Genomic DNA, 72089 nt, shown 5'->3' with positions numbered 1-72089 from the left:
TTATAACCACCCCGTTGCCGTTGGTAACCGTTACCTTGTTGCTGGGCGACGCGCTGATGCTGCTGGTAGTTCGCCATGGCATCGGGTTGCTGCTGCTGTGGGGGTCGCGGAATGTACAGTGACGTCATTGGCCGCTGGTATGAGGTCACAGGGGTACTTGCTGGTTGTATGACGTCACAGTAATGTTGAACTGAGGGGTGGGGGAAGGATGTTGGTGGAGGGATTCAAGTTGGGGAATGTTTGTTGCGAGGGCAACAGAGGGTTCTGCTACTGTTGTTAGGGCGATGGCAACAGTGGATGTGACCTCATCAACTCGTGCGACGTCACATTGAGGTCGTGGTTGGAGTGTGGCGTCATACTGAGCTCGGTTGAGATGGTGTTCAATGGGAACGACGACTGGTCGTTGTGGAAAGTCTGGTGGTGAATGTACTTTTTGTAGCTTACATACTAATGGAGATATAAATAAAAAAAATAAAATTCCTCACCTGTTCATTATTGGCAACACTGTTCGTTCTACTACCGATAGTTTCAATCAACTTGGAATCATAATTCACTCTGAATCGGTTTCACATTAGGCGTTAGTATATTAGGTTGTAGTATATATATAGAGGGCGTTATTGATGATATTACAAGTGAAACTTGAGGCTTCTTGTTTGATAAGGGGGTGGGGGTAGACCTTGAAGTTGTAGCGGGATGGTATTTTAAAGTATCTCTATTTAAACGGTAGGTACAAAACGTTTGTGTTAAAAAGTTAATGTTTAAGTTTTTCAAGAATTATATAACATGTTTCAACTTTACAACGTTAATAGTTCTGTTAAAATTAGTAAAACATTATTTTTTGTGACTGATTTTACTGTCTTTATATTCCAAGATGCATCACTTAAGTAACTTATCTATGAACTTATATACATTAAAATATGCAACATCTTAATTAAAACGGTAATGTTTAAGATTATAACTTAACAAACATTGTTTTCCTGCTTAACTTGTAAGTTCCTCCCCGGCTGACCCTTGCCAACCTTCGCCTTCTGCGGCGTCTGCACCTTCTGCATCTTGCTGTGAGGTTCTCCCTCCCTCTTGGGCGTCTTCGGTCTCTCACGCTTGCCATCCTGCGCTTTCTCGCCGGAATATTGGTCTGATATCTATTAGAAAAAGTATATCAGTGGTGCTTGTACAGGACATTCAAGTGGGAATATAATAGGGTGGCCACTGGTTTTTGAGAAACATCTTTCAAGTTTCTAAAAGTAAACGTTCGAGGTTAAAACCTGTGTTAAGTAGGGAGCCGATCACTTCTAACCCGATTAATTAATAAAGATACTCAAAGGCTACTTTAAATGTGTTTTTAGGAGAAATGATAGATTTTTTTCAACCTAATATCTAAAGACACTAATACAGTTTAAAAAAGATTTTCTTTTCAAATTCTAGGTTTTTCCTTAGTTTTTTAAGCTAAATTGTCAAAATCCCGGTTTAGTGGCCACCCTGGTGCTTACTTTACTTGTAGTTATGAAAGTTAAGTAATTGTTTGTATTGGGCACACATTTCAATCTTTTTTTACTTAAATTTTTTCTTTCAAGGACTTGTTTGTAAAGTATAAGCATATTATTTAAACCACGGATCGTAAAAATTAATATTCATTAACATCATGAAAAAAGTAAATGGATAATCAATTCAAATATTGAATTTATGGAATCTTTAAACAAGATAAAACCATAAAAAGCTGATGTTTGTATAACAGTTGATAAAAAGTTTTATATACACGTGTTCTATTAGGGGAAACAATAAACCATAGTAGCAGACGATGTATATTCAAATGAAAATTTCTCAATATTCACTGAATCAAAAATAACAAAAACAGTTTTCAAGAACATACTTAAAACTCGTTCTCAGAGCATATTCGTCTTCAATGGTCAAGTGTTCAAACAAGTGGATGGGCTATCCATGGGATCTCTATTAGCCCCCCTTTTAGCTAATTGGTTTGTTAGTAAGTTAGAAACAGGTCTTTTAAAACAAATCGAGCCTAAAATGTACATTAGATATGCTAATAACACCTTTACTATATTCTCCAATAAAAAAACAGCAAATGAATTCAATCAAAAATTAAATAATCTTCATCAAGATCTTATTTTTACAAAATCAAATTATCTCCAGATTTTCAAAATTTCTTCAATGTTTTTAAAATTACAAGTTTTGGGTCTATTTTAAGTCAAAAATTAGGTGTGAGGTAAAAAAACTGTATTAAATGGTATAACAACATTGAAGAGATATCTTAAAGCTTCTTTAAATTAGTTTTCAATAAAAAATAATTTGGTAATGATAATAAAATAATTATCTATACTATAGATTTTTTATGTCAAACTTTACTACTTAGTAACATATATAAGTTGTTTAAAATTCCAGGTTTTTTAGTGATTTTGTTCAAAAACTAGGTTTTTAGTGATCTTTGTCCAAAATTCCAGGTTTTTTTCAAAGTTTCTCAAATTCTAAATGTATATATTTATTTTTACACATAACCCACCTTTCAGTGCTTTAACGTATCTGAGCTTGTAAGGATGTTCCAGCTGAAAGTCGAACTGAATGGAGTGCAGAAGAACTTTCTCTAAAGTCATTAGTTCATCCCTCGGGTATTCCCCAAAATGGATCCACTGGCTTTCGGCCAAATTCGCCTTCGCTGCCTTCATCAGGTCCCTTGAAAGTTGGATGTTTTAATACAAGGAAAAAAAAAAGATCTTTATTGAACATGATAAAATTTTACACGGAAAATTACACACATACTGGAGCTTTGAGAATACAAAACTGAACAAGGATGTTTACAAGCAAAGATACTAAGCCTGAAAGTATAAAGATGTTTTTTAACAAAAATTGAGTTCACAAACTATTAGCATTATATATAAAAACTTTGTCAAAAAGCGATAACAGTCATCTCTCGCTAATCTACACACATTGTGTCTACAAAAAAGTGCGTTACTAAACGAGAGTGCGTAGATTCGTAAGAGGTGACTATATTGTAAATGATTTTAATTTTTTTTAAATTTTAATTCAAACACTTGGTTAACTTTTTTATGGCCAAAGAGGATATTAAATCCTTAAGCCTACAACTAAAAAAAATAAAAATACTAAAGAAAATAGGCGAAAAAAAATTATAGTCTATATGTTTGTGTAAAAAGTTTTTTTTTAATTAACTTACAGTTCAAAAGTAAATGGATTTTTTTTACAACAACTAACTTATGGTTTATAATTTAAGCAGTCATAAAAGAACAAAAACCAGTTTCAGTGAAAAAGAATTTACGCCTACCTATGGCATTAACTAACTTTAGTACACATAATGTTATTAATTTAAACTGTTATGAGGCTTTCAGTGGGCTGTATAAAAAATATTTTATAACAAATAAATCTAAATTATTCAGAATTTAAATATTGTGAGCTAAAAATTGAAGTATTTAGCTCAACATAGTTAAAATATTCAATATTTAACAATTGAAATAACTTTTAACTAAATTATACTGCAAACCAAACTAATTTTTAAACCAACTTGCATTTTTTAGGTGTTTCTTCAACTTTACCAGCAACAAATAGGCAGCACGTGGCAACAACGTACCTGTGAAGTTTAATAGATAATATTTTAGAGTAGTACAATGTGTAGCTTATGACAAGTACATAACTTAATACTAAATTAACAGCATAGTTATCAGTGCTTGTTAAATTAAGCTACATTACATCAACTTACCTATGATTTGTTTTGAATAAGTGCAGGTTTGCCTAATTATTTTGGAAAACTTTCTCAGGTTTGAAAATTTTCTTCCAGGTTTTTTAACTAAACGCTTTAGGGTTTATTTTTAGTTTAAATTAAGTTTAAGGCTTTAAACTGTGTTAAATAGTATAAGAATATTGAAAAGATATTTTAAAGCTTCTTTAAATATGTAATGTTTTTTGATAAAAAATCTTTGATGAAGACAAAAATTTTTATCTTTATGATAATTTTTTGGTGTCAAATTGTAATTTTACATTAACATGTAAAACTTCTTTAAAATTTCAATTTTTTATAGTGATTTTACTTTAAAATTTCAGGTTTTTTTCAAAATTTCTCAAATTCCATATTTTTTAGCCTAAATTGTCAAAATTCCAGGTTTTTCCAGAATTCCAGGTTTTTTGGCAACCTTGTAAGTATATTGTTAAAAATTAACAATTAAAAACAAAATTAACCTATAAAACTCATAGATTATAAGTACATAAAATGTTAAAAAACCAACAAACATATATGTTAAACCTCTTGCTTTATGTAGAATTAAAAAAACTATATAACTAGATATCAATATCTAAATTTAAAGTTAATCATTCGCTAATTAAAATCCTAGCAAAACAAGATTACTGGAATATATAATACCAACAAACTTACAGAAAATTCTTTCTTTATCCAACTAAAACATGTTTTTGTGTGCTAACACACTGCAACGGAGCTATGAAAGTTATAGAAATACTGTTCTACTATTTTTTTAACTTTCATAGCTCTGTTGAAGTGTGTTAACTTGTTAACATATAGAAACATGTGTTAGTCTAATAAAGAAAAATTACTGTTCAAATGTGTTATTGATAAAACTAGATATTACTATTTGTTTTGTCAAGTTATGTGAGTAGCAAAGTTATGCTAAAAGTTATCAAAGTATTAAAAATCAGTTTATAGCATTGTACCTGTTATTTTTCTTGAATGAGTGCTTCATGTAGAAGCTGTGGAAGTAGACTGAAGCTGTTGCTATAGTCTAGTAGTTCAAGTCCAACTAAAAACATGATAACATTTAAGATTATTAGTATGTAAAAACACTCAATAGGCTTCTTAAAATAAAGATTACACTCAAGTAGTTTTTAAAAACTGAACAACTATTTATTGAAGTTTTTTTTTAAACTATTTTAACCTACTATGTTTGTATGTTCCATATGAAAACAAGTAAAAATTAAAACTAGTATTCTATATAAGTTATTTAAAGAGCTGTCCAAAATTAAAACCAAGGATTCAAACCGCAGTTGTTTCAATTCTTAGTTAAAAATTATTGATAAGAAAAAGTACAACTGTTTAATTTTCTATGAACTCAAAGTTTTACTATTATTATATTCATTTTATAATTAAGTTACAAAAATAAGAACAAAATCCTACTAACAGATTTTCCAACTTTTTGTACGAACTTGGGTCCCTCACTCCTAAATCTCAACTCACATTCAGAAGGAATTTTATCTTCAAAACTTTTCTTCAGATCAGCCTTCTCATAAAACCATATAGGCTTGCTTAGTTCGTAGAAGAACTCAAAAGGATTGTTTGGTGATGACATTTTGTTGGTTTTAATATATTTTCTGTTAGAAGTTTAACAATATTGTTAATCTTTAATTTTATTTGTGTTGGATATCTTGATAACAATTTTCTGTTTACATAACTTTAAACTAATTTGCTTGTTTGTACTTTAAAAAAATTGTATAGATAGTTGTATGGTTTGAATATCTCAAGGATTTCAAAGCTTAATTTAACTACTTATAGGCACAAAAATTTCATAAAAATAAAAAATTGTAGACCTTTAGAGCTCACAAGTAGTTTTAAGTCACTTAAGAAGTGATAAACATGCTGATTTAAAAAATATAAATTATAACCTAGGGATGTAGGTTACTTAAACATTAAACATATATGGTTGTAGTGTGTCTTAAACACACACTACTTACCATAGTGAAGGGCATAGAGGGGTTAACACATTTTTAACAATTTGATCTTTTTTATAATTTTTTTACTAAGCTACAAGATGCTTTTTACAGATTTAAAAAATTCAAAATAACTTTTAAGATATAGCTGGTCATAATCAGAGGCAACAATATGTTCCTTATAAGAGGCGCAAACTAAAACGGCGAAACTGCCTTCAAAATTGACCAGATATATCTTGAAAATTATTATGATTTTTTTAATTTGTAAAAAGCATATTGTAGCTTAGTAAAAACTATATAAAATAAGATTAAATTGTGAAAAAAGTATTTTACCCCCTAGGCCCTTAATAAATAACATTTACCTTACTAATACTGATATTAAGTGCATAGGGGAGGTAAACACCCTTTTTTGGTTTTTGATTTTATTTTATATAGTTTTTACGGGAGCCGATCATTTCTAACCCGCTATCATTTCTAACTCGTTCACTTCTAACACGATCATTTCTAACCCGATCATTTCTAACCCGATCACTTCTAACCCGATCACTTCTAACCCGATCATTTCTAACCCGATCATTTCTAACCCGATTATTTCTAACCCAATCACTTCTAACCTGATCATTTCTAACCCGATCACTTCTAACCCGATCATATCCAACTCAATCATTTCTAAACCTATTATTTCAAACCCAATTTAACTCAATCATTTCTAACCCAATCATTTCTAATTTGATCATTTCTAACCCGATCATTTCTAACCCGATCACTTCTAACCCGACCACTTCTAAGCTGATCATTTCTAACCCATTCTACTTGTTTATTTTATTTCTTAATTTTAATCTAGATTTCTTCAAAAACTAACTAGTCTTAATAAAATTATTCAAGTATTTTTTTCTTAGTTTCTTTAAAACATTATGATTTTAATGTGTTACGTAAAAATCATTGTTAGTATAAAATTTAACTTAAGTATTAACTAAACATAAGTTTAATTTATTTTTATCACCTTATTTTTTGATGTTTCATCCTACACAAAATTTCAATTTTTTTTCATTTTATTATATATTTTTGTTCTTTTAATCTATTTTAGGAGAAGTTTTTCGTTAATCATATAAAATTAACTAATTTGTTTACTTTACGATATTTTGAACTATTCTGTGTAGGATTTTAAAGTAAGCAGTTATTACTATATTTAAGTTGGATCTTATAATAATTCACATGACTATAATAATTTTAATGTAAGCAAATTTTAAAAAGTAAACCTTTACAACTGTATTATTCAGATACAAAAACCGTTATATTACGGTCTAAAAACTACACTGTAAGTCTGTTGTAAATGTTGTAATATTGCTGACTAGTGTATTAGCGCTTTATAGTAGGTTGTTATACAACTTGCATAGGCCTATTAACATAATGCAATTTAAACAAACACTAGTAGAAATTAAATACTTTTGTTATATTAAAAGAAAAAGCCTTATTTTTAGGTATAACCTAGATATTAAAACAGTTATATCGTATAACAAACTGCAAAAGTATATTACGTCAAATGACCTCTTGATTTCACTTCATTAATAAATTCTACTTAGTTCTAGAGTAAAAAAAAGTCACTAACAATTAAACAGACATGTTTATTTGTATAACTAGTCCGAGGTTAATCGAATCTTGCCCAGGTTATCTTCTTTAAAACCTTCACTTATATCTATATAACATACAAACATTTTAATTACGACTTAAATTAGTACTTTAGTACACAAAAATTTCTTTAAATTTATTTTATTATGAACAGTTGATATAACGTAAGTATAAACTAAATAACTACTGAAAAACATTTTGAAATAGAGTAATAAATTAGTTATAGTAAATAAAGTATAACTATGAGCAGAAGTTTATAAAACTACATCAAGTTTTTTTTTTCCTTTAATCAACTATTTTTTCAGACGATTATTGATTATTACACGCAACATACTACAACGACTTTTTATTCATTACAGTAAAGCCAGCTTGAAGTCTATTGACTTTATTCACAAAGTTTTTTTGCACCTCTAAGTTTCTAAAAACCTATGTTAGAATTTCACAATACAAACAAATTTTATTATTTTGTGATAAATTTTAAAAATATATAAATTAATCAAGTAACTTATACTCATATTTAATTATCTCTAAACAATCTTAAGTTCTTGTGTTTTTGGAAACCTGTGAAACAATAACTTTTAAAAGATATAAAGAATTTTTTTAAATAAGTTTCTATTGGTAATCGTGGGAAACTATTTTTGCAATTTTAAATTTTGAAAATTTTTAAATTTTCATGATAAATATAAATTTGTTTTTCTCTATATACATCTTATTTTGGAAAAGTTCTAAATTGAAATATTGTGCAACTGTGTTTAGTTTTATTTGAACTCACTGATCGATGAAATAATTTATGTTAAACTTGCTTATTATGGAGTCAAAACCAAATTTAAAACCTTCTCCTTCAAACCATAAATAAGTCAATTAGTATTATACTAAATTGTTAATTTCTTTTGCTGTTAATCTATAAATATTAGACAAAACTATAGTTTTTGATTTAAAGGTATATATATTTGCGTCTCTTTGTTAAAAGTCATTCAGTTTAACTGGCTCAGATTTTGATGCCTGGGTCTAGCGTATGATAACAAACTTCCAATAGCAATGAATATCAAAAACTAAATTTTAACAAAAGCTATCTGAACATTAAGTTTTATTTTAAACAAAACTAACTAAATTTCATAAAAAAAACAACTTTGTTGAGATTAATTTGTTTTTAAAGCAAATCCTTATTTTAAAATAATAATAAACAAATATATTAATACAGCTTGGGTTAATAATTGTTGGGTTAGATCGGATTAGATATGATCAGGTTAGAAATGATTGGGTTAGATATGATCGGGTTAGAAACGATCAGGTTAGAAATGATCAAATTAGAAATGATTGGGTTGAATCGGGTTAGAAATAATCGGGTTAGAAATGATCAAATTAGAAATGATTGGGTTAGAAGTGATCGGGTTAGAAGTGATCGGGTTAGAAGTGATTGGGTTAGAAATAATCGGGTTAGAAATGATTGGATTAGAAATAATCGGGTTGGAAATGATCGGGTTAGAAGTGATTGGGTTAGAAGTGATTGGGTTAGAAGTGATTGGGTTAGATATGATCGGGTTAGAAGTGATCGGGTTAGAAATGATCGGGTTAGAAATGATAGCAAGTTAGAAATGATAGTAAACCAGTTTTTACTAAGCTGCAAAATGCTTTTTACAGATTTCTTAAATTCAAAATAATTTTTGAGATAAAGCCGGTCAAAGTTGGAGGCAACAATAGGTTCCTTATGGGAGGTGCAAACTAAAACGGCAAAAATAGACTATTTCACTAAAAATCTATCTTCTCCTACGTTTTTCGAGATAACTACCTCAAATTTTTAGGAAATGTTCCTTGATATATTTAGAAAATTGTGTCAGAACAGAACTTAAAAAAATTAAAAAATAAAAATTTTATATAAAAAATAAACAAAAAAAAGTTTTTTTTAGTTTTTTGTTATAATTTTTTGATTTTTTCTAATTCCTTTCAAAAAATATTAATTAACTTTGGATGTGTAGCAACTTTTTGCTAAAGGCACTTTGAAATCTTTAAAAATAAAACTTAAACTATTAAAACTGTACTTAAAAATAAAACTTAAACTATTAAAACTGTACTTAAAAATAAAATTTAAAACTTGGTTTGTAAATAATCAAAAAAACTATATATAAAAAATGTATAAAAACATTAGAACTTAAAAAATATTATGAGGAAGAAGAAAAAATAACATCTAGGCCACTTTATTTTGCCACTTGTTGAGGCAAAAAATCCATCCAAAAACTAACTTGAGTCATATCAAGCTAGCAAGAACAAATAAGAAAAAAAAAAAAACAATAATAAAGTGAACTAAATACACAGTAAAAAACATTACTATTAATCAACCTTGAATACGTTAAGATGTAAAATATTAACAATAAAACTCAATAAAAACAGTTTCCAAAAAATAAGAAGGAATTTAAGTCATAAAAATAGCTTGATATAAAGAATAAAATATACAAATTAACCTAACTTTTGAAACAAATAAAAATTAAAAAGCCTGAGTTTTTTAAAAAGAGTCAAAATAGCCTAAGCTGGCCTGTTTTTATTTTAATCTGAGTTATCTTTAGTGTGTGACAACCTTATATGACAGAAAATAAAAAGTTGTAACTTTGTTTTAAAATCAAACCATTAAGTTTTTTTATAAAACTAGTAAAATTAACAACAATTTATGATATTCTTGGGTTATGATAGTAATTTAAATTGTAGAAAATTTTGTTGGGTAAAAATAATACTAATTACCTAGTTTAAATAATTTTATAGGTTCAGGTTACTACTAACAAATTTTATAAAACACTTTATGCTTTTAAAATTGAAGTACAAATAACTGTATACACAAAGCTTTTATAAAACTTTTTTTGTAAAGTAAACCCTATATAGTTTTAAAACATTTTAACTCTAAAATGATAAGCTAAAAAATACTAATAACTTTCTTTAAATACTTAGGTTTAATTATATACTGATAAAAAAGCAGGGCCATTTCAGAAAATTAGGAGGCCATGAGGCTGTAATTTGAAATCTACACTAGGTATTCTTTATGTGATGGTGAAAAGCAAAGAAAAAGGTCTTGGGCATATTTATAATTTTATTTTTTGGGAAATCTTATTTGAGGAGGCCGTAGCTTTTTAATTTCACTAAAAGAGGCCTTATGAAAAAAGAGAAATCTTGTTTTTGAATTTCTTGAAATCTTTTTATACAGGCTTATATAATTTTACATAATTTTTTGAAGTTTTTACTGTTAAAAGAATTACATTTGTTGTCCATGTAAGTTAAAAATTTACAAAATTAGCTTTAGTCTTGTTGAAATCCTTTGATTATTTAAGTACAGATAATTTTAAGTTGAGTTGAAAGTATAATTACAAAGAAGTCAATGTTAAAACAACTTTTTCTTGAATTTTCTGAAGTTGCTTGATCAGTGTTTAGTTAGATCATTTAAATATAAAACTTGATATAAAAACAAAAACAAAGATCATCAAACTAATGAACTGAAAATTTTTTTTAAGCAGGGTTACCAAATTATTTTGAGAAATTTCTTCCAGGTTTTTAAAATTAAAGTACACATTTTCTGATCTATATCTAGTTTAAAGCTAAGTTTGAGTCAAGAATTTTGTCATGAGGCCCCTTTTAATGAAATTAATTTCTTTTTTAAGAAAACAAAATTTTGATGATGACAAAAAAATGTTATCATTGTGATAGACTTTTCATGTCAAACCAAAATTTTACTACTTGACATGTAAGAATATCTTAAAATTCCAGGCTTTTAAGTGAATTTGGTACAAAATCCAGGCTTTATTTTCAAAAAATTTTAAATTCAAGGTTTTTCCAGGTTTTATTAGCCAAAATTAGATCTTTTTTTAGTTAAAATTAAGTTTAAGGTTAAAAACTGTGTTAAGTAGTATAACAACATTAAAAAGAAACTGTATAGCTACTTTAAATTTTTTTAATAAAACAAATTTTTGATGATAACAAAAATGTTTACCACTATGAAAGATTTACCATATCAAACCAAAATTTTACAACTTGTCATGCAAAAATATTTCAAAATTCTAGGTTTTTTAAGTTGTTTAAGTGATTTTTGTTCAAAATAGCAAGTTTTTTAATTAATTTTGTACAAAATTCTAATCTTTTTAAAAAAAATTCAAATTCAAGGTTTTTTAGCCTAAATTGGGTCTTTTTTATTTAAAGTAAAGTTTAAGGTTTAAAACAGTGTTACGTAGCATCTTTGAAAAATACTTAGCTACTTTAAATGTGTATTTTAATAAAACAAATTTTTGAAGATGAAAAAAAACTTATATCTATACAATAGATTTTTCATGTAAAGTTAAGTTTACTACTTGACATGTAAAAATATTTCAACATTCCAGGATTTTTAGTGATTTTAGTATAAAGTTTTAGTTTTTTCAAGTTTTTTAGCCTAAAATAAGTCATTTTTAGCTTAATATAAGTTCAAGGTCTCAAACTGTGTCAAGTAGCAACATTGAAAAATATTATATAGCTAATTAATTAAAAAAAAAATAGATGATGACATAAAATTATATCAATATAATATATTTTTTATGTCAAACCAAAAGTTTACTACTTGACATGTAAAAATATTTTAACATTCCAGGATTTTTAGTAATTTTTGTTCAAAATCCAGTTTTTTTGATGATTTGTGTACAAAATTTCGGGTTTTTTTATTTAAATTTCTCAATTTTAAGGTTTTTCAAAGTTTTTTGGTGATTTTTGTACAAAATTCCAGTTTTTTTTTTTGCCAAATTAGGTTTTCTCTTTAGTTTAAATTAAGTTTAATGTTTTAAACTGTGTTGAGTAGAAAAACAACATTAAAAAATTCTATATAGCTACTATAAGTATTTTTTTTTTATAAAAAAAATTTTGATGATGACTATTTTTTTTTCAATATGATAGATTTTCCATGTCAAATTAAAATTTTACTACTTGACATGTAAAAATACTTCTAATTTCAAGTTTTTTAGTGAATTTTGGTTTAATTTCCAGGTTCTTTGGTTAATTTGGTACAAAATTCCAGGTTTTCCTAAAATTTTCAAATTCAAGAATTTTTCAGGCTTCTTTTTAACTTAATGGGTCTACTTTTAATATAAATTATTAAGTTTAAGGTTTTAAACTGTGTTAAGTAGCATAAAGACATTAAAAAAATACTGTATAGCTACTTTAAATGTGCTTTTTAATAAAACAAATAATTTTGAATGTTAAAAATAATTATATCAATATAATAATAATATCAATTACACAGTATCTTTCTTTTATTGCACTATCACATGTTTCTGTGTGTTAACAGATTAACACACTTCAACAGAGCTCTGTAAAAAAAAATACAGAAAAGAAAAAATAGAAGCTAAAGTAGGTATATACATGTGTTCATTGTAAATAAAAACAACTGCTATATATTTTTATAGGTCAACAGTCAATGAAAGATAAAATACATTATGTTAAATCCAACTGTTATAAAACTAACTATTAATATTTGTAATTATTAAATCTGATCCAAACAAATCAAAGCAAAAACACAAAACAAAGTAACGAATAAAAATATAAACTACTTACATGAAATGAAGGAAGTACTAATTTTAAAATTTTACTGGTATGTATAGTTGTATAGTTTATTGAACAAAACAAAAAAAAAATTGCTTAAAAATTATTTGGTTCAATGACCTGGATAGCTCAATGACCCTCTCGGTCATCAAGTTGCATACCTAAACTTATTCAAAATTATAATGAACTAAAAATAAAAAAGAAGAAAAATTTATACTCTTAAATTAAAAACTCTATGAAAAATGAGAATATTAAACTTAACAACATTAAATATTTAAAAAAAAAAAAAAATAAACAAATAAATATCCAAAAAAAATTAAAGAATTTTTATACACACATATATCTAACATTATATACACATAAAATATATATCTAACTTTACGTTAAAAGGTTAAGTTAAAAAATTTATATTTTTTTGTAACTTTTAAATTTCTTAAACTCTGTTTTTTTTATGGTGAATGCATCTGGTCACTAATCATTCAAAAAAATTAAAGTAATTATGTCAAAAAATATATAAAAATAAGGACAAGCTAGTTAATTCACACTACAAAGTTAGACAATCCACTCTTTGGGATTAGAAAAAATCAATATAATAGATTTTTCATGTCAAATCAAAATTTAACAAAAAGTACTTCAAAATTCCAGGCTTTTTAGTGAATTTTGTGTTTTGTATCTAAGTTTCTCAATTTCAAGGTTTTTTTTTGTCTAAATTGGGTCTTTTAAATTATATATAATTTTTCACCAACCGCATTTAGGGGTGTAAAGTTTACTTTGAGAGTTTCTTAAAATTCATAATCTGTATTCCTTATTCACAAAATTAGCCTCATAGCTGTTACATTTTGGTTTATTTTGATCTAAATCTAGTAAAAATCTAGCCTTTTCAAAATAGAATTTACACAGATAAAAAGCAGCTATTAGATGTTAAAATATTTTGAATTTTAGTAAAAGTATTATAATGTTGTTAAATTATATACTGAAATTTGTATACTAAGAATTTTACTAGGGTTAACTTGGCTTGAGTGAATTTTTTTGTAATTTTTATTTTACCAAAATTAAAATTTAAAAAAATTAAAACCAACTATTTTCAATTCTGTTAATACTAAGATGGAACATTTTTTTGTTCTAAATAACGTTGTTTTGCCTAGCTTTTCACAATAATTTTTATTGAATTTGGGTTTTAGTTTTGTAGTGGAGCCCCTTTGAAAATTTAATGTTTTTTTGCATATTTTCACTTTGCAACGTTTTTCTCCAATAAATTTTTTTTAATCATATTTTTTATTATCAACATACTTATTTAATTGAGTTTTAGGACGTTATTATTATTTTTTCAAATTTTTTTTGTATAACATATGCTTAAAAAACAATTTCAGAAAATTTTCTGAATTTGCACGAAATTGGTTTTTTTTACATGGTTTTATAGCAAAATCAATTTTTTTTTTTTGATAAGTTTTATTTCTAACAGACTTATATAATTAAGTTTTATATTGTTATTATATTTCTTCTTAACTTAACAAAATTTTAAAAATATATGACCCATTTAAGTTTTACCTAAATTCTTAGTATTTTATTAAGAAACACCTCAAATTAATTAAACAAAAATTTAGGTAAAACTTGTATGGATCATACATTTGTAAAATAATAATAAGTTGGGGAAATATAATAACGTTACAATACTTAATTATATAAGTCTGTTAAAAAAACACTTATTAAAAAATAATTTACTTTTGCTATAAAACCATGTAAACATAAACCAAAACCGTGCAAATTTGAAACTTTTCTGAAAATTTTATTCAAGCATATGTTATAAAAGAATTTTTTTTTTGAAAAAACAATTAATAACGTCATGAAATTAAATAAGTATGTTAATTATAAAAAATAAAAATAAAAATTTTTAGATAAAAACGTTGCAAAGTAAAAAAAACAATAAATTTTTAATAGAGCCCCACCACAAAACTAAAACCACAATTCGATAAAAATTATTGTAAAAAGCTAGGCAAAAGAACGTTCTTTAAAATAAAAAAAGTTCCAAGTTAGCATTAAAGAAATTGGAAATAATCGATATTAAATTTTGGGTTAAAAAAAATTACAAAAAAATCTATTCAAGCCAAGTTCACGCTCGTCTTGCCTAGACATGACATGAAATTGTTTTGGTGTATGACTCAATATCTGAAAGCTCCAGCAACGGAGTACTTATTTGAAAAGTAATACTATACACTTTATATATCATAGTTATTATTTATAAAAAAACAAAGTCTATAAAATACAAACAACAATTTTATTTTATTTTGGAAGAACAAAATTAAAGAAAAACAAAGATGAAAGTGAGGTATAACTTTAACGCTTATTAAAGAAATATAACTCTTGAAACTATGATCAGTCTTACTAAAACTAATAATCGATGGTATCTATAACTTAAAACAGTATTTTTAACCAAAAACCAACTAGATTGAAGGAAGCGTAAAACGTAGTACTGTTTGACGAATAATTAAAAATATTTTTATTCAAAGCTAAACTATCAATTTTAGTTTTAATATATACTAATTCTACGGCATCTTTGCACAATGACCGTGAGAACAATAAATTTCAATTTCTTCACTTGCGTCCACCCAAGCCCTTTCATCCATGTCATAACAGTGCAGCTCTACTTCACTGAAAACAAATATTTTGCTTCCGACCGCCAACGCTTGATTGAAGTTGTAAATAACTGGGCACTTCAAATAAACGAACTTGTTGCTTTCGTCGTCGAAAACCTCACACGTGCCCGTGTTGCTGCCTGCGATCGCAAAAAGCTTGCTCTTGACCGCCACCAAACCGTGCAAGCCTCTGCCTTCAATCATGCTAGGCATTCGCTGCCACGCGTCCGCCGCAACGTCGTAGCACTCCACCGTGTTCAAGCTTTCGCGACGGAATGCAAATCCGCCGGAGGCAACTACTCGTTCTTGAAAAACCGCACAAGCCGGAAAGTGCCTCGCTTGACTCATGCCCTTCACCCGCCTCCATTGGTTTCCAGTGACGTCATACTCATCGCAAGACGTTTCACGAGCCCATCCTATGGCGAATATCTTATCCACGAACCCGCACATACTGAATCCCTCTCTGTAATTTGTCATGTCAGCGTGATCCTTCCAAGTTTTAGTTAAAAGTGAGTAGCTTTTCAAAACTTTTCTCCTAGTTCGTGGTTCTATGGCAAGCGCATAGACGGTTCCTTTTAAATATAAAAATCTAAAACGAACATATTTGATTTTGTCTTGCATGAACGGAATATCCTCAACATAATTTAAGTTGCTACCATCGCACCTTAGCACCTTTAAAAAACGGTTGCGTTTCCTGTCACGTCCGCAAACAAGAACGTCAAAGTCGTTGTTATTGCAATATCTGTTTGTTTCAACAACATCCAACAATTTTTTCGAACATGTTTCTTTGCATTTTAAAACTTCGATCAGTGAAGCAGCGCTCTTCCCGCAGTTGGAAAATGCGGAGGAGGCGCGCAAGAGGTGTTTTAAAGTTTGCTGCGAGAGCAAAGAGAGGCGAACTGTCACCAGAAGATCCTTTGCATGCTTGTTACGTTGTTGTACGTCATGTTACAACCATCTTTCAGCGGCGTTGAACACTTCGAGTTCCGATGCTACGTTCAGGTTCGAACTTGCTAGTATGTCCCTTAAATGAGTAAAATCTAACTCTGAAAAGTTGGAAGTAACGCATATTATTGCGAACCAGCGTTCTACATAGGAAAAAGATAGTTTAGACAGGCTTGACAGTTTGAATATTCTCGCCAGAGAATAGAACATTATAGCGCTTTTGTCATTAACTTTATTTTCAATTAGCGATGAAAGCATATTTTCTACGCTTTTATCGACATGAAGTTTGTTAGAGTTAACAGCCCAGACAAGATTTTCGGCGAACGACCTTTTGATACCTGTTAATGTGAATACATGTTTTAAAACTTTTTGTAATTTGTAAATGAAATTTAGAAAATAAACTGAGTCTTCAAAACAACTAAAGTTAAAACTTTTGTAAGAATTTTAAAATAAAGTGCATATAGGAAAATAATACAGCGTGGCTCAACAAACTACTGTATATTTTAAAAATTACTTTATTATTTAGGGAAGGTTTTTTTTAAATACATCTCGATTTTTGTTTTGTTTCAAAACTAAAGTAATAACTTACAACTTTAGAAACTTGAAGACGCAGCAATCTCAAAAAAAAAGTAATTCAAAAAAAAATTAATGTAATGAGTAAGAAACCGAAAAAGAAAACACGTTTGATAAATTACTTTATTAATTTTGGTCCATTTTTGTAGAAAATTTGATAAAAATCAATAAACATAAAAACACGTGATAAAGCAGTACTTTAATCAAAATTTCTTACATTATTGACTTATATCAAACTTTGTACGAAAACCCACTAGACTTGTGACAAGCTTCTTATTTTTCCGATGCTAATCAAGTTTAGTTGTTTCTTAAAGAAACGAGAAGTTTAAATCAAAATTCCTTTGGCTGCCTACATTTGCAATTAATTTTAAAAAATCTAAAAAATAATGTTTACAAAAATTTAATTAACGTTTTTTAATATTTGTTCGTCTTTTACTAAAACTTAAAAATATAACTATCCAATATGAATGAATATTATCGATATTTTTCCTTATCAAAAATAACGGACAATCTTTTTACTTTTAAGTTTGTTTAACACCACATTTTAAAGTTGTTTTTATTTTCAAATTTTATTGCTGTATAATTAAGATAATTAATTTATTCATTTCTAAGTTGCATACTTTATAACTTTTACTTAACAAAAAAGCGAAACTGTTGGACATTAACAGTTGTTTTACTATTGTTTTGTTGACATGCTTTAGCATTAAATAACAATGAAAACAATTTAAAAAATATTTAGTGAAATTACCTTTGCCAGTTGATCTACAAGTTTTATTCCCAAAATCTCTAAACTTATTTTTCTTGCAAATGTCCGGAAAGTAATTAAATTGCGTGTTTCTACAAGCAGTTTCAATGCTTACCAGTTTCTTACAAACATTTTTTAATCTTTTAATGTCATTCTTTGTTTGAACTTTAGCATTTTTCAATGCTTTATCTTGTCTTGAAAGTATTTGTCCCATTTTCTTGATCTGTTCAAATCTAGATGAAAAATAGTAATTACTTCAACAAAGATCGCTTACTAGTTCAAAACTACTTCAATTGAATAAAAAAAATCTAAATTTTGCGTTGACTTTTCTTATTACAAAAAGCATTAAGGTATATAAACTTGAAAATTATGAAAACAAAATAAGAAAACTATCAAAAAAAAAAAAAGTCAAAAGTTAGATAAAGTTAGATAAATAATGTTAAATTTTTTTTGCCAATAGTTGAATAAAAATAGCTTTATATGAGAACTTTACTGCATCAACTTGATGTTTTATATTAACATTTTTAATACCTTAAGTAACATAGGTATGAAACATACAGTTCTTATTAAAGCAATAAATATATTTTAAACTTGTTTTATGGTAGTTTAATTATCTCTTTTGGTGTTAACACGTATAACTAATTTACATTAATTTATAACTTGATAATTTTTAAAAGCTTAAGTATGTGTTCTTTGTAAAGCAATTACTGTTTTTTAAAATAACTACGTGATTAGTATTAAATTTAAAAATAAAATAAAAATAATCAAGTAGGCTTTTTAAAAGTAATAAATTAACTCTTAAGACCTTGAAATAAATAGATTTTACAAACAAAAAAGTATTACAACTACTTAAAGTTTTAAAGTTTTGATAAAAAATATTTGATCTTTTAAACAAAAACTGATCATACTTTTGGTAACAACTATATCGAAATATGCACTATACTTGGTTTGATTTTTTATTCACCAAAAATCAAATGATAACTTAGCTTGTAATCTATGGATTTAGGTAAAAAAATAATAAACTTAACTTATACTACATGCTGATATTAAATAACACTTAGGGCTACTTTATTAGGCATGACATGAATGAAAATGTTTCATAAAGAGAACAACTGCAATCACTTACAAGTACATAAAGATTTCATACATAAAAAAATACTTTAAATGTAGTCAAAACTTTTACATTAGAATAAATTAAAAAAAACTATACTTTGAGAATGTTTAAATAAAGTGAGAATTAACTGCTTGAAATAAAATTATAATTATATTTTGAAGAAAAACTGTTAATTAAAAACTTAACACAAAACAATCAAACAATATAAATTTCTGTTCTTGAATAACATGTTTACTGCAGCAGGCTGTGGCTAGAATCTCCCTCCACTTTCTATGGCTGGTTTAAATAACAACGTTCTTAACTTTATGCAACATTACATCAGTAATTTCTTGTCTGCACTTTATTTTCTCCTTATCTTAATTGTAATAATCTTGCATCAGTAAAACACATCACCTTGGGAGCTTTCTCTTAAACGCTTGAATAAACAATGGTTTGAGTTAAAAATTTTCATCAAATCTAAACAGTAATAAAGTGCAACTAGATATTCTGTTACACTTCCTCTTCTTCCAATTTTGAAATGAATCGTCGCTCTACTTCTCCTCTGCCTTTTTGTTGAATAAAAAACAATACCCTTCCTTCATAAACAAAAAAGCGTTACACGTATCAAAATTTAAATTGCTCTTAAAACCATTACTGTTGTTTCTTAAGAAAAATTATTAAGTAAAAATAGAAAATAAAATAACTAAACAATTATAACAAATGGTTTTTTTATTCTAAAACTCATGTATCTTTAATAATCAAAATGTTTTATTGTTTTAACTAGAGCTTTAACAATTCACTTTAATTTAAAAAATAAATTTAAACATGTGCCCCAACCTAATATATAGATTGCAGCAATTGAAAAATAGATACATAACAAAAATACAAAAATAACCACTCAAATTTCTTGCCTATGCAAACCCCAATGATACAAGCTCCTTCAGCATCTTACTGGTCTTTGCTGTCTTAGTTAACAATAAATATTGTATTTTTTTATAAAGCTATTAAGGTTTAAAAGCTTCAAAAAAATTTATTAGGACTCACATTGACTTAAAATCGGTCACACTTTTTATGACAAATTTATACATATACTTTTAAAGTTCTACTTTGACTTTTTGGACTAAATTTTTTCAATATTACTTTGACTTTGTGGACTAAATTTGTCAGTTCTACTTTTAATTTTTTGACTAGTTTTTACCAGATCTACTTTAACTTTGTGGACTAAACTTTGTCAGTTCTACTTTGACTTTTTGGACTAAACTTTGTCAGTTCTACTTTGACTTTTTAGACTAAATTTTGTCAGATCTTTTGTGACTTTGTTGACTAAAACTGGGACAAAACTCTTTGTAACTAATTTGACTTAAACTTTGTCTATTACTTTCTGTGACATAAGGACTTATATTGTGTCTTTGTACCTTTTTGGTTTACTTTGACTATAATTTTATCACCTATGTTTTGTGACTTAAAAACTCAAATTGTGCCAATAATCTTTATGCCATACTTTGACTTAAGCAATGTAACTAACTTTCTGTGACTTCTTAAGTTTTAAACTCTGTTTATACCCTTCTTACTTATCACTAAATCCCCCTATGATTTTTTGTTCAAAATGACCTCTATTGCTTATTGGTTTTCTTAACCCCCTATTCTTTCTGGTTATGGTTAAAATATTTAAAGGCTTTTAAATTGGCATATAATAAATGTAAGTACTGCTTCTAAAAAATAAAGTGCAAGCTTTATTGTAAAACTTCTCTAAATCTATTTAATATGTATATTAATAAAAAAAAATATTATGTAACTTTTTGTAAAACTACTTTGTTTTTATTTATGATACATCAATATCTGTTTTTTTTTAATTTTTAAAACTTCAATGTTTTTTTTTCGTAAATTTTTTTTATTGATAGGGTTGAACAATTTCTTTAGTCGGTTTTTTATCTTTCAATAAACAATAACGAACAATGTTGAGAACAACTTAGCTAAAACAAAATTACAGGTTAAGCCTGGCCTGGCTGGCTTACGTAGGGTCAAATCCTACTGAGCGAAAACCTCCGGCAGTAAGTTATAGCTTCTAAACAAAAAAAAAAGTTAGTTTTAATATGTTAAATTAGTCAAATATACATTTTTTTCGTATTTCTAAATGCCCTGCTGAGTTATCACTGTTCGTAATTTTCAAAAATAAAACGAATCGACAAAAATTTATACATAGATTTCAACCATGGCCACTCAGTTTCTCAAGCATTAAATATTTATTCATATCAAGTATCCGTTTATAAACTATTCAGTATTCAATTAGTATAGCAATGTTAATATTCTTGCAACAGTAGTACAGCTGAATTAACCTACAATAGACAATATTTTATTTGTAAACAAAAAATTAATTATTATTTACAAGCAAGCATAAATACGTTAAAGTATTTTTCTTTTTTTTTAACAAACTTTGTTTTGAGGATTCAGTTTTGGTTCTATATTACTATTTTATTGTAAAAGTATTTTAGTTTATAATAAATCTTAACAAATATTAAACATACTTTTGCTAATGAGTATATTATAAAAGTTATTTTATTAGTAAGTTTTTATTTTGTTTTGAGTGTTTAAAGTTTCAAAATTTTTAGATAAAAATATTTAGTTAGTTAATAAATTAAGATGACGTTAAGATTTTGTGCTACTTTATCATAAGCTAGATATTTTTAATAATAAATAAAGAAGGTGTAAGTTACAAACATATAAAAATTTACAAAGTTTAAAATAATAAACGGATTATATATGTTGTTTAGTTAAAGACAAAAAACGCTCAAAAAATTTAATTCAAGGACCAATTTAACAACTTGTGTAGTTAAGCATTTTGTTTTCTTCTTACAAAACACATCGATTACTTTTATACCTTAATAAAGTGGTTATTATTTCTAATTTATATTTAATGGCTTTCCAATGTTATAAGCATACCCATTACTTATTTTAAAAATACATTGTTTTATTACAGCATTTTTTCTAGTGTATAAATATTGATAAGCGTAGCATAAAATAATTGCATGTTTAGTTTTGTTAAATATTATATTTTTTTAGCAATTGTTTTAATTTAACATGGTGATGAAAAACTCTTCTTTTAAAAAAACAATATGTAGCAATTGTATCACCAAGTTAAAATCAAATAAAGAGCACATTTATTAAAGACATAACTAACGCGAGCATTAGTTTTTGTAACTTACATTACACTATGCAATGCATTCTGAGATTAAAAATGAACAGGAAGTAGGTACATTTAAAAAAATGCTTTAAGTTAACACTAGATATTTTAGGTATGCTATGAAGAGTAAAACCTAAAACTGCAGCTCTCGAAAATTTTACTTCTGAAATTTGGTCCGCGAGTCGCGGTCCGCGACCACCAAATGTCTGTTAACCCCTAGTTTAACACAATGTTATTTATGTAGTTTCAATGTTTGTTTGAACATGACAAATAATATGACTAGTTCAAGAAAAAAAATTTAAAAGAGAATAATATTACATTCGAACCTGAATTATATAATTGGTGGGTTCACTAGATTTTGACAAGTTAACAACAAATGTTTATCGAGTTTTCAAACATCTCCGCAGCCCCTAACAAAAATGCCAAGCGACGCCACTGGTGTGTAGCAACAATCTGCCTTGTATACAGTTACTTCTCATACATCAATATTCAATATATTTTTGAAGTTTTAACATATCTGCATACTATGAAACTAAAACACAATAACACTAGAGCTAGTTTAAATTTCCCTTTACCTCCTATTATTAAATCACGCGTCGTCCGTGCTGTTTTTTATAATACTTTGTATATTTTTAACAAATACGAGCTGAGATACAAGTTTTTGACAAAAAGTATTACATTTGAATTAACAGCTACAGTTAATTTTTTTTCAGACAAGTATGAGTAAAATCATATATTTTTCTAACGAATATAGTTCAAGAAAATTAATATTTTTTTTAATACAAATACAATAATTTTAGAAGTAAAATACAAATGTTTTCGTGGCTTTTAAAATACAAAACACATTTTTCAGTGTTTAACTACTAACAAGATAAAATACAGCTCTATAGCACTATTTATTTATTAACTTAACTAAAATATTATCATATGAAAATAATAATTTAGCATTTTTGTAAGAAAAAAATCATACGATAACACTTAGATGTTTTTTATCAACAACTCTTATATTTCAACAAGTCGAAAATGTCTCTTGAAACAATTTTTTATGTAATTTTTAGTTATCATGTATTTTCTTCTCGATTTATCGTTTATTTATTTTATTTACTTCCCTTAATAATTAACTATTACATGATATTAACTTGTTTATCCTGGAATTGTGATAGATTTTAGAATTTTAAATGCTGAGTTTTACAAAAGACTTTGTTTACATTTTTTTCAGTGTATGCAATGTTTACAAAAAAATAAAATAAAGCACTTCATAAAGTTCTGTCTGCTCTGTTTACAAAATAACTTTTGGTTATTAGGTCACACACCCAGATAAAACGTTATGATTAGTACAGCAATTGTTACAAAGGCAGTCTAAATCAACAAATTTTCATGAGTTAACTTATAAGCAAGTCATGTATCAGAGTTCAAGAAACTATAATCAAACACTTTAAAAGATAAATTGTAATTAACAATGTTAAGAAGTAATCATTTATTAACATTATTGTGATGATTACTATAATTACTATAACATTACTAATATATGTATTCAAAGCAGATTTGAAAATATGATTTATAATAATTAAGGGCTTAAGGGGGTTAAATCACTTTTTTCACAATTTAATCTTGTTTTATAGAGTTTTAATTAAGCTACAATATACTTTTCACAGATTTAAGAATTTCAAAATATTTTTTAAGATATAGAAGGTCAAAGTCAGAGGCAACAATAGGTTCCTTATGGGAGGAGAAACTAAAATGGCAAATAACTAAAAATCACTACAAATCTACCTTCTCCTAGGGTTTTTGAGATAACTACTTTAAGCTGTTAGGAAATGTTTCTTGCAATGTTTAAAAAAATCTGTTTTTCAAAGTTAAAAACATTTAAAAATATAAGTTTTATAAAAAAAATAAACAACAAAAACAGTTTTGTTTTTTTTTGGTCATAAAATTTCAGTTTTTTAATTTTCTAAAGTATTTTCCAATAGAATTTTTTAAACATTGCAAGAAACATTTTCTGAAAGTTTAAGGTAGTTATCTCAAAAAATGTAAGAGAATATAGATTTTTAGTGAAATATTATTTTTTTGCAGTTTTAATTTGTGCCCCCCATAAGAAACCTACTGTAGTCTCCGACTTTGAACAGCTATATCTCAAAAAATATTTTGAGTTTTAAAAATCTGTAAAAAGTATTTTGCAGGGTTGTCACAAGGTCAGGAAAGATGGATCTCTTATCAAAGGATAGTTGACCTTAAATCTCGTTTGACAAAGTTACTGCACTTACGGAAATAAAAATTCGTATACTTGCTCATGATGACCCTAGTAGGTGTACAATTTAATTTCAAGGCTATCCGTTGAGTAATTATGACGTCACACCAAAATTACGTTTTTAGCAGGATTAGTCTCGTTTGACGAAGTTAGTGAATGTACAAATATGAAAATTTGTATACTTGTTAATGAAGAACTTAGTGGGTGTACAATTTAATTTTAAGGACATCCGTTGAGTAATTATGACGTCACACCAAAATTACATTTTTAGCAGGATTAGTCTCGTTTGACGAAGTTAGTGAACGTACAAATATGAAAATTGGTATACCCGCTAATGAAGAACTTAGTGGGTGCACAATTAAGTTTCAAGGCAATCCGTTGAGTAATTATGACGTCACATCGAAATTGCGTTTTTAGCAGAATTAATTACGTTTTTAGCAGAATTAATCTCGTTTGACGAAGTTACTGCACTTAAGGAAATGAAAATTCGTATACTTGCTCATGATGACCCTAGTAGGTGTACAATTTAATTTCAAGACTATCCGTTGAGTAATTATGACGTCACACCAAAATTACGTTTTTAGCAGGATTAGTCTCGTTTGACTAAGTTAGTGCACGTACAAATATGAAAATTGGTATACTCGCTAATGAAGAACTTAGTGGGTGTACAATTTAATTTTAAGGCGATCCGTTAAGTAATTATGACGTCACAGCAAAATCACATTTTTAGCAGGATTAGTCTCGTTTGACAAAGTTAGTGAACGTACAAATATGAAAGTTTAAAGTTTAAAGGTCAAATTTACATTAAATAATACACTATTTAATTAGAAAGTTAAGAGAAAATATGTGTTAAAATTACTTATAAAAAGTAACTTTTAGTAATCTCTCTCGTTTTGGCAAACTTTTTTTTATTCTCTCGTTTTTTGTGTGAATTTCCACTAATATTTTGTTGCAAAAAATTGTACAAAAAAGTTGTGTCAAATAATACTTGTTGCTACGCAACACGTATTATTCAGAACTATCCTTTATTTATCCTCTAACTATCCCTTGATAAGATGTGCATTCAGGAAAGTCAGAAAAAGTCAGGAAAAACTTAAAATAATGACAAAAGTCAGGAATAAATGGGTGTTTAAAAAAAAAAGTCAAGAAACTTGACAAAATTTCAAAAAACCTCAGATTTTGTCAACTCAAATTTACAAAATTTCTTATTTTCCAAATCCTTCAAGTAGTAAAAAATTAATTGAAAATCCATTAAAGTCAGACTAAAATTGCAAATTTCCCAGAAATTTACAAAATTTCTTAATTTTCAATGCCTTAATCTGTAAAAATTAATAAAATATCCTATGTAAAACTGCAAACTCTTTTTATAAATATATTTAACAACTAACCTAATTGAACAAGCAGTTTTTTATGCTTTTTAGTATTGATGATCTATGGCAAGGACTTTTCCATAGTGAAACTGTGATATATACACAAAAGTTTTTTTTACATTTTTTAGTTATGTGATATCATGCAGCCTTTTTTAACATTGTACCAAAGTACCCAGCCTGTTGTTGCCTTAATGCATTAGGACATTTTGTGCTTGGTAATTTAACTGCTGTGCATCATTATGAAAGACGTTATAGTTACAGACCTTAGCCTTAAACAGTTGTTCAAGCTTAAATTGAATGATAAAACTTCCCTAAAACCTGCCCTTGATCTTGGTTGTGCTGCAACCAATTTGCTTGCAAATTTGAGGAAAGAAGACCTAGTTAAGGTACAAAAGGTCTTAAATTTCAACAAAGAATGTAGAGTATTAGTTATAAAAGCGGTTGAAAATCTCCAGAGCTGAATTGCTGTTGGAAGTACATTTGTAAAAAATGTTGCATGCCTAAATCCACATAGCCTTGAATGATTAGGAGTCACAATTGTTGTTAAGGTTTTTGCCAACATTGTGCACTCCTTAACAAAGTAAAAAATGTGAAGGTGATGCTAGCATTGAACAATTTAGAGCTTTGATAAATTGTTCAATGAATGCATTAAAATTCAAGAGGTTCAAGCAAAGTGAAGATTATTTGGACCATTTCTATTTTGAAAGATTGAAAGTTCCTGTTAAATCTTCTCTCGGAAAGTTGTTGCAACCATTATTTGTGTTGCCCAATGACCAGGCTGAGGTCAAACAAGGGTTTAGTATTAACAAATCTCTGCTTGAAAACAGTATGAAAGTAAAAACTATTACACCCAGAAGAAGAATTAAAGATTATATGTATGCATACAAACTAGAAATGTATCTAGTTATAAAATATAAGTATTTTTGCCAATATGGCTATTTATAGCAAATACATCAATCATACACAGACGGATCAAATGATGTAATGGAATTTAGGTGATTGAACTCAGCAAAAAAAGATGTTGTTTTAACCTGTGTAAAAATAAGATTGAAAGCTTTGTATAGTTTCAGGTTTTTGATTATGTATTTTAGAATAAGTTTAAGTTAAGTATTTGATTTAGAAAAATTAGGAAAATTTTAGTAAAAAGTCAGGAAATTTTTCTCAGCTTGATCTGTGGCAACCCTGCTTGTAGCTTAGTTAGAACTTAATAAAGTAAGACTAAATTGTGAAAAAGGTGATTTACCACTCCTATGCGGTATTCTATGGAACTCTGATACTTAAAATTGATTGGGAAAGACTTATATTATTTATTTAAACATGGTTGCCACACATTCATGCTGTTTTGAAAGTTTTATTAATTTTAAACTATAAGGGCTTAAGCTTATTTAAAATCAATTTGCAAAACTCTAACTAAATTGGATTTTTCTCAAAATTCAGGCCAATTTTCAAAATTCCAAAATAATTTTTTAATCTTATTTTTCTTCTATGACTATAAGTCCTTTTGTAAACATAATGATTTTTTAAGCAATTTAGGATAGTAAAAATATTTTTTTCACTTGTTAGCTCATACAACTTCTTTTATTTAATTTTAATAAACTCTGACTGAATCAAGTGGTAGCTTAACTTATCTACCAGCTTCTTGCTTCAAATCAGGGATTCTTAATATTTTTATTCGTTTTTTACCCCTTTTTTGAAGATTATTACCAAATTAACCCCCAATATACAAAATAGTATTTAATTTGAAAAAAAAATAGTTTTTTTAACTTTAAGCTTATTAAATCTAAAAAAGACTAAAATTTAAAGTGTTTATTTAAGTTAAAAAAAATTACAGTTAGATACTCACTTATAAGTTAAAATAACAATTAAAAAAATTGATTTTCATAACTTGTAATAAGAATAATTTACCCCCTAAAACAAGGTAATTTATGCCAGTTTAAGAATTGCTGCTTTAAATAAAAAGTTCTTGGTAGTAGCTATCATTTAAATAAATTTCTTAAGGTTAATACTCTGATTAAATTATCAAACAAGTGTAGAAATATCTTAAAATTCATGTAATTAAACTTTGTATAATCTGATTGAAATTCATCTTAGAAAGACCTTATTTGAGTTCTATTTCAATATAATTGTATTTTTTAATCTTTGTTATCAATTCTTGTCAAGTAGAAACTAAGCAGAAAAAAATGTTTTTATAACTAAATATGACAATTGTTGATCAGAAAATATCAACCTTTGATCAACACTTGGTACTTTTTTCGTTAATTCTATAGAGTTATTTATTTCAATTTCTGTTGGACAGAAACAACGTTCAATTATAAATAATGTACCAATTGCCTTCAATAATATTTTATCTTTTTTAATAACCCCCTTTTTTTGTTTTAGCTAAACTTAGTAAATTAATTTTGAAAAACAAAATATATAACTATCACTCATCATTGTTAGCCAATTACTAAAAAAAAAGAATTTATTTTAGTTATGATGAACTACAGGTTTTTACTTTGAAATTATTAAGATATTAATGTTATTTTTCATGTTAAGTATATTGTTAAAACATGTTTAGAAAAACTTGGTTTATAAAGAATTTCTAAATACTGTTATCATGTATCTCTATCTTTTAAAAAAAACTTTGGAACCAGTAAAGTAAATATATCAAGCTGTTGAAACTTTGAATCAATAAGTATTCTTTTATATATTGCAACTTTTTATTTAATTTAGTTGTAACCATAGATAATGTGTTTCAAACATATATTCACAGAAATTTTTGATTTAAACTCAAATAACAAAATGGCATTGGATCAAAATGCAGTTGAGCAACAAGTAATTTACTATTTTGCTTTTTAAAAGTAGTTTTATGAGTACTTGAAAAGTTATGTAAAAATTTGTTTAATTTTTTTACTACGGTAATAAAAAAAGAAAGACTTGGCGTATGGACAAACTTAATTAAAAAAAATTTAAGTATAGACTGTAAAAAAAACTATTCAAATTTTACATGTGAATTTTACAAGTTTTACTTTTGCTTTTAAGAAAAAAAACCTTAAATCTGTAATAAATATTAGAATTTATTGAAATAGTTACATTGCTTGCAAAAGTATTAAATTTATTATATAATAAAGAGTATATTTAGTTTGTTTTCATAAGTAGAATTTAATTTTAAAGTTTTTCTTGAAAAATTATGTTTAAGATATTTCATTAAAAATTTTGAAAATATTTTGTTTAAATTATAGGATACATAAGCATGTTTTTGTTTATTTTGATAATAATTTATTAGGTTTTGTAATAATTAAAAATATTGTTGAATGATTGTTTTAATAACACTTACAACTAAGATGGAAATAAATACTATTTATTTTAATTTTGTCTTGTAAAATTACAACCTGTAATGATATATAAATAAATAAATAGGTTATGCCATATATAATTGAAGGTCATAGAGAAAAAGTAGCATTGCCTCTTATTAAAGGCTTAAATATAAACCATATAAGTCAGTTTTTGAAGAGTATTTAAAATAATTAATTTTTAAGATATACAGGGTTACCACACTCACAGAATAACTCAGCTAGTTTAAAAATTAAAATATAAAAGTTTGGAAAATTTAGAAAGTTAATAACTAAAAATTGTATGACAAAAAATCAAAAAACCCATAAACTGTTTTTTTGTTTATTTTTTTTAGTTTATAAATTTTGTTGCAACATAATTTTTTCAATATTGCAAAAGGAAATTTTCCTGAAATTTTGAGGTAATTATTTTAAAAAACATCGGAAGACATAGATTTTTTTGTGAAATTGTTTTTTTTTTGCCTTTTTTAATTATGCCTCCCTTAAGAGAAACCTAATGTAGTCTCGGAGTTTAACTGGCTATATCTCAAATTTGAAATTTAATCTATAAAAAGCCATTTGTAGTTTATCTGAAACAAAAAAATATTAAATTGTAAAAAAAGTTATTTGCAACCCCTTATGCCCTTAAGCTCAAAGTTTCAGGAGATACATTATAAAAGAAAGCTTGTAATAATGAATTGAAAAATAATAATAAGCTAACTTTTTAATAAAGAAAACTTTTAAACTCAATTTTTTAAAGATTCTTACAAAACGGCTTTTTGTTATATAGTTTAGGTTAGACTCAGAAAGATTAAAAGCAATGGCTAAAAAATTGGAAGGAGAACATAGATTTTTAATCAAATTATCTTTTTTGCTAATTAACTTAGCCCTTTTATTAGGAACTTATTGAATTATCCAATTTTTACCCCTATTTTCAGGGTTGCCACAAAATCTAGAATCCTGTAAAAACCTGAAATGTTTAACAATTTTACATGTTAAAGAGTAAAATTTTGATGTGACTTAAAAAGTCTATCATACAGATTAAAAAATGTTGTTATCACAAACTTTTTTTTTATAAATAAACACATTTAAAGTAGCTGTACAGTATCTTTTTAATGTTAATGTACAGTTTAACTTAGTTTTTAACCTTAAAGTGAACTTAAAACTTAAAATAGACCCAAAAACGTGTACTTTCAAAAACCTGAAAGAAATTCATAAAACCTAGATGAAATTTCTGAAAAACCAGTGGGAACCCAGCCTATATCTCAAACATTAATTTTGATAACAAAAATTATTAATTACAGCTAATTTTAAAAATAAAATTAAGTACAATCTTTAATTTTAATAATAAAAATTGTTAATAACAACAATGTTTAAAATAAGATAAACAAGTGAAAATATTAAGCATTTACCCCCTATACCCTTAATAGATTATTATGTTGTTTTACTTTATTTTTGACAAATGCTAAGTTTTGCGCAATTAAACTTTACTCTAAGGAAGTCCTGGTGCTTAAAGCTAAACTTCTTAAGTATATGTTAACTATTATTTTGTTTAAATCACATATTTGTGTATACATTTTTTTATTTATCTTACTATCTTAAAACTTTATAAAAAAAAAATAAATATAATTATACTACAATTACACATACACTTAAATAAAATAATATTTGTTTAATATCTTAATAGTTAAATTTTTTTATGCTTCACAATTTGAATAAGCAATATATTATATATGCTAAATCTTGAAAAAGTTACACAATAGCAATATTTTAAATAAGCATTGATTTTATTAAAAAAGCACTTATCACAAAGTTTTATTTAATTTGGTGTTTGAAAAACTTTATTTAAAATTTAGTGATGTACTTCTACAAAATATATTGTTTTTATTGTAATTAAAAACTCATTTTAAAGAATAGAAATAATCTTGGCAAACTATATAAAGGTCAAATTCACATAAATTTAATGTCAAGTTATTTTTTAATCTGTTATTTTATGTTCTTTAATTTTACAGATTCAGCATATGATCAGTTTTATTGATCAAGAAGCAAACGAAAAAGTTGATGAAATAAATACAAAGGTTTTATAAAGTTTCATTTTTGTTTAAAGTAATCATATTAGATTATAATAAATATTGTGCTGAATATTTAAAATAAATGCTTTGATTTTTTTAATGTAATTGCAGCCAGAAGTGAAAATATGTTGCTGTTGTAAACATAAACATAGTTTTCTTTTAATGTTTTTAATTAAAAAAAAAAAAATTCTATTTGCACTTCAAAATTTTATTTCTTTTGTTTGTTAGGCAGATGAAGAGTTTGAAATAGAAAAGAGCAGAATTGTGAGAGAGAAGCGAGATAAAATCCAAGCTAGAATCAAGAAATCAAAGTCTCAACTTGAGCAGAAGAAAAAAGTGTAAGCATTCTTATATTTACAAAAATTTAAGTTTAACTGTAATTCACGCTTTAAATGCTAAACATTAGTAATTTTATTTTAAGTCAAGTGTATACCTAAAGTTTAATATAGTATTTTATATACGTTTGCTTATTTTTTTAACAGAAAAAGTACAAATTAACTATTGTAAAGTAAACTTTGAATCACAATCAAAAGTTAAAAAAAAATTTACATAGAAAATAAAGTAGTTTTGCTTTTGGCGAAAGCTATATTTTATTTTACTGAAAAACTTTAACTTAGTTTAATGCACCAAAAAGTTAATGTAGATCAGGGTTGCCATATGGTCAGGTAAAATTAAAAAAAATTACATAAGTCAGGAAAAGTCAATAAAAAATTGGGGTTTTTTGAAAAAAAAAAGTCAGAAAAAGTTAGGAAATTTGACAAAACAAAAAAGTCAGATTTCGTTTGTTTAAATTTACAAAATTCTTTATTTTCCAAGCCTTCAAATGGTAAAAAAAATAGTTAAAAATCCTTTAAAGTCAGACTAAAAGTGCAAAATTTTCCTAGAAATTTACAAAAATATTTAATTTCCAATGCCTTCATCTGGTATAAATTAGTAAAATATCCTTTATAAAAATACTAAATTATTCTATTAACATATTGAACAAGTACCCTACTTGAACAAGCAGATTTTGTAAGCTTTTTAGTATTGATGATCTGTAGTAAGGACATTTCCGTAGTGGAACTGTTTACACAAAAGTGTATCTAGCATAATTTTAGAACCAAAGTGTATTTTGTTAAAGTAAATAATTAAGGCAGAAAAATTTGAGGTGATAATAAATGAGTGCAAAAGGAAAAGAAATGAAGCCCACTAACTGTGGCTAGATTTAGAGAAAATATTCTCTTTGACAAGTGTATGGGCAGCAGATGAGAACGATCTAGATAAATGAGGCAAATGGTTTTAACTGCCAAAAAATGAAGCAGGATGCAGACCAGATAAAGGAAAACATATCTTCATTAGATGAAGAGGTTAAAGTGCTAATAAAGAAATGGAGAAAATAAATTTTAGTACATATATAAAAAAAACAGTTTCGATTAAGTTCTTTATTCTTTTAAGGTTTTAATTGAGAAAGTTCCTTATATGTTGTTTTGTTTATTTAGATAAATTTATGTTAGGAAATGCTAAAAAGTTGTGTCTTTTTTCAGAAAAGCTGTGTTTACAAGGTAAATAATGCACTTATTTTGCTGATAGAGCTATTTATTGCAAGTATATCAATCATACACAGATGGTCCAAATGATGTAATGGAGGTTTTATGATTAAATTGAGCAAAAAAAAAACTGTTGTTTTAAACTTTAACAAAATTAGATTGAAAGCTTAATATAGTTCAAGTGTTAAATGATGTATTTTAGAATAAGTTTAAGTTAAGTATTTGATTTAGAAAAGTCAGGAAATTTTTCTCAGCTTGATCTGTGGTTACCCTGGTAGATAAACATATAAAAATATAACTATGGTCAGTTTATGTTTCATATTGAACAATTGTATACTATTTTAATTTTATGTATTTTTGATCAATTGAATTAGTTGTGTATAATTTAGCTACCTGCTTATCAAACTATATCACAATTTCCTATTTTTTTTCCATTGTGACCTGTGGTCCCTTTGCTACTTATGGCCCCCTAAATTTCTGTAATGGTCTCCAAAGGGGCCATATAGCTAACTTTGGAAAACGCTGAACTAGATGTTATCTGATTAAATTTGCGAATTAATTGCTTTTGAAGTGCAAAATATTTTGATCATTCAAGAAACAAAGTTAGTTGTTAACATACTAACTGAAAAAACTAAATATTTTTTATGTACTTACAGTGAAGTGTCTCAGATGATCAATAAATCAAGATTGAACGTTCTCAAGCACCGAGAAACACAAATTGATGTTGGTTTTATTTTTATTACTTTATCTTTTCATATAATACTTTATTTTTTAATTTCTTGGCGAATTTATTATATTTGCATCTTTTTTTTTTACTTGTAGGCTGATGGTAGTATTAATTCATATGTTTTGGTATTAAAAGTATTTTTGTAGTTTTTTAATGTAATTTATTTTGTATCTTTTTACCTTTTTACAAAACTCATAACTTGAATCATATTAGATATTTATACTGAAGATTTGTATCAATTTTTTTGATTTGTTCTCTGTAGGAAACTGGCATTTGATTTAAGTATAAAATTTATTTTATTATTAACTACCTATAAAAATGCAGTAGAATTTTACAATTATTTAATTTAAAACAAAACAGAAAAGGATTTAAGTGTAAATATTTCAATCAAAAATGTTTTGATAAATAATTTTAGACACAGTAACTAAATTTGTGCTGCACACCAGAAATGTGTTCTGAATGCCACTCTAAGTTTATACTTTCAATTGAAATCTCAACAAACTTTTAGTTCAATGAGATAATTAAAAAGCATTGTGACGTAACAACTCATTGTGACGTGACAGAGCGTGATGGAGGAGGCGAGGGCGCGGCTGATGCGGGTGAGGGAGGATTCGGGCAACTACAAGAAGCTGATGCTGAACCTGCTGGCGCAGGGCTTGTACTCGCTGCTCGAGCAGAAGGTCATCGTGCAGTGCAGGCAGGACGACCGGGACCTGGTGCAGGTTGAATTTTTATAAATTGATAAAAATATTTTCTGTATCTTCATTACTGTTTTTAGAAACTGAACCGTAATGATTTTGCGGAAAATTTTTGTTGATGCGCGTGATAGTGTTAAAACGATACGGGTGTCCATCTTGCTTTTTACAATTTAGTTCAACTTTTAGAATTTCAACTTAGTTGTCAGACACTTTTAATAGCTTTAAAATTAGAAGTATTTTTTGAGGTATATGGGATAAAAGTTGATAATAAAGCTTTGTAGAATCTTTATGCAAACTATAATGGCGAAAAAAGACTATGTCACTAAAAATGTATGTTCTATGTCATGATACACGTAAAATTTTTCAAACTTTCACATTAAGTCAATTACTAACCTTTATATCTTTCTGCTTAAAATTTTTATTTTTTAAAATAATTTTTGTGTTGAAAAGTTACTTTTTTTTTGTTATATTGTTGTTGTTTCTTCAAATGCTTTAAGAATCTAAACACTCAAATTTGTTTAAACTGTATAAGAAATATTCCCTTAAGATTTTAGGTCTCTTAAAAAAGTAGATAGATTTTAAGTCAATTTTTAAGTTCCGTAAAAAACTGATAATGAAACTATATGTAATGTCATTTGTTTTGTAAATTTTTTACAAAAATGACTATATCTCAAAATTTTTAGTACTTATAAAGTTTAAGTTTTAAAGGACATATTTTCTTTTATTATATGTAATTCTAAAAATAAGAAGAATGCTTTCATATTTTCAATGAAAAATTTAAACATCTCTTTAGTTATAAAAGTACAACTTAAAGTATTTTTTTTAGATTATTAAAATTTGCTTCATTTTAAACTGTTGCTCAAAAACTTTTGTTTAATTTGAAATATATATTTTATAAAAAGTAAGATTTTGAGTTTCTTTTTTAGTTTTTTAAGTAATTTAGACTACATATTAGGGTGCTTATTTTTACAGCCATTTTTGAGTTTCTGGCTGGAAACTTTTTCGTGTTTTTGAAACATTTTAAAAACACTCTGTGCACACTTTTAGATGATTTGAAGAAACTTTTACCAAATTTATAAAAAAAATCTCAATGCAAAGTTTATGGGAACCAAAAAATGCAACCTTGAAATTTTTAGCTGAAATTTTTTCTACATGTGGCCAATTATCCCACAAACACACTGTGAACGATATAAAACGATTTAAAGAAAGTTTAATGGTGGCATTCATTGTTTTGGGAAAAAAAAACTTACAAAAAAGGATAAAAATTACATAAATCAAGAAAAGCCACCATAAGACTTTCTTTAAATTGTTATGAATTGTTCACGATGTGTTTGTGTGATAATTGCCAACGTTTATAAAAATTTTCAGCTCCAAGGCCGCATTTTTTGGATCCCACACATTTTGCATTGGGATGGTTTTTTTAAATTGGTTGTTGCCAAGGTGAAAGTTTCTTCAAATCATCTAATATTTGCACAGGGTGTTTTTATGATATTTGCGAAACATAACATCTTTTACTGCCGGAAAATCAAAGAAGCTATAACAATAAGCACCCTACTACATATACCCTTTTAATTTTTTATTGTTATATAAGTAATAAATAAACTGAACAAGAATTTTTTAAATGAATTAATATATAAGAAAAAAATCCTTCTTCTTCACACTATATAATGCCTATATTTATTTTTTGGAGGACAAGGTTATTTCGTATTAGTAATACTTGGTTTTTATCAGTAAGTTATAACTTCTTTTTCTGTCGAAAACTAAGATAAACGATATATAACCACTTTATAACAATGTTAAAATTGTTGTCATCAAGTTAAATTTTCTCTGACCTCTAATTAAAACACAAATGCTTACATTTGCATATAATGATGAAATTGCTTACACTGCTATTTATGGTGATTACTATTTAAAATAAATCAAAGTGTACTGTTGTCGATATATATTTAAAATTATTTTTTTGTAGTTTAAGTATTAAGTTTTTAATGTAGTGATTAAGATTTTACTTACATCTTTTTAACATTTTCTTGTTGATTCATTTTTTAAACTAATAATTCAGTGCAGTGTTTATATATTATTAATATTTACAATTTCTACATTTTGGTCGTTATTCATATTGTAAATTGCCTGTTTTAAAACATAGCTTTGTTTATACTCCAATGAAAACAATTACATATAAGTTGAACTTACAATTTGTACATGAAACTATTGCATTTATAAATAACAAAAAGGCTATAAAATTGTACAAGCACAACAAAGTTTTATGACTTATATGATTGTTGTAAATTGCTTGTTTTGTCTGTATGTGTTATTTCACAAAATCTAAACCCAGCTATCATGTTTACTTTAAAATGTCTTTTTTGTTCGATGTTAATTGTTTATAACTTGTTTTTTTGTTCTCGTTAAACTTGTTAAGTTGTTACTGACAATATAGTTTATGTAATGTTTAATCTTAAGAGAGTTTTAAGGCGGAATTAAAATATTTTTCAAGTTGCTTTGAAATTAAAAAAAGATTTTTATGGGAAAAACATCATACTTTATTTAAAAACTTGGTGGTAAAACAGTAAAAACATCTGTGTTTAGTTTATTAAGTAAAAAAATGTGTGTTTAATTTTCTTAAGACATTACGTTATTTTGAAAAATACAAAAAAAATCTTTTTAAGTAAACGCAATACTTGAGTATGTCAAAGTTCCACCTTAAACTATCTTATGGTTAAACTTTACATTAACTGTCAGTAGTAAATGACAAGTAAAATTAGTAGTAAACAGTTTTGCTGTTAAGAATTTTTAAAGCTCTTATAGTTTTTATCATGTTCACTTCTGTTACATAAAAAGCAAAAGTATATCATGAAAAGAGTATTAAAATTTTATGAAACAAGCATATATTAATTTTACCTGCCTTATATACCTGATCAAATACTCTGAAATCAAGTTATTTTGAACAATTCAACATTTTAATGTATAAAAAAATCAGCTATTCTTTATGCAATTCACAAAACACCTACACTTTATTAAACAATTTTAACTTTTACAATTAACAATTTTTGCGTTTTTTATTATGTACGTATCATATGTTTTTATGGGATGCGTGAACTTTACTGCTTTTTTTTTCTCTTAACTTTTAATAAAGAAATATAAATTGTTACATGTTTTTTATTTATTTTCAAATTACCTACAGTAGAAGCGTAACTTTACACAAAGTGTTCACGAGATTGTTTGAAAAATTTTTCTTCAATATTTGCACACAGGAGCTGATGGGCGAAGCGGTCAGCATGTACGAGAAGGCGACGGGCAGCAAGTGTGACGTCACACTGCACAGCAGGAGCATCGAAGCGTGCGGCGGGGTGGTCATGATGAACAAGCACAAGAACATCCGGGTCAACAACACGCTGGATGCTAGGTTGAACATGGTCCACGAGCAGGTGAGTGACCCGGATGTAAATCTAAAATAAAGAAGTTCCGCAATAATTTTTAATATTAAAAAAAGTTGTAAAATTTAATATTTTTGATTATTTGAAACACACCCCTTAAAAGTATTTGACAAGAATTTACACTGAAGAAGTTCCGCAATAATTTTAAGAAAATGAAAAAAAAAGTATAATTGAATTGACGGTTATGTGAATCACACCCCTTAAAAGTTATTTAAAAGTACTTACATGTTTAAAATGTTTTTTTTTTTAATTAAACAAAACGATGTACAAGTTATCACATCTATATAAAAGTCTGAGTTAAGCTGAATGGAAGCTATTTATAAACTTACTATATACTTTATATAAAAGTTCAAGCTGAAATATTCAAGGTTCAAATTTTTTCAGATGAAACCCGAAATACGAGTGATGCTGTTCGGCAAGAACCCCAACCGCAAGTTTCTCGATTAACCGCAAGTTTTTCGATTAATCTCACAAATGAAAACAATTCGTTTCAAGTCGCATTTTGCAATCGGTGTGCAATATTTATTTCAAAAACGTGTTCAGATATTTTTTCAAATTAAAATAACTCTTTGACTTTTGTATTAAAATACTTTAGAGGTTGAGCATTTGATAAGCATTCTATGATTTCATCATTATGTTGTAAGTATGTCTTTATATATATTTGTTATGGATCTATTTCGTGTATGTAACTTTTGGTTATTAAACTATATATATGTTGTGAAGTAAAATTTTTATGCTTATTTTATGTAACATTTTATTGAAAATTACTAAGGTTTCTTACTGTAAAACACAGTAAATACATAAAACTTATACGTTAAAGTTACTAATGCTCTGTGTATGAGATATTTTTCTGGTAAAATTAATGTGTCTTATAAATTTTAAGTAACGTTTAATAATGTTCTAGTACAAAAATTTCATTGATTTCGTACTTTTTTATGAACAACTGATACTAATGAAAACCTATTTGATTGAATTTAAAGAAGAAGCTTTGTTAAAGTACATTTGATACCTAATTAAACTTTTGTGATATGAATAAAATAGAGGTTTAATATCAGTATTTTTTTTAATGAAATTGTTATATGTCGATTAAGCAAAAACGAAAAAACTAAAATTAAAAAATATAATTTATTTATAGAAAGTTCTAAACAAAATCATCAAAGTTACTTATTTAAAATTTACGTTGACATAGGTTTATACATAGATTTTATTTTAAATAGAAAAATTTTTACAAAACGTTGTAGACAAAAGCTACTAGCTACATTGAATCCAAACACGCTAAAGTTTTTGAAAGTTAATGTTTATCTGAATACACAATTATTAAGACAGCTTTATAACAAATAACACTGACGTATGTTGTAATAAACTAGATAGAATTCTAATAGTGGTTCCCAGGTTAGTTGTATGAAACTGATTAAGGTTAGTCTATTCTAAAACTGTCTTGATGAGCTGAATTAAGTACTTCAAAAAAGTTGTCTATTGACTTGTAGCGTGGTTTTAGAAGATAATTTTATTTTATATCAAATTTTTTACTGATCTAAAGCAGAAATAAGATAAAATAATTTAAAAAAATTACTGATTTTAAAAATTGCCATTAATCGCTTTTTAAATTGTTGCTCACTGGACTGAAATAAGTTTATTTTCGCCACAAATTACTAAACTTTTGGTTTCTAATTATGGCAATGCGTAGTAAAGTTAGGGGTAAGAAACGTTTGACAATTTAAATTATGAAAAAAAAAACCTTGTTTTAAAATAATTAAAAAACAAACCTGATAACAATGGAATTTTTAGATGTAAAATAATGAAGTTTTGATTAGATACAGAAAAAGTTATTATACAAAACACTTTTTCGTATCCTTAAAATTTTCTTAATTGTAAAACACTGTTAAAGTAGCATACATTATCTTTTCAATATAATTAACTATCTAAGACATTTTTTTTTTGAAATTTAATTTTTTATCAAAAACTAGTACAATAACCTCGCGCGGATTACGAACTCGTTAAGTTACGCATTTTAGAATTCTCTAAAAATTAAAATATACTAATGCTGTAAATATTATATTTATTGATTTAGCAATGTATTTAGCTAAGTGCTATCTCACTTCTCCAGTTATAGAAAAGGAAACGTCTCAAAACTGTTTCTAATCAAATGCATTATCAGAAAATATCCAACATAGTAGGTAAACTTGCTACCACACGTTTAATTACGCATTTTTGCTGTTGTCAAAATGTGCGTAGACTCGTAAGCTTTTACTTTAACTAAGAAGACCTGAAAGAAGTTTCGAAAACCTATAAGAATGTTCAAAAAATCTTTGGGCAACCCTGATCGTAGAAACTCAAACAAAATTTTAACTCAATGCTTACAAATTTTTTGGGAGGCTGAAGTTTCGCAGATATTCAAAATCAGATATTCGCATTTTTGAACAGATATTCGCTATAAACAAGTTTTCGTAAAAAATTAATGGAGCTTACAGTTCTTATTCAATTTAGACAAAAAACATCTTAAACGATTTTTCTTGCTTTGTATATATTACATTTTTGATTTATATTGAATATAATCATAAAAAAAACATATTTTTTGGACCTCAAAGTTTAACTAATTTTTTTCTTGTTTATACTATATGAAACAACTAAATTTCGTAAAAAATTAATGGAGCTTATAGTTCTTATTAAACTTAGACAAAAACATCTTAAACGATTCGTCTTGCTTTGTAGATATTACATTTTTGGTTTATATTGAATAAAATCATAAAAAAAACATATTTTTTGGACCTCAAAGTTCAACTAATTTTTTTCTTGTTTATTCTATATAAAACAACTAAGTTTCGTAAAAAATTAATGGAGCTTACAATTCTTATTAAACTTAGACAAAAAACATCTTAAACGATTCGTCTTGCTTTGTAGATATTACATTTTTGGTTTAGATTGAAAAAAATCATAAAAAATAATATTTTTTTTGACCTCAAAGTGCAACTAATTTTTTTCTTGTTTATTCTATATAAAACAACTAAGTTTCGTAAAAAAATAATGGAGCTTACAATTCTTATCAAACTTAGACAAAAAAAAACACCTTAAACGAAATCGTCTAGCTTTGTAGATATTAAATTTTTTGTTTAGATTAAATACAAACATTATTTCTAATTCTAAAATACTGTTATTTTCTTTTGTTAAACAACTAAGTTTCTTTTAGCTTACAATTCTTATCCTTTTTAAATAAAAAACATCTTAAACAATATGTCATTTTATTCATGACGTTTTTATCTATATCAAAATATTGTAACGAAATAATAAGTATTAAAATGAAATTTAAAGAATTATCTATTTTAATCAATAAGATAAGAGTCTTTAAATCTTAACGATATACTTCGTGATATGATTTTCCCTTTGCTGCTTCTTTCTTTATTTCATCTGATAATGAAATCGCATAATAACAATTATTTTGGCTTGGTTTCTGTGCTGAAATACTTTTTCAACTGTTACAAACCTTCAGCTGCTAACATATAAATTCCAATTTTTACTCTTTTTTTATCCGATTTCTTCTCTGTATTGCTAAACTTTATGTTTTCATTAGGTTTTTTTGGAAATACTTTTAGTATATCTTCAGCCATCTGTATAGAATTTAATAAAATATTGAAATTAAATTGAAATTTGAGCAAATTTTAAAAACAGTAGATTAAAAATAGGTATAAGGTTTTGTGTTTATCTTTAATCTGAACAAGTATTTGATATTTTTAAACGAGACAAATGGCTTGAATTATTTTTTTGAAATAATCTAGAATTGAAAAGTCAAATTGAAAAAATGTTTACTTTTGTTAAGAAAACCGACGGAAAAATTGATTGGTTTTTAGGTCGTAACTTATTTTAAATGATTTACATAGAATAAACAAGCAAAAAATTAGTTGAACTTTGAGGTCGAAAAAAATATTTTATTAATGATTTTATTCAATCTAAACATAAAATGTAATATGTACAAAGCAAGACGAATCGGTTAAGATGTTTTTTGTCTAAATTGAATAAGAAGTGTAAGCTCCATTATTTTTTTACGAAACTTAGTTGTTTTATATAGAATAAACAAAAAAATATTAGTTGAACTTTAAGGTCAAAAAAAATTTTTTTTTAATGATTTTATTCAATCTAAACCAAAAGTGTAATATCTAACAAGCTAGACAAATCGTTTAAGATGTTTTTTGTTTAAATTGAATAAGAACTGTGAGCTCCATTAATTTATTACGAAACTTAGTTGTTTTATATAGAATAAACAAGCAAAAAATTAGTTGAACTTTGAGGTCAAAAAAATATTTTTTTTTAATGATTATATTCAATCTAAACCAAAAATGTAATATCTACAAAGCAAGACGAATCGTTTAAGATGTTTTTTGTTTAAGTTTTATAAGATTTGTAAGCTCCTTTAATTTTTTACGAAACTTAGTTGTTTTTTATAGAATAAAAAAGCAAAAAATTAGTTGAACTTTGAGGTCAAAATATATTTTTTTATGATTTTATTCAATTTAAACCGAAAATGTAATATCTAAAAAGCAAGACGAATCGATTAAGATTTTTTTCGTATAAATTGAATAAGAACTGTAAGCTCCATTTATTTTTTACGAAAACCTGTTATAGCGAATATCTGTTCAAAAATACGAATATCTGATTTTGAATATCTGCGAAACTTCAGCCTCCCCTCCTTACTTTGTAAATACAATTAAAGTATTATTATTTAATAAAGCGAGTTGGGGTTTATTCGTCTCCTTAAAGTTTTGAATATCACCAGAAATGAAGTTGGTGTGAAAATATTTATACTGCGCTCGCGTATATATACAGATTGCAGTAATTTATTTTAAAAACTATTTTGTTCTTATTATTCTCTGAAGTGTCCGTACTTTATTTAACATAAGAAAAACGAAAATTTTAAGTTGTTTAGATTTAAAACTAAATTTATTTTTAGACTGTCCTATTCATTTAATTTAACTTTGAACGAGTTTAGTTTTTAATCTATTTACCACAACAAAAAATTTATATGCTTATATTCAGTATTTTTACACTTCACGAAAAAACTTGAAAAAACACTTGAACTCGACTTTTTACTGTAATTAGATTCAATTGCTTGGTGCTTGTTTTTTAATGACGTCTTAAAACTTAAAAAAACTTTTTCCTTAGTTCTCTTAAATTGTCAGACTATGCCAATACCATTTTTGACTTTCTTCTTTGAATAAATGAAGTATTAAGTTGAAAGCTACTGGTTCACTAGTTTTTTTTTTGGAACTTTTTTACAGTTAGTTAGTAAAAATAACTTTACAGTGTTAGAATTTGAAAACTGCATTTTAAAGCTTTTAGAATGTAAAAGTAAAAGTACACATTTAATGTAGAAAAAGCAAATAACTGTTTTTTAAAGATATATTAGTAGAGTTTTCAGCATTGCAAATGCTATAAATTGTGTCTACTAGTTGTTTTTTCCATTAACTTGATTATGTTAATGATTAGAAAAAGATTAGTACTTAGTTTTAATAAAAAAACAATTAAATTAAATATTATCAAAATAAGTTAAATTTCAAACAAACATCTTACAGAATATTTACAATAATGCTTTTTTAGTTTTAAAAACTTACACCTTTATAAAGGCATGGTATTTTATTTTAGTGATTTTAAGTTCAGTACATATTTCAAACATAGTTCGACTTAAAACTTGACAAATGGAAACTACAAGTTATGAAATTTCCCAAACATTATCAGCGCTTATTGAGAAAGTAGATGCGCTGTCGATTAAAATAGCCAAGCTGGAAAAAGTTGTAAACAAAATTGGCGAAGAACTGAGTCATACTAGTATGTTATTTTCATAATTTTTTCTGCAAAAAATTACTAATGATTTTATGTGTATTTGTTCGTTTTATATAGGCTAACTAACAGAACAAAGCAAAAGTTATGCACTTGTTTTTATTAATGGAATATTTTTTAGTTTTATATCTTTTCGTGACAGAAAAAATTCTGAGCCTTAGATAGTTTTTTTTTTTATAATACTTATTCTTTTTTAGTGTAAACTGTATTTTTATAACTAATTTGAATAAATGTTTTCAAGCAGTATATAATATTAAACTTATTTTAGTCTTTCTTAGCAAAAATATTCGTGTTTTTACAAAATTTAATTTTCAAAACACAATAGTAAGAAGAACTTTTCATTTTAAACAAAGTCTTCAAAACCTAAGTACTTTTATAGTAGTTTAAAAACAACCTTTTCTATACACAGTTTATAAGTGGGATAAATAGTATAGGCAGGTAGTATGCCTTTTTGTTAGAGAAGAACCGGTCAGCTTTTGCGATAATTAACTTAGAACTTATATTATAAACTTAGAAAACTTAAACTTAAAACTTAAAAGTGTTAAAAAAAACCTAAAAAAATTTCTCAATTCCTAAAACAAAAAAACTCAAAAAGAGACATTTCGTTTGTTAAAAAATGTTCAATGTTGCTAAAAAATACAGACTTATAGGCGAATATAACAGAATTTCGATTTAAATATGTTTAGCAAAAAACAAAAATCAACGATAATAAAAAAATTAAAACGTAAATAAGTTTAAAACTTAGCGGCTTTAATCTTTTACTTTGAGTTTAAAGTAAGCGTTTTGCAGACACTTATGCGAATCACGAGATAAAGAAGTTGTCGAACCATCAGAAGCTATGCGAACAAGCACTCACGGAAGATCACTTCAGACTCGCGGTTTGTCGCGTCATAACTTGTTTGTTACGTCACACTTTGTTTTGAACTTTAGATTTCTTAGTAAATTTAATTTACCAATAGCTTTTAAGGTGTTTTTTAGAGTACTTAAATTAGTTTGTGTTAATTAAAAAAAATCGTTTATTATTTTATATATTTTTATGGCCCTTATTTATGTTTTATCGTTATCAAAATTAACATTGTTTAAGAAATACAAATTAGTGTTACAAACTTGTTGTTAGTTTGAATAAAATAAAACTTTTAACTTAAGTTTTAGTGTTAAGCTTCACTTGACTAAAGTCTCAATTTAGTTAAAAACGCTTGTTTAAGAAACGTAATTATATTTTAGACAGTTTTACATATTTTCTGAAGTTATTGTTAATATAAAAAATATTTTTTAGGTGTCATCAAAAAACCATAAACAATTTTAACCAAAGGAGTTATATATTTTTTAAAGAATACACACGAATACAATTTTTCGCACTTATGTTTTCTACGACCTTATAAAATATGAAATATTTGTTTTAAAATACTATAGCAACTTAAATTTTGTACTTTGTTTTAGACATATAGTATTTTTTTACCCATCATAAATAACAACTCTAAACAAAAGCACAAAAAAAAGAACAATAAACTATTTATTTTTATGCCACAATGTTTGTAGTTGGTCATGATTTTTTTTTTTCATTTTTCTGCAATTTAGAGTCGAAAATCAGCGTTATAAGAAAAAGATAAATAAATGCATTGCTTTAAAAAAATATAAAACAGGATTTGGAAGAAACGAGTTACGATGGAAGGTTCACGTGGAAGATATGCGAGTACCACAAGAAGAAGATGAGCGCGTTGAGGGAAAACCCCTCTTTCGTGAACAGTAAACCATTTTACACGAACAGGTTCGGATACAAGGTGTCGTTGCGCGCCTACTTGAACGGCTACGAAAGAGGTTGGTTTGAAACACTTTATACTAATTTTAATTTTTATAATAAAAAAGTTGCTTAAATATAACAAGTTAGTGTTTAATACTAGTTTCGAAAGCTGTTTACATCAAACTGCTAAATAAATCAAACTGTTGGTTTGAAGTTTTATTAGACAAAACATTTTCGAACCAAGTTGGATTTAAATAAATAAATAAATAAATTATTTAAATAAAATAAAACATTTAAAATTCCAGTTGATAGTTAAACTTGTTTATTCAAACCAAGTTGGATATTCTGCAAAACAGGAAAAGGGACTCATCTTTCGGTCCTGTTGGTCGTAATGAAAGGGAACTATGACGAAGTACTCAACTGGCCTTTTTGCTACAAAGTGAGGATTTACGCACTAGAAAAATACTAACTGTTTTTGAAATTCGTGCTTTTTTTCAAAACGGTAATTTTCATAACTTAAAACTTTAAGTTTTTTTTATAATTTATGCAGGTCAAGTTGACCTTGATCAACCAACAGCGTGGTAGCGAGAACCACGAAGACGTTTTCAGGTTCGATTCGAAAAACTCCTCCTTCACAACTCCCAACTCCGACATCGAGCTCGGATCCGGATCCATCCTGTTCATCAGCCGTCATCGGCTGGAAAACGAGGGATTCGTCAAAAACGACCAATTGTTTCTTGAAGCTAAGATATTGGAATAAGATTGTGTTTGCACTTTCTTCGTACTTCGTTTGAACAATGTTTAACTTATAGTTGAAAATCCCGAGAGAGCAAAGCATTTTTTTATGTTTACTATCTGTTTATAAAATCTTTTTTTTCTTTGTACTTAGACGACAAAACTAAAACAATTATTTTAGTCTTATATAAACAAATAAGCTTTAATTAAAGTTGTTTAACAAATAATAACAGTAGATTTTAATTAAAATTTTTATATCTTTTTATACATTGTATTTTTTGTGAAAGTTATTAAGAAGAAACTGCTGTTACTGTAACAAAGTGTATATTTAGTTGTTTTTTAAATGGCCGCAAGTGGGCGTTAGACGATTGTTTATCAAATCACATAATAAAACTTTAACAATGTTTGTTTTTATGCTCAGTAAAGCGATCGTTTTGCAAGAAGCACAACACATATTAAGACTCTGTATTATTAGTAAGATCTATTTTTATATTTAAGATTGTGGCATTCAAAAATTTGAAGTACAATATTAAGAACTTTTTTATTTGTAGAACTTTTGTGTTTACTTGTTGTGTTTACTTACGGATATTAGCTGCTTTATCACTTTTTCAATAAACTACTTTCATTAAAAAAATTCTTAATAGTAAGTTTATTACATGTTTATTAGTTACTAAGTTAAACCTAATGAGTCAGTTAAATTCAGTAAAAGCCTTAGGAGATAAACGCTCAAAGCATTTAGCACAAAAAAGGAGACTTCCCCTAATTAACAATAGTTCCTACTCCAGGCCTAGGACAGGGTTTCCCAAAGTGGGCGATATCGCCCCCTGGGGGCGATTTTCGTATTTCAGGGGGCGATAATTAGTAAGGGGCAAAAGGGTGGGCGATAACTAGTAAGGGGGCGATTTTAAAATTTTGGGCTGTCATAAGAATTTTATTTTTTTTCTTGCTATTTTATTAATTTTAGCTTGCTATTAATTGTTTGATCCTGAGGTAAAACTTTAATAAAATTTTTTATTTTCTTTATGTAAAAAATAGAAAAAAAATCAAGTGCTTATGACTCCTACTTTCAAGTAAATACTATATTTTCATTCATAGATTTCCTTATTTAACAACTACATATACCATAGACGAATAGAATCCCTCTCTCTGTTTTATAACTTGACATATATGTTATTTGGGATCATAAATGGTTTGTAAAAATCTATGTTATTTATTATTAACTATCACCTCATGATATTTCCAGATGATTTTTAAAAAGTCACTAAGTTAGACTAAGAAATAAAACTATACAGGGTTGCCAATTTACCTAGCAACCTGCAAAAACCTGGAATTTGACAATTTATGCAAAAAAAAAACAGGAAAAAATCTGGGATTTTGAACAATTTTAACATATTAAGTAGTAAAATTTAGATTTTACACAAAAAAACTACCATATAGATAAAAATATGGATCCCTTCGAGGCAGATACTTTTGAAGTAAACGACTTACAGGAAACCTTCTCAGACTTACAAACTGACCTTGAACTTAAAGTAAATTCTTCCAAAGAACGTAATGAAAGCTTTTGGACTCAACAAAAACTAAGGCAAAAGTATCCAATCATTTGAGAGTAATTTAGATTGTTGTTTATAGCTTTTCCTTCCAGCTATGTTGTTGAGAAAGCTTTCAGTTCAGCCATCAACATCTTGAGCAAAAGATCTAATCTAAATATTTATAAAGGAGGTGACTTAAGGCTCTATTTTACTGATTAAGAATCAGATTAGAAAAACTTGCAAGCAGTCATGAACCTCATCCTTCACATTATATTAGACTTCAGTAGCAGACATTATTTTATGAAAGTCTTTTAATTTTATTTAATATTTTGAAATATTTCTTATTTAACCTGGTTTGTATTGTATTTAAGTAGTCTTTTTATAATAACACACTTTATTAAGCTATTTATTCTACAACAGGTTTGCATAATGCCTAATAAATATTAATTACGGTAGACTTCCTCTTGAGTTCGCTTTTTTTACCAAAAAAAGTGCAAATTTATATTTTCTTAATATTAACTAAAGTAAAGTCTATTACTAACTAAATATTAATAAAATTAAATATATACAATATTTAATAGCTTATATAGATCTTTTTTTTTTAATGAAAGTTTGTTTTATGTTTTAGTGGATTTCATGCTTATTCATAACATTATTGCATATAACATATTGAAATTTGTCATTTTGTAAAAAACATATGGTAATAATTTTTTAAGTTTGCACTTTTTGATTTTTTTCAAAGTGCGAACTCAAGCGGAAGTCTACTATATTTATTAAATGGTTTATGTTTTAAAGTTGTTAATAGTTTTATTTTGACCTGGTTAATTCTGTAGTTCATATTCGTCGTTTTACATTACACTAAAAGTTTTAATAGCATAGTGATTAAAATATTTGTGTGAAAGACCTTTATTTGACAGGTTTTTGTTATTACTTGTTTAATCTGTATATAACTTATTTCACTATATAACTATTATCTGATTGTAAAATTTTGATAACCATTAAAGTTTTTATTTCTAAAAAGAAATTTTTTGGTTTTAAAAGAGTATAAATTTGAGGTCTCTATTTGAAATGACTTCTACTTTTTCATTTAAAAGTTTCTTAAACTCAATTTTATTTTCTAACTTGGTTTATTATTAAAGAGTTTCAATCTATTAATACAACTGTTTTTTGTTTTATCTTAATTTAATATATTATTAATTAGAATATACTTAGTTATTTTAATACTTCAACACTAGCTTTTAGTTTTTCACTATTTTCCTCTGTTAAATTATTATAGCCTAATAGCTAGAAAAAAAAACTTTTTAAACAGAACTAAATAAGCCATCAAAAAGACTGCAACAGTTACAAAACAAAATTTTAACCTAATTAAAAGTTTTTTTTAACTGATTACTTTCTGTTCACAGAATTAAGTTTAAAATATTGGTTTTTTTTTGAATTTAAATAAAGAAAAAAAAATGCTAGAATTAAGGTTTAGTTTCCTAAAGATTATTCCAAGTCAAATACTATTTCATGGTATTCTACAACGAAACAAATAGTTTAAAAAAATTAAAATTAATTTTTTAACTTTACAACTAACTTGCTTACAATATATCTTAGCATAGAAATTAATAAATTTACTGCATTAACTGAAGCTGTTGATGAAACCACTTTTCATGTGAGATAACCAACCACTCGGTTAAACTTCCTCAAACTAGATACGAAATTATTTTATAATTTTTATTTTATTATGTGTAAAATAAACTGTTCATTTTTTATAGTTTTTTAATCTCTGGTATAGTTATTTTAGAACATTCCTATTTATAAAATAATTTAAGTACTTTGTGCGGCTTAGATAAGTTACTTAGTATTAACTTCTAAATGTCCAAAATTTGTTATATGACCTATTATTATAATGTCAGGCTTCAGTTAAGATTTCAGATAGGTAACCTACGGCTTAGATCCAGTCGAATTTCGACCCGCTAAGTAAATTGAAAACTAATTGTGCAAAATAAATAAAATTTAGTTTTCTGATACTTAATATTTTGAAATACGCTTTAATATCGTTTTCAGTTCACAATAGTATACCCTAGATCACAATGGTATTACATTAAATCTGAATTACTAAATCATTTTATTACAATTTTGCTCGAGTTTTTTAATTTTCTTAACTGTTATTTTTTTAAATCATGCAGCCCGCAATTACATTTTTAACGAGTTGAAACTAGAAAAGATTTTTTATTAAATATGAATTGCTGACTACAAAAGTTGTCCACCACTGACCTTAAAGTTTCATTAGTTTCAAAACAGTTCATATTTAAACAGGATTGATTACAGATTACACAAGGCTTTTTTATAATTAAGTATTTTAATACACTTTACTGGGCTTCAAAAAAAATAACTGTAAATTATTTTCTCAAGCCCTGTAAACTACTTTGAACACAAAAGTGCGTGCATAAGAAGTACCAGACTAAATTACATTTCGAACACAACTTTCTTTAGCTCAAAAGTTTGTACTCAAAAGAAAAACTACTTTGTATAATCGTGGGGGGGGGGGGGGGGGGCGATTTTTTTTCAAATTTCTGAAAAGGGGGCGATTTAGTAAATGAGTTTGGGAAACCCTGGCCTAGGAGTACATTACAACTTCGATAATATTTTGCAAACTTAAAAGACTTCATTCAATAAAAACTTTTAGCTTATGATAAAGTATTTTTCATTACGTTGTTGGATTTTGATTTTGAGTTTCAATTTGTTTTAGGTTATATAGTTTCATTTGTAAACTTTATTAAAAGTTTTGTAAAATAAAGCACTATTTATTATTTTGTTTTTTTATTAGTCATATTGAAAACAAAACCTGTTTTTAATAAAAAAGTTTAAAGTTTAAATAATCAATAACGTAAAACAGTAATAAATTTACAACTTGTTTTCTTAATGTTTTTTGAGTTTTGTTATTTGAACAATTAAAAACTTTTAATATTTACCTTTTAGTACAGTAATTTCACTTGAGTTAAGAAAAATTTTGAAGGTCAAAGTATAATATATATATATATATATATATATATATATATATATATATATATATATATATATATATATATTTGTAATGTAGATAACACAATTCGCTTTTAATTATTTGTATAAAACTATTTAATTTTAACTATGCAGTTTTAATTTAGCTAATTTGTTAGTTTTTAAGTTCAATTACAATTTATTACACATAGAAAACTATTTTCAAATGAGTTATAATTTTATATGTGTTGATTTTAAGAAAACAAATAAAAAGATCTCAACTATTGAAGGAAAAATACTAAATTTATTCTTCAAGAATTTATTTAGAAACTTAGTTTGTAAAATGAATTCTTGAAAGAATAAGTTAATGAATTATAATTTTTAAAACAAAATAAGTTCAAATTAAATCTGTAGAAAGTTCTAGTTAGATAAAAAAGATATTGTGTTACATAACCAGTTTTGCTACAGTTTTTTATTTACTTGTTTATCAATTAGTATATGTATAAATTTGCATTGAATGTTAGAAAAATTTAAGAGTTTCAAATGTGAGCATTTTTTTTCACGTTTTCTCCCACCAAGATATTTGCGAGAGAGGAACTTCATAGTCCTTCAGCCAGGAACCACCGCGAACAAAGCAACTTTCGTCCGCTGCGACGTCACAATCGCCCCTCATCTTGTCCTTCCAAACCACTTCCGCGCTGCCCGGGAAATAAATGTCCCTGCTGGTCCGTCCCCGCTCCAAAACGGGCGCCACCATGTACCTGTCCCCGACGACGAACTGGTCGGCGATTTCGAAGGACGGCGAGTCCGAGGGTCGGGAGAAATCTTCTTCGAACCAGAGCGGCGACGCGGGCAGGACCATTTCCCCCGACACGTACCTCTGCGAGGCGCGCACCACTTCCGGGTAAACCGTCTTCTCGTGGAGGTCGACGAACCTCCTCGCCAACCGGTTGACTTCTTCGTCGTACTGCCACGGCGCCACCGAGAACTGCATGACGGGCAGGAAGGCGGTCAGCTGCAGCCACCTGACGTAAAGTTCCTTATCGGGTTTTTCCCCTCGACCGAGAGAGTTGCCGCCGATCATGTCGGGGATGACGAACGGGTAGCCGATAATGCCGAAGGTCAGCACGGTCGGGATGACGGTGTCCAGGCCCCTGAAAACCTCGAACGACGAGCCCTTGTCCATGGTGCGCGTGAAGGCCGGCACCCGCTGGTTCTTCCACGCCGACCGCATCTCCATGGTGGTGTTTCCCGCGCAAAACGCCGCCTCAGCGTACAGACTCGTGTAAACTCCCGGGTTTTCGTCGGGTTTCGACGCGAACTGCAGCCCGCTTTCGGGGAGGTAGGTGGTCTCGCCCGCGTCGAACTTGAACGACTTGAGCTGGTACTTGAGCTTGTTGGCCCGCAGCAGCTCGCAGTACCACCCGGAAGCTCGGTCGTTGGTGAAGTCGATCACCGACGCTCTTCCGTTCCACCACGTCACGACTTCCGGTTTGCCGGTGACGCCGTTGATGAAGTAGGAGTTTTCCCGCGCAAACTGGTAGTTTTTGCTGGAGGCGCTGATGAAGGGAGTCACCCATGTTGTGACTTCGAAGCCCTTAAAGTTTCACAATTAAGCATGTAACTGATATGGGTATATTAATTCTGAAAAGTTTTAAATTTATATAATATTTTAATGTAACATTTTAAACAATATTTTTAGATACTTCTTTACTAGCTAAAAATACATACTACGAGTTAATATTTTTTAGTTGATGCAATTGTTTCAAAAAAAAGAAGCTAAGTAGTTTATTAAAGCTTAAAAAATAAACTCGAATAGTTATGTTTATACTTTACTTTAGTTTTCAACGTTTCAATCATGCTTTTTGCATCTGGAAATTTATCTGGATCAAAATCAAAATCTCCGTAATTTTGCTCGTAACCGTCGTCGATTTCAAGTTGACTGTTAGGGTAGCCATTAGCTAATATTTCATCTGCAAAACTTTCTACCACGCTCTGATTAATTTCAGACTTGTACCTGCGTTTCAATACTTTAGCTGGTTAAATAGTTCCGTTTATCATTTTTTTAATAAAAATCGAAGTGGCTGTAAAGAACAACAAACGTTTAAGAACATATGTTTTATTGATATCCAAACAGAAGAGTCCAAATAGTTATAACTAAAATGGAACAAACTCAAATATAAAAATTAAATTGTCATTTAATGTCGTTAAACTTATTTTTAGATTAGTTAACATACCAAATGAAATTTATTGATTCATTAGTTTACAAAATTGCGCTAAAATCAAAACAAAAAGCTCGAACTAGAGTTGAAAATTAAAGTAAATCCAAACCTTGCCCATGTCGACCAGATCGGGTGTTGAAACACTTTGACGTCCGGCAGCGACTGCGCTCTCTCAATGAACCCTCCCTCGCTCGTCGCAAACTGATGCAGCGCTTTGGGGTTTTCCCCCGCGCACACCCTGTACTCCAAGCTCAGGTCGCCTCGGGTTTCGTTTTGGTAGTTGGGACCGAACCTGACCTCGGCGTGCTTGGACTCGAAGCAGATCCGGTCGTTTGCGGCCACCGACGCGTGCAGGGGCGTCTCGTCGGGGAAGCGGAGCGAAACCGCGTCGGAGGAGAGAAAGTACCTTTCGAGGACGTTCCCGAAGCGCTTGGGCAGGTCGGTGGTGAGGTATGGGTTGGGGGGCAGGTTGTGGAGGCTGAACGGCCATTTCTGCACAAAAGTCTCGCTGCCCCCGTACCAACTCGACCTGACCCGAACGCAGTCTTCGAACAGCGGTTGGTTCGAACTGGACTGGCAGCTGTTGGCTAGTGGACGAGCCGAGCTCACGTCCCAACACTGTGCAATTGTGTTCATTGTTTGAAGTTTATAACAAAATTTGTACAGAACTAATTTGTTTGCTTCGTTTTTTAGCTAAGCATGCTTTGATTTAAAATATTAATAGTACCGGTAATGTTTTAAAGTTTTGAATAAACAAAAGGACTCTCGTTGTCTTATTTGACTAAAACTTACAGTTAGCTATTGAATTGAAGCACGTAGATTACAAAAGTAACTCACTTGTGTATTTGAGTTTGGCATTGGAACTTCTTTTACAAAATTTTTCACTTTGAAGCATTCCGGTGTGCTCTCAAAGTTTTTTCGTTGAAACGATTCGATTTCAAGCACATTTTTCGTTTCTCTAAACCACTTTAGAGATCCGTTGCTTTCTTCAAATGAGTACTTTGAAGTTATTATCTGTTTAGGTTTGAGGCAGACTATCAAAGTTGATAGAAGAACGCTAACACTGCAGCAAATTGTAAAAATTATCAATGTTTTTATCGTTTCTGCCATGTCTAAAATAAGCGTAAAATGATTTCATCTAAAATAAAACAATAACATTACTAACAAAGCTTTAATATTTAAGAGATGAACATAATTAAAGTTTAGATCGCCTTTGTAACAAAAGAAAATTCTTTTCCGAATATTACATTAAAATAAATACTTTGTTTTACTGAAGGCTTTTTATGTAAACAAAAGTTTTTGTTTAACTGATTCAACATTTTTTTAAGTACAAAAGGAAGTCATATAAGCCTGATATAAAAGTTATCTGAACTTTTGAAAAATAAACACATTGTTTAAAATGTTTCAAATGCTATTTCTCATTAGTCACATTTCTATTTACCTTTAGTTTTAATAACTAAGTTTTACTACGTAACAATTATTTTGTTAATCTTGATTGGGACATTATAAAATGAATACACCCCTTTATAACATTCTGCATACTACAGTACTTACATGTACTTGCCCAACTGAACAGAAATTAAAAAAGCTTTAAAATCGTTGCATGGAATTGCTTAAAACTATGTCTTATAATTTTCTTCTTGAAAACACGAAGTGTCAGAGTAATAACAAATTCCTACCTATATTTTTTTGCTGTAGTTTTTCTTGTAGTACTTTTTATATTTTCTAAGCTAAATCAACAAAATGTTATCAAAAACTATTATAGTAAAAGCAACAAAAAGTGCTTATCTAAGCAAAGCCTCATAATTAAACTAAATACTTTCAAGTTATGTTTGTTTAGCATTCGTATATCAAATTACTGCCATCATGTTTTGTTTTACAATTTAGATTAATGATTAGCCAGTTTAAAGTTTTGCTTGAAATTTGGAGCAACAATTTGTAAAATTAGCTGGTCAACAGTGGGCTGAAAACCGACTATTGACCAATATAATGACTTAAAAATAAACCAAGAGTTTTATTTAAATGTTTAGAGCTAGGGTTTTTCTTTTGCTTGTGTTTGGCTCTATTTGGCTTTAAGTGTATTAAAACTTACGTAAGCTTAAATGAACCAAATCTTAGCACAATTGAAATTTAAAATAACTTGAAAAGTTTTAAAACTCATGTCAAAAATAATTCCTACAGCAACTGCTAAAAACTTTAAAACATTTTATACACAACAGAAAGGTTCTTTTGTACACAAGGTCTTTGGACCAAACTTTTTATGCTATTTTTTCTAAAAATTCATTGGTGATTTTTTGGGGAGTTTAGAATTTTTTATGAGTTAAAATTACTTAAAAAACCGTCAAAAACATTTCTGATTTTTATTTGTGTTTTAGCAAAAATTAAAATGAATTACGAAAGAAATTTACAAGTATATTCTTACAACGGAATACAACTATTGTTTTAGGTTTAAGGTACTTTTAAGAGTAAAACAGACTTTTTTTAGGTTGTGATTTTTTCTTTTCAGTCCTAAAGTTTTATTATGTCTTAAACCTTTAACCATATTTTGAATAAAAACAGACGTTATAAGGCCTTATTCTGTTTGTAAAACTAAGTGTAACTTTAAATTGCATAATAGTGCTTTTTGTGACAATTATATGTCAAAGACTGCGTGACCCCCTTTTCAGTCCATTGTGTGATGGTCGAAATGACTGGTAATCACGTTAAGCACTATAGTTGTAAAAGAAAAATTTTATAAGTAAGATTTGCAAAGAGAAAATTAAAAACAAAAAGGAGCTCGTATAAGATTTAATTGAGACTGTTTTTGTTTAATTGCGGAAATGTTTTCATTTAACAGAAAATTAAACAAAACATTCGTCTGATCATATTAATATTAAAATTTGAGAGTATCAAAAAATTAAATTATTTGTTAATAAACTTTTTCTTTTGAGTAGTAAATAAATTCTTAAGGATAAAATTAAGATAAAAGGTTTTGTCCGTTAAAACATATATACCATAGAGTAGTTGGATTAAAAGAAAAGCAAAGGATAATGTAAAAAACATAACTTAAGAAATTGGTCGAGAACAAGGCTATAAAAAAAAATTTGAAAGAAAAATATTGACTCAGAAAAAAAAACGGTACCTACCAAAATAGATTTTAAAGTGAAAAGTAAAGTATCAATTAGTGAGTTTCAAAATTTTCTGTTCATTAGAACGCAGCAATAAAAATTAAGCGGAGAATAAATAGGTTTAAAAATATAATTGTACTTTTAGTATTGTTATTAATCATTTTAGACTTTTCTTAATGTTTTATCACTCGAAAGTCTTACGCAAGTTTTTAAGAACAGCAGATTTGCTCAGTATTCTAATTCTCCACTTTTTTGATTAGCTTTTTCTTAGATTACAGAATTCCGGAAAAAAAAAATTCGCTTTGTTCTAGGACACTCCAAGAAATGAGCAGGCTATAAAAATTCAGTCGGCGAATTTATATTATAAGTTAGTGCGCAGTTGTGATGTCAGTTCTCCTCATGGTTCAACAACATAAACTTGCTATTTCTCGCCTAAAGTAAAGTTTAAAAAAACACAGTCATCTTAAAAGAAAACGTACACAGTAAAACATTCTAACAAGTAAACCAAAATTTTCAGTTTATGGACATACAACTGAAGTTTGTTCTGCATTCAAAAGTGCTTAACAGGATGAGTGTACACCAGGGTTTCCCAAAGAAGACAAAACACCCTATTGGAAGATTTTAGTAAGTCGATAGGAATTGCTAGTGAGGGGGCAAAAAGCAGGATGAGTTTATGAAAATTTGGGCAGTTAAAGAACTTTTAATGAAACTATTTTAAATATTCTGGGGTTTGTAATTAAAGTAAAAACAAAGGTAAATAGTTTTTATTTAAGCTACAACTCCGGCATGCGGAGATTTTTGTTTTCAAAGTTTAGCTTGCGACTACAAAATACCTGGCGACCCTCTGCATTAGACTTGCAAAAACTACAACTAAACTTCATGTCACAACATCTAATTATGAAAAAATTACTTTAGTTTTTAGAAGTACCATTTTAAATGATTAACTAATCATACTAAATCAAAAATAACTTAAGTTATGATAAACAACAAAAACTTATAATAGTTTATATGCAAGTATCACTCATTATTTTCTAAGAACAAATTTTAGCTCATAAATCCTAGTTTTCTTATTAACTTTGTTGTAAAAACTGATTTAAACAATATCATCAAAAAATGAGAAAATAAATAAAACATCAATGTAAACATTTAAAGAAGCTGAGTTACATTGCGTTACCAACAAAAAAAATCATATTTACTTATAAAAAAAACAAACGAAAACTTTGGTATTGTGATGTTTAATGTTGCTTGCTTGTAACAGAGTTGGCAGTGAAAACGCGAACGGTTAATCGGCACAGCAATCGTGTAAGGTAAAAAAACAAATGTAATAAATAGAAAGCAATAACAACTGCTAGAAGATAAACTATTGAGGATCAAAATCAAAAGAGTTGAAGCAGCGAGATTCCAATTTGTTTTTGTCGTCCGAGCTTCGAACAGTCTCGTTTCTTTTGGCGGGAAAAGTCGTCGTTCGCCTGTCCAAAGTTTCCCTCCGGTAGAAGTTGTATAGCGTTTGGTGGCGGTGAAACTTTCCGCTCGTGGCAGGCAACCCTGTTGTAAGAAAACAGCTTATGATTTTCAAAATCACCTTTGAAGCGAAATAGAAAACAACGGTGCGTTAGAGCTTTTATGAATGAAAGCAACAAGTAAGTTAGCGGCATTTAGAATTTTTTACATTTTTTTTCAAACAACAAACTCTGCTTGTTGGTCCGCAACGCCGACATCGAGTTCTGTTTCCAGTTTGACGTCATGACTCCGGAACTATCTGAAGGCCCTCTCTCATTGGCCAGTCTCTTAAGCGCTTCCAGCTCCCCGAAAGATGTCGCTATGGTGCTCAACGCGTTGTTTCCATGGAAATCGGTCGTTTGGCGCCCCCTAGTGACCGTTCGGTACTGGCGCGGGGGAGGAGGAATTTTCTTCCTGTCCTCCAAGTTTCTCCGCATCGACTGCGACCTGGCAACTGTGACGTCATCAAAGTTTGACGTCATGGTGTCGCCGACCGGCCTAGCAACGATCGGCTGTTGCCATGCGGTCTTGGGTGGTTGCCAGGAAGGTTTTGTGGGAACGGCATAGTGAACTTCTTGCATGGGAATGGAACTGAATTAAGAGCAAATTTATCGTTATTTTTATTTTTATGGATCTAGAGCTTATAGTTATATATTTTAGCTATAAATAGAGTTTTCGAGTCTAGAGGATGTAATAATGTACTAAACAAAAACATTTTAGATTAAACATAAGTCAAAAAATAAGACAAACTTGATACTTTGTTGAACTGAAGAGCTCTGATTCGTGTTTTGTTTGTGACTTGTTTTTTCTGCAAAATTCACTTTTGTTAAAAACCAGAAATAGCTTTCTACCTTTCGAAAGTCTAGCAATGAAGCAAAAGAAAAATTATTGTGTTTAGTCTTTTCATTGGATTAAATTTGCATAATAAAAGTTTGAGCGGAGCCCTTTGGATTACAGCGGGGTAGCGCGCGCGCGCACACACAGAGTACAAAAGCAAATAAATTATTGATTATTCCCCGTTTGAGTTTTATCGAAAAAAAAGTTTATGATATTGATTGGAAGCGAGATAAGTTGCTATACACTGCGCGACTTAAAAACCGCGGTAAACAAGCACGCGAGTTACTTTTCGGCGGCTTCTTGCCGCTTCTTTTCTGCTTCTTCCGCCGGCCTTTCTTCTTGGTTTTGGGCGATACGTTGGCCGGCTGCTGGTCGGACGACGCCAGCCTGCGCTTGGCCCTGGCCCTCGCTCGGAGGAAGACGAGGAGGAGTAGGAGGCCGACGAGGAGGAAGGCGGAGAGGCAGCCCACTATCGTCGGTACCAGCGCCTGTTGCGTAATTTGTTTGCTTTGTAAAAAGTAGTTTGAATCCTGAAAAGGGTGTTAAAAGGTTTAAAAAATTAAAAAACACCCATTGGAGTAAAGTTCATTTTCAGTGACAGTTTAACTGATAACAGTTTTCATTTGACACCGTATATGATTTTAAATACTTTTTCAATGTTTATACCAGTTGTTGTATTTGTATAGTAATTTTTGACGTTGATTAAACTATTTTGAAGATTATTATAGCCTTGAAATGTTTTTTTTTTTTTGCTTTTTCTATCCTTAAAAATAAGCTGAAAACTGCAAAAATAAAAAAAATAATTTATAAATCAAACAAACCTTTCATTAAAATCAAATTATAAAAAGTGTTACGTCAAGTTTTGTGATAACTTAATTACTATTATTTGTATTTATCTCCACTTACGGTTAAAAGTTTTTAATAAAATGTTGTTTAAAGGTTGTATAGTAATTTTAGAAAGCTTATAAATTATAGAAATGTTGTTCTAGTTTTTTTAAAGGTTAAAAGATGTTAAACAAAAACAACAAAAAAAACCGTCTAGCATTAATTAGGTTAAAAATATGTTTACTCAAGTTCGTGCAAGTTGAAGTATTTCTTTTCACAAATAAAAATGCTACACAAACGTAAATATTTTGTAGCAATAACTACCGTAACACCGTATTACATATGCCTTCTGCACAAATTCAGTCGATACTGTGCATTACCTGAAATATTACCATAAACAACAATAATTCAAAACAACTATTTTTCTTAAGTCAAGAGCGAGCACTTGGAAAGTCAATAATGAATTACAGGAAAGCGGCTCTTAGCAGCAGGCTTTAAAACTTTATACTTTAGAACTTTTGTCCGGATTTAATGCTGTATTTATAATAAATGCTCAAGGCTTAATTTACTTTTGTTTCTAATCTAGTAACTGCTTTAAATATACCAGATTAAGTTATATAATAGTTTAAAATTTCTAAAAGTAGTTCTTAAACATGATAAAAACTGCCTGATAAACTTTTATTAAATAAAACATTTTTAAAATATTTTTTATTGTTATTATTTCTCACCTTAGTCGGCAAAGATTTTTTGAATGTAGGTTTATAAGGTTTTGGTTTACATTTTTAAAATAAGTCAAAACTTATAAAAAGCTTACAAGGAAAATGATAATAGAGCAATCAAAAGACTTTATGATTTATTTTAACTTATAGGTTTCAGCTGAAAATAAGTTTAGAAAAAACTTAAGTCACTATTTATATTCATAAAAAGTTCAATAACTACAAATCTAAAAACATATGTTTTGTGCTTTATATTTCTATTTCTTTCTTAAAAACAATTTTTTGTTAAATAAACAAACAAACAATGTTTAAAAGTATTATAAGTTATAATAGCTACTAATCTAACAGTATGCATTATGTACTCTATTTATTTTTTCTAAACTAAGATTTTGTTAAAGTAAATAAATTTTACTTTTGGTCTTAATTAAAAAATTACACAATTTTAAATCTAGTAGTATATATTTTTAAATTGTATAATTAAATAACAAACAACAGTTTTATACAGATGTTTTGATATGTGAAGTTTTCTATTTATGTTTCTATCTCATAAAATCCTCAATAAAGCTTTAGTTTGTTAAATATGTTTTGCAGAAATTTAAAATTAAAAATTTATTTGTCACTATGACGTAATAAAAATGAAGTTTTTTTTTTTGCAGTAAGTAATTATATATGAAACAGCTGTATAAAAATGTTGTTTATTATACAATTGCATAAACATTTAGCTCCAATTTAACTTGACGAGCACTATTAATCGAAATTTAAATAAAAACTATTAATGTTCTTTACTTTATATTTCTGTCACTTTTGAAAACAAAGCTTTTGTAAAGTTAAACAAATACAACAAATAATCCATTTAAAGTTTAAGCTTTTATTTATTAGTTCATATTTTTTCTTGAAAAACTCATAACGTGATCAACTAAAAAGCGGATCGTTATGAATACAAGTATCCATTGATTTTACAATCAATACGAATGCTTGCAGTGGGGACTTTTGTAATTTGCACGTTTATTATGAAAATAAGAACGTTCAAGCTTTAGCCCTCAGAGTGAATTTACTTAACCTTTGTACACCGTAACTATTTTCTATTGAAAAACATATTACATATGACAATTATATTTTACTGTCTTTATTAGTATGAACAAAAGCACGCTTTTTTTCCCACAACTACTTTCGTTCTATTCACGAGACATTTTTTAACGTGTTTTTGTTTATACAATTAATCATAGTGAAATTGAACTGTTATATCAGTTTGTTCGTTCACTACTAACCTATAAGTTCCTTTCTGAACAATTATTTAAGAACTATCTATGACAACAGCTTAGAGTGACCAGTAAAATCAAGATATATAATTTTTTATGAACTTAACTTACGTTGCCTGCGTATGGAGTGTTAGTAGTACTTTCTATTGTCGGCAACGAAGTAGGCATGCTCGTCGTAGTAGTTTGCTGTGTATTGAATGTTAAACGTTATTCTGTTTTCAAGCACATGAATAATATTTTTATTTGCATAACTAACTATTTATAATTTAATAAACAAGTAAGCTATAACTAAAGTTTATATTATACAACAAAATAATATTGCTTAACAAAAATAAAGTAATAAATAATCCTTTAAAAGAACTTTTATCATTAATAATAACTAAATTGACGCTTCATAGTTTATTTTATGTTTGTTTTTTATAGCATTCATCTCGCAGCTTTAACCTCATTTATTGATTTTCTATAAAGGCAGAATTTTAAATGAGGCTCAAATAAATTTAATCAGCAGCGTAAACAGTTTAACCACAAAACCTATAGGAAACTGCTTATCCAACACTAAAACTCAAAGCATCCATGATTACTTAACTTCAAATTGTAGTGAAAAAGGGCGCGAAAAATTGCATCAATTGAAAACTCACTTGCGTGAACGTCAGAGTCCTGACGCCGGGATCGTCGGAGGTCGGTCCCCGAGGTTGCCCTTGTTCGTCCGTGCAGTTGTCCTGCCCGTCCAGCTTGAAATCGTTCAGCCTTCCTGCAGTTTTGTGCGATAATCAGCGTTAATCGTTTCAATTGGCGGCGGGATTAGATCGGAATGCGAGCTTTTATTAGTCTGGCGGCTTCCAACGTTCGCATTGGCGGCATTTTTCAACAATTGTGCTTTAACATTCTCTTTGCACAGTAAAACTACTTTTTTATTTCTTCTTAAGCTAAAACTTTTTGTCTAATTTAAGTCTTTTATTTTAGTTAACTACCTGATTTCAAAGTATAAAGTATGCAGTCAGACTTTTTACGTGCTAATCTAGGTAACAACGCCTAGACAAAACATGCTTATAAAAACACTTTTAAATTTTTAGTAATTTTTCTAACTATCCATACTTTATTACACATTATGATCTAATTTTACTTTTGTACAATTTTTTTTTTATCCAACAGAAAAAAATACTGTGCTGGAAGGAAAGATTTGAGGTATTTTAAAATTAATTCGTTACTTTTGTACAAAATATCCGGTAAAAGTTCGACTGACCGCCTGGCCACCTGACGGTCGCCCTGAACTTCCCGTTGTTGATCGTCCTCTCCCTCTCCGACTGCTTCGACTTGCACGGGTCGATCTTCGGCTGCGGGTTGGTGATCCCTGTGTTTTGTGTTTTCAAAGGTTTGGTTTGCAAACATATTTGCTAGTATGTGTGACGCGGGTTAATAGTTAAGCTAAAAAAAAAGCGAAAAAACACAAAGACGAAAAGTAGTAAACTTTGATTTTCATTAATCAGTTGAAATTTGCTTAAGAAATACAGAATTGACGTTTGTGAACACTTTTAGAAAAGTGAGTTTAACTCTAAAATTTACGTTTAAGTATATTTAATAATTTAGAATATTTGTATACCTTTAGATTTTGAACTAAATCTACCTTTAAATGACAAAATTTAATATAAAAACAATTTTTTAACTACACTAAAGCTAATTAAAAAAAAACTTTTCATCCAAAATTTTAACTATGACGTTCACAGACCGTGGGGTGTGCATTTTTGCTCCAGTTTTCCCTGAACACTGACCAAATACTCGCCGTCAAATTCTTTGTCCTTGCACGTTGCACAAGTTTTAATTTTCACGCAGTTTGCTTCCTCCGTACTCACGCTCAGATATCTGGTCAAAAATCTCGTTTTACCGGCATCATGACAGTTTCATACAACAAACTTTAGAAAATGTTACATTTATCAAGGAAACTTTAAATGTAATCAGCTTCAACAATCTTTAATACAAACTAAAAAGGGGTATTTAGTACACGGATGACTGTAAATTTAATAATTTAAAAAAGTTACCACAAACTTTTGAATGAAGTCGAGGAGGTTGCAATCGCACTGCCAGTTGTTCTTGTTGAGCAAAGTCCACTGCAGAGCCGGGTTGCTGCCGAATACGCCTCCGGGCAGGCTCTCGATTTTGTTCTGACGCAAGTCCAGCGTCTGTGTTGTTTGAAATGTTGAATAGAACGCGTGCTTGTTTGTTGTAAGTTATGTTTAACGAAATGTTTCCTACACGCGTATAACTAAACTTAAAAGTGACCAAAACGATTTTTAACCTTTAATCTGACTTCAAAAGACCTTTTTAATACACACCAAACAAAAACACTGTTTTTTTTCGTCAACATTTTCACTTCCCAAACAAACCTTCAGCTTGGCGAGGGAGCCAAACGCCTCCAGATGGACGGACTTGAGGCGCCCGGTGCTCAGCTTGATGGTCTCCAGGTTGGGGGCGGCGACGAAGGAGCGGGCGGGCAGGTACGAGATCCCGTGCTCGCTCAGCGACAGCGTCTTCAGCTTGCTCAGGCTGCCCGGCACCTGCAGCGGGGCGGGGACGGAAGTGAGGTTGCTGTTGTCGAACGTCCAGTCCTGTTGCGGGTTTTGCTGTTAATTGAACTAAACAGAAAAGTTGTGTTACAAAAGTAGTTAATGTACTTCTCAGCAAAAAAATAGTTCTTTAAAAGAATAAAGTTTATAATAATTACTACATGTATTACGAAAAAAAGATTAACTTGATTTGAATAATGTTTTTTTCAAAACTTTTGTTTAACAGGCACTGACTTCGTTGTTGTGAAAAACCGAAGCTACATTGCTGACCTAAAAATCAGTTTCGTGTTTATTGATTCTGATCACCGGAGCGCGAAACGCCAACCCAATTAGCAACTCGCTAAAGGTCGCCGAACAATATTCGCTGCAAATGTCAGTGCATCAGCGCGTCACACACAGGTGACAGAAACGTTCAGCAGACAAACGCGAAATTCTCAGCAGCAGCAGCAACAGTAGGAAAAAATCGCGGTGGTGGCCTTCTAATAAATTATTCGTAAGTCGCCGCGGGTTTAGTTGAAAATCAATTCCAAGTTAAAAAGTTCGCTGCTGCTGCTGCTGCTCTGCCGTTTCATTACCACCCACCGACTACTCAAATTAGTCGAAACGAATATTAATCACGCGGGCCGACAGGTGCCCCCTCCACTCCCAACGTAAACAAACCTCTTACACTACTTTCCTTTTTGCGCTCTGCGCGCTACATTACATAATGCGGCTTTGAAAGTGTTTATGATGTGCTGCTGCTGTTCGCCTGCTGGTTTCAGGTTGAAAGGACGCGATCAAAGTCAAATAAAAAAAGTATTGAGGCTGTGAAGGTTACAAAAATTTTGTGTGTAATTTTAACAATAAAAAAAATGAAATTTTAGCACGGTTAGTTACAACCTTTAAAATCTATAAACTTCAGTGTTTCTTTTAATTTTTTTTTGAAAATTTGGAATGTTGAATATTTGGATTGAATGATTATTTTTTTAATTAATATGTGAAATTGTTATCTAAAAAAATATGAATGTTTATTTTATACTGTTTTGAGACTTAAAAACTATTTAAACTGCGCGTGTAAGTATGAAGTAAAATTTTTCTAGCTAAAAAATATTTTTCCCACAAACTTCTGTTATATTTTACCCAAATAATCTTAGTACATAGTTTTTTCTTGATTGTACATTTGATTAAAATACATAAATATACTTAAGTTTACTTGAGCATCTCTTTTAAAAATTTCAAAACTTTGAATACGACAAACTCAAAAACTTAAACAGTCAAAACAACCTCGAGGTTTTCCAAGTTCTTCATGGCGTCCCTGGAAACGTTGGCGAGCCGGTGCAGCTCGCTCGTGTCCAGCGCCCTCAGCCTCTTCAGCGTGCCGAACGAGTACGACGCTATGAACCCGATGTCGTTGTCCCGCAGGTACAGCTCCTCCAGCGGCAGCGTGTACTCGCCCCCGTCGCCCTTCAGGACCGGCACTTCGGCCAGCTTGTTGCGGGACAGGTCCAGCTTTCGCAGGGAGGAGGGCAGCCGGTAGTTTGAGTTCTGAGTTTATTTTTTTTTAAATTAAAAAATTTGTGAGGGTTTACTGGTTAAGTTACCATTAAAATCAATTGTCATCCGTTGTTTTTCTTGTAGAAGCTGAGAATGTTGGTTTAAAAATTTAAAGGGAAAAGTTGTTATTTTTTTATTTTAAACTTTAAAGTTATGTTAGAGCACTTGCTTTTCAAACGACTAATGCATGTGATTTTGTGTTAGTGGTTTTTAGAAAGTGCACAGTGTTTGTAGTTGTGTAACTACAATTTCTTTGTACAATTTTAACAATTTTTAGTTATATGACAAGTTTATATTAACAAAAAAGAATAATTTTTGAAACATGGTTTTACTGTTATATTGGGTTTGATTTCTTTAATTGGTAGTGATGTTTATGATATTAGTTACTATCATGGTTACATTAAGTAAAACTTTATTAAGCAAATAGATTTTAAATGCTTTACATTGTTATTGCTACTTTTGAGCATTTATTTTTTAATTTTATTACATAAACCAACTAGTAGTGTAGTTTAACTATAGAGTTGTTTGAAATAAATTAAAACTTAAACATGATCTTAGCAATTTTTTTCCCAAATAAACAAAAAAAGTTGCTAACTGCTTTTTAAAGGTTATTTTAGACTAAAATAAACTTTTACTTAAAGTGACAGAAACACCGTGTTTGTTTGATCAAAAGACTTTTTAAACTCTACCATAACTCACATGAAACTTTTTAATTAGATTTCCACTGAGATTCAGGATTTCTAGCTTCTTGTACTTGCTGAACTGATCACTGTGGACAATTTGCAGTAAATTGTTGCTCAGATCAATGTCTTTCGTCAAAGGGGGAAAATACTCTGGGACTTTTTTAAGGCTTTCATATGTGCAAACAACCTGCAAGTTATTGCATTAAAAATAAAATTCAATACTAAAAGTATATAAAAACAATAGTTTACGGGCTAAATATGCTGTATATTTTTATAACTTTTCTCCTTTAAATCGATAAAGTTATATACTTGCTTATACCGAGCTCATTTAATTAAAAGCTGAAAGTGAGGTTTACTTTAAAAGCAAGTCAGCGAGTAGCTTGTGTTTCACGCCAAGCCGCAAAATAAAACGAAACACGAAACTGCTGGGGAAAAATTGGAAAAATTTTCATCTCAGCACAAACAAACAAGTTGAAAGGGGGTTTCCCTTCTGAGACGCCATTCTTCATTACACGCCCCAGCAGTTTGCACTCGATACATCGAAAAGCTCGATATTGAAACTTTTCGAGATGCAGGCTCGGGCCAGATACCAGTTCCAACAAGAACACAAAAGTCTCTCTTCATTTTTCCTTTGTTTTGTTTTTTCAACTTTAATTTTCGTCGTTTTAAAAGAACACGTCGACGCTTCCAAGCGAAGTTGGCTGCCTCTTTTTTTTTTGTTTTGAACCGCAAAAAATATTAACTTTTTTTTTTGTTTTGGTGATCAATAAAAATTTCACAAGCTTCTTTGCGATGATCCCCGGCCTGTGAAATATAGTTGGCTTTTGCGAGCGCGCGCTTTACCACCATTGTTTTGGTTATTGATTATTTCAATACTTTCCAGAACGCTGACCCCTGCTAAAGTACAGCACATCAGACGAAACGGCTTCGAAATAGCCAAGTGATGTGTAGAGCTTTTGTTTTTGAAACCGCAATAAAAATGTTTAATTTTGGTTACATGAAAACTCAAATTCCGAAAATTTTAATTCCAAACAAAAAATTCAAAAGGCAGCAACTTAAAAAGTATTATATACTTGAAAAAAAAATATGTATGTTGGTATTATTAGTATCTACAAGCCGCTTTATTTTTGGAATATATTAATTATTTCTTAAGATATTAAAATAATAATAAAAATAAGTAAACTCGAAAACTTATTTTAGCCATATCAGTAAAAAAATTTAATACTTCACAAAAAAATGGCTTGTATATATAAATAAAACCAACATAATTTTTTTTTCAAATATATACTACTTTTTAAGTTGTGGCCCTTTAAATTTTTTTAGAATTTGAGTTTTTCGAATTTGAATTGTCGTGCACCCTTAGTTTTAAATAAATTCTATGAACGATTTTACAGTTTTGCCGTTTCTGTTTCTACTTCGTGCTTTGATCCTCAGCTTTGCAAGATTTTCTTATTTTCAGTGTAAAAATTTTAGAGTAAAATTGCAGAGTATGGCAAAGTTTTAACACAAAAAAAAGTTTATTGCATAGTAATCGATATTAGAACTTTTTATATCACTCTAATTATAAAGTTCATCATGGAGTTTAAGTTTGAAATTTTTACATGACTAGACAATCTTAATTTTTTCATAACATACATTTTTTTATATTTTAACAAAATACTATCTAAACTAAGAACTATGTTGAAAACAGACTAAAAACAAAAGTTTAAATTTTTTATATCTGTTTTATTTAAGCTTATGCGTTTGTATACAGTTTTTAAGAAGTCCGAATAATAAACTTTGTTGAAAATGCAGAAAAAAGACTTTAGCACAAATTGAAACTAAAAGCTCAAAATTTAATCAACTAAGAAAGCTCATTTGTAAACAATAACAAAACAAACCTGGTTATTTGAAGAACACCTACAACCTTCTGAACACCTGTTACTGTTGACGACCGGTGAACAACCAACCGTTGATATGACGTCACTGAAAAAGTTGTAACCGACTGCTACCATGGCAACCAGTGCTTTCTGACGTTTTTTTGAATATGTAAATGCTTCGCAGTGAGAATCTTTGTCTCTTTCAAAGTCATTTCTTTTGACTGTTTCATTGGATTGGATTAAAATAACTGTTTTGCTTGATCTCACCATTTTGCTCAATTTTATGTATTTAACTAAGCACTGTAATAAAAAATAATTGTTTTGTTAAAACTGCTGTTTAAATAGTATTTTTAAGGAATTAAAAAATACAGGGAAAAAAGAAAATTCATGAAATTAAAAATAAAAACAGTTTGTGCATATGTTTTGTAAGTGTTAAAAAATCAATTAAAAATCTGACGTAATTTAACTTATCGTACTTCAAAACAAACTATCAAAAATAAGTGTAATTTTCTCTATCAGTATAGTTTTATCATTTGACAAAATGTTAATTAAGCACATACAACTTGTTTGAGAATTAGCGTCAAATTTTTACTGTTTAAAACTAAGGTAAAATAAAGTTTAAAATTTATTTCCTAATATGTACTTATTTAAACTAGAATGTTTTTATTCTTTCTCAAATGGTTAAAAAATATTTATATCTATAAGAAGTAGTTATTTTAGTATTCAGTATTTAACATATACATACTAATTGTTATCATAGTGTTTTTTTAAAAACATTAATTAACATTAGATTTTTTAGTTTGTGAAAATAAACTCCAGAAAATAAAAATCGACGTAAAAACGAAATTAACATGACAAAAATTTTATTAGAAAATATCAACAATAAACAATGATCTCTTGCTGCTCTCACATTAAAAGTTTATCAGATGAAAGGGAATATTTGATTTCCAGATGTATAAAAAAGGTCAAGCGGGGTCACAACTTCACAAAGCTCAAATCTTTCTGCTTCTTCCGTTATGCTAATTGAGAGGTTATTAATTTTCCTATTTCAAGGCATGCTGAAACCCAATAAAAGTTGAAGGGCCTATGGATTTCAGAGTAATTTAGAAACTTAAGCAAACACTAGAACTAAAAATATTCAACAAAGCAAAACGTTTCTTGCAAGTTTTTATATAAAACTAAGTTATTAAATAATTTTAAAACTCAACAAAATTTGGTTCTTTACTTATCATAAATCGTTAAAACTTAAAATTTGAAACAAAAATTATCATAAAAAAGTGCATATTTAAATAAAATCCAACTGCTTAAAAACAAATCGACTTCTTTAAGCAGAATGAAAAAAAAAAGAAGACTTCGAAAAACCTATAACGTTAAACTTGACTTGAAACAAAAAAAATCCTGCTTGCCATCCACCTAATCCCGCGGATTAACTTGTGGAGAACGAAAAACGCAGCAAACAAATGCAACTGGTCAATCAATACAAACAAATTGGTGGCAAATCAGCGAAAAGCTGTTTAATTCAATCGCGAGCACCGCTGCTTTCTTCCCCTCCCTTCGACGTTCTCTCGCTTTCCTTCAGCGCCTCTCTCGAAGTGCCAGAGGCCGAGAATTCCCGCGAGGGGCGAAGGGATACTCTGTTGGCCGATTGCGCGCGTTTTTGATTAGCGCGCCGATTTGTTTGCGGTCGCTGCTCTTCCGAGTTTGTTTGCGGCGTGCTCTATTTCGGTTCGAAGTTTCCAAAAACACGCAGTACTGAACACTGAATACTTAGTTACTGTATTGTCCACAAAACGCCCGCCTTCAGCTGCGAATGGCTCAACAAATAATTTTGCCGCCGCAAAAGTTTCCAGCAAAGCCCGATTCGCGGAATTCGTCTTCTTCCAGCGAACGAGCGTCGAAAAAGTCGAGACGAAGTAAATTGGCGGTGTTTATGGTGAGTGATGGGTGGGCCGAACGAGATTAATCGCTGCGAGCTACTTGGCCATTAAACGGTGAGGTCACGGCTGAGGTCGATAAAATTCAAGGGCTGATTCGCTTTTATTCGCTTTCTACTCTGAGGTTTTTCCGTGATGCTGAAACTAGGCGTGAGTGCTCGTTGTTTTAAACTCAGTTTTAATTATAGCTCTTGAAAAAGTTTTCTGCGCTTAAACATATGCCACAATTTTATTTTGATACTTTGAAAAATTCACAGGAGTGATAGATAATGATGATAAATTTTAAAACCATGTTGTTAACGCAAATGCCTACGTGAGCTAAATTTTCAATCTAAATTTCTGCAAACTATAAAATTTTATTTTTGTTTACAGTGACAACCAAGTGAAAATATATAGTGTAAATTTACAAAAAAAAAACGCAAGTTTTATTTGAAAAATGTTTAAAACAATGGTATTTTTTGTTTAGATTTAATACTATTTTTTGTAACCGAAAGAACATCTTGGTTTTGAAATCACGGTTAAATTGACTGTTTGAAAAGATCTTTACTGTAATTAATTTTTTCCGAGTTTCTGTTAAGAGAAAACTATATAAATTGAATTAAACTTTTAGTTTTGCTCTGTTATCATTAGAAAAAGTTTTAATATTATGGTTTAAATCAAAATTTTATATTTAAAATTATTTTTTAAATTAGGCTAAGTGTTGAAAATTAAAAATAAGTTTATACTTTGAAACATGTTACTTTACAGAATGACAAATTAGTTTAAATAAGCTTGTTTACATATGATTAAAACACCTTAGTGTATTGATTTTGCCTAGTTAGATAACCTCAATTTTTAAAAGCTAAAGTTTATTTGAATAAAAACCTATAAAACATGAAAAGAACAACAACAATTTTTTGAGTTAAAAACAAAAACAGCTTGTTTATTTCCGAGCAGACTGTACACTAACTGAACTAAAGAAAACGTAACAACACTTTTCACATTTAAACGTTGTGCTGCAAATCTCCTTTAAACCTGTATTTTTTTGTGTTTTGATTAACATACAAAAACCGAGCGTTTAAGCAAGCGTATTTACTTCAAGGGTGGAAAAATTCGCACAGCAAACTTCGTAGCGGCTGTGTGTGTTTGTGCGGCGGCTTGCACTTCTTCGAAGCAGCAGCTCATGCTAATTAATGAAAAATCGATGAGCGACCGCGCTATCATGCATTGCACAACAAAAACAACTCTCGCTTATATATTCGCCTGCTCCTCGGTCCGTGATTCGCTCGCACGGCATCGCGCTCTGCTGCAGCTTCGCCGCGGAAGAAGAGTTGATTTTGCAACTGGCTCAGCTCTCCAACTTTTTTTTGTGGTGTTTTTAATCCCATTAACCAGTTCAAATTTGATTGACGGCGAATTATGCTTCCACAGTGAGCGCGTTCGTTTCAATGGTGCTCGCGTTTTTTGCTGTGCTCAAACGAAAGAAAGTATATGCATGTATATATTTTGTTATAAGCAGAAGCTTCCTAATTATTTTTTTGCAATAGTTTTAGAGTGACAGAAAAAACTGTGAAAAATTTTTAGTTTTTAGTGAGCTTTTTAAACAAGATATTTTAAACCAGCTTTATAAAGATCTACAACAAACTTTTTTTTTATAAAGTTTTGTTAGTTCTTTAAACATACAAATTTATTTAAAACAAACCGGTTTAACAAACATTTCAAAGGTCATTAAGTATTGAGTAAAGTATTATTAGTAAGTAAAAAGTGCACGTAGATACTGCGTGTAGATAATTTTTTAAAAAAATTGTGAAACAAAAAAAAATGAAAATAATAATTCTTTTTTTATTATTTATTAAACTTCAACATAAAGCTAAGTGAACTTTATCACATGTAAGCAAAAAAATGAACAAAAACCTTCAAAAAAAACCGTCATCAAACAACTTTCACAGACGACTTGCTGGTTGTTTAACTTCACCAACTATTTGCATGCTAAGTGGAGAGGGAGAATGACGACAACTCATGAATAATAAATCGAATTCATTTGATTTTATTACCTAGCCACTTCAACGCGCATCGCAAAGTTAAAGCTAAACGTTTCGACCAATTAAAATGGCTCGCACAGAGAGTGGTGGTGGCCCAGGTACGTGCAAATAAACAAACAGGGTTGTTTTAATTGAAAACTGGCATGAGTTAAACATTGAAGGTCATGTGAACTATATGTGTTTTCTTCATTTCACATGTTTACTCCAGTTTGACCAATACTTGTGAGGTTTTTGATTTGGTATTGTAAGCGGCAATTAACACGGCGTTGATGACTCTGAATGTTTTTGTTGTTGAATATTTTAAAATGTGTGATATAGTTTAACTGGATTACCGTTTTTAAACTTTAGTTCTAGTTACTGAAAACTTTTAGTTTTTTATTATAGTTTTTTTTATAGTTTAATTATTTCAAATATGCTAATTTACTCATAACAGTTTTTTGTTTTTAATCCAAAAAAAAAAATTATGTCTCGAAAAAATTAAAAAAAAACATTTTAACTAGCTTTAAAAATCACTAAAAACTAAAATCTTCATTTAGAGCAGACTACTTTTAGAAACTATTTTTTATTTATTTTATGTTTATTTTTAGATGCATGACTAAAATACTTGCATAAACTACGAGTTTAAGAGATGATAAATTTTAACTCATGTAAATAGTTTTAACAATCACTAAAAACTAAAATCTTCATTTAGGACAGACTACTTTTAGAAACTAATTTTATTTATTTTATGCTTATTTAATTACTACATAGTAAAAATGCTTGCATAAGTTACAAGTTTATGAGATGATAAATTTTAATTCATTTCAATAGC

General features: G+C 28.5%; 5 protein-coding genes and 1 long non-coding RNA gene across 7 annotated transcripts in view; 2 read left to right on the top strand and 4 right to left on the bottom strand.

The window, feature by feature from the left end:
• Positions 1-5334, bottom strand: part of LOC145840776 (cyclin-K-like) — a 6669-nt gene extending 1335 nt beyond the window's left edge. Inside the window, exons 1-7 of one of the 2 annotated variants that reach the window (XM_082948107.1) lie at positions 5151-5334; positions 4687-4772; positions 3530-3595; positions 2516-2685; positions 969-1142; positions 486-676; positions 87-414 (exon numbers count right to left, since the gene is read on the bottom strand). In XM_082948107.1, coding sequence (XP_082804233.1) covers positions 1096-1142; positions 2516-2685; positions 3530-3595; positions 4687-4715 — 312 coding nt within the window. In that variant the 5' untranslated portion in view covers positions 4716-4772; positions 5151-5334 and the 3' untranslated portion in view covers positions 87-414; positions 486-676; positions 969-1095. Of the gene's footprint in view, positions 415-485; positions 677-968; positions 1143-2515; positions 2686-3529; positions 3596-4686; positions 4773-5150 lie in introns of those variants that run through there. The other variant, XM_082948106.1, reaches the window with a different exon arrangement.
• Positions 5335-28393: 23059 nt separating this feature from the next.
• On the top strand, positions 28394-38286 carry LOC145840676 (V-type proton ATPase subunit E 1-like). Its single transcript, XM_082947998.1, has 7 exons — positions 28394-28451; positions 30961-31026; positions 31249-31358; positions 33203-33269; positions 33837-33995; positions 37220-37393; positions 37787-38286. The coding sequence occupies exons 1-7, from the start codon at positions 28419-28421 to the stop codon at positions 37847-37849; spliced, it is 672 nt and encodes a 223-aa protein (XP_082804124.1). The 5' UTR covers positions 28394-28418; the 3' UTR covers positions 37850-38286.
• A 4803-nt stretch (positions 38287-43089) lies between these two features.
• On the top strand, positions 43090-45732 carry LOC145841273 (TNF receptor-associated factor 3-like). The gene is made up of 5 exons (XM_082948638.1): positions 43090-43219; positions 44021-44109; positions 44875-45049; positions 45329-45411; positions 45523-45732. The coding sequence occupies exons 1-5, from the start codon at positions 43090-43092 to the stop codon at positions 45730-45732; spliced, it is 687 nt and encodes a 228-aa protein (XP_082804764.1).
• Positions 45733-50780: 5048 nt separating this feature from the next.
• On the bottom strand, positions 50781-53553 carry LOC145841272 (alpha-galactosidase MYORG-like). The gene is made up of 4 exons (XM_082948637.1): positions 53281-53553; positions 52553-53061; positions 52058-52238; positions 50781-51818 (listed from the first exon to the last, which is right to left on the bottom strand). The coding sequence occupies exons 1-4, from the start codon at positions 53551-53553 to the stop codon at positions 50781-50783; spliced, it is 2001 nt and encodes a 666-aa protein (XP_082804763.1).
• A 3266-nt stretch (positions 53554-56819) lies between these two features.
• Positions 56820-64641, bottom strand: LOC145841270 (uncharacterized). Its single transcript, XM_082948636.1, has 11 exons — positions 64512-64641; positions 63069-63290; positions 62731-62864; positions 62414-62547; positions 61931-62038; positions 61326-61438; positions 60799-60873; positions 58174-58375; positions 57801-57858; positions 57241-57641; positions 56820-57095 (listed from the first exon to the last, which is right to left on the bottom strand). Exons 1-11 carry the CDS (start codon positions 64533-64535, stop codon positions 56911-56913), a joined length of 1656 nt encoding a protein of 551 aa, XP_082804762.1. The 5' UTR covers positions 64536-64641; the 3' UTR covers positions 56820-56910.
• Positions 64642-64662: 21 nt separating this feature from the next.
• LOC145840934 (uncharacterized) lies at positions 64663-67448 on the bottom strand. The gene is made up of 3 exons (XR_014370124.1): positions 67345-67448; positions 65481-65651; positions 64663-64772 (listed from the first exon to the last, which is right to left on the bottom strand). It is a non-coding gene; the product is annotated as an uncharacterized LOC145840934 (long non-coding RNA).
• Positions 67449-72089: the final 4641 nt, after the last annotated feature.

The sequence above is a fragment of the Thalia democratica genome, chromosome 7 (assembly GCF_965202585.1).
Source record: "Thalia democratica chromosome 7, ktThaDemo2.hap1.1, whole genome shotgun sequence".
Lineage (NCBI taxonomy): Eukaryota > Metazoa > Chordata > Thaliacea > Salpida > Salpidae > Thalia > Thalia democratica.
Note: the sequence above shows the minus strand (reverse complement) of the source record. Positions and strands in the feature narration are given on the sequence as shown.

Coding starts and splice junctions, on each gene's coding strand:
- LOC145841272 (XM_082948637.1), bottom strand. CDS start 53,553: ATGGCAGAAACGATAAAAACATTGATAATTTTTACAATTTGCTGCAGT. Junction 53,062..53,280: donor TGCCAAACTCAAATACACAA/GTGAGTTACTTT, acceptor ACAATTGCACAG/TGTTGGGACGTGAGCTCGGC. Junction 51,819..52,057: donor TTGAAACGTTGAAAACTAAA/GTAAAGTATAAA, acceptor TGAAACTTTAAG/GGCTTCGAAGTCACAACATG.
- LOC145841273 (XM_082948638.1), top strand. CDS start 43,090: ATGGAAACTACAAGTTATGAAATTTCCCAAACATTATCAGCGCTTATT. Junction 43,220..44,020: donor CGAAGAACTGAGTCATACTA/GTATGTTATTTT, acceptor AGCGTTTTGCAG/ACACTTATGCGAATCACGAG. Junction 45,050..45,328: donor CTTGAACGGCTACGAAAGAG/GTTGGTTTGAAA, acceptor TCTGCAAAACAG/GAAAAGGGACTCATCTTTCG.
- LOC145841270 (XM_082948636.1), bottom strand. CDS start 64,535: ATGAAGAACTTGGAAAACCTCGAG. Junction 62,865..63,068: donor GCTCCCTCGCCAAGCTGAAG/GTTTGTTTGGGA, acceptor CAAACAACACAG/ACGCTGGACTTGCGTCAGAA. Junction 58,376..60,798: donor ACACTCCATACGCAGGCAAC/GTAAGTTAAGTT, acceptor ATTACGCAACAG/GCGCTGGTACCGACGATAGT.
- LOC145840676 (XM_082947998.1), top strand. CDS start 28,419: ATGGCATTGGATCAAAATGCAGTTGAGCAACAA. Junction 31,359..33,202: donor CTTGAGCAGAAGAAAAAAGT/GTAAGCATTCTT, acceptor ATGTACTTACAG/TGAAGTGTCTCAGATGATCA. Junction 37,394..37,786: donor TGAACATGGTCCACGAGCAG/GTGAGTGACCCG, acceptor AAATTTTTTCAG/ATGAAACCCGAAATACGAGT.